General features: G+C 33.0%; 4 protein-coding genes and 1 long non-coding RNA gene across 11 annotated transcripts; 3 read left to right on the plus strand and 2 right to left on the minus strand.

The window, feature by feature from the left end:
- Window positions 1-28129: 28129 nt before the first annotated feature.
- Window positions 28130-28905, plus strand: LOC111917730 (miraculin). Its single transcript, XM_023913394.3, has one exon. It carries the CDS (start codon window positions 28153-28155, stop codon window positions 28819-28821), a length of 669 nt encoding a protein of 222 aa, XP_023769162.1. The 5' UTR covers window positions 28130-28152; the 3' UTR covers window positions 28822-28905.
- A 4891-nt stretch (window positions 28906-33796) lies between these two features.
- LOC111917729 (uncharacterized) lies at window positions 33797-36729 on the minus strand. Of its 6 annotated transcripts, XR_008231442.1 has the most exons (6): window positions 36187-36729; window positions 35632-35705; window positions 34890-34965; window positions 34605-34709; window positions 34276-34499; window positions 33797-34141 (listed from the first exon to the last, which is right to left on the minus strand). It is a non-coding gene; the product is annotated as an uncharacterized LOC111917729 (long non-coding RNA). The 6 variants fall into 6 exon arrangements; XR_008231440.1 differs by lacking the exon at window positions 35632-35705; XR_008231439.1 differs by having other exon boundaries at window positions 35632-36729.
- A 3858-nt stretch (window positions 36730-40587) lies between these two features.
- On the plus strand, window positions 40588-42831 carry LOC111917728 (binding partner of ACD11 1). The gene is made up of 7 exons (XM_042900914.2): window positions 40588-40794; window positions 41113-41187; window positions 41284-41355; window positions 41473-41544; window positions 41647-41750; window positions 41827-41902; window positions 41979-42831. The coding sequence occupies exons 2-7, from the start codon at window positions 41119-41121 to the stop codon at window positions 42654-42656; spliced, it is 1071 nt and encodes a 356-aa protein (XP_042756848.1). The 5' UTR covers window positions 40588-40794; window positions 41113-41118; the 3' UTR covers window positions 42657-42831.
- On the minus strand, window positions 42823-46011 carry LOC111917727 (cyclin-SDS). Its single transcript, XM_023913392.3, has 7 exons — window positions 44767-46011; window positions 44260-44430; window positions 43851-44017; window positions 43646-43774; window positions 43372-43552; window positions 43229-43273; window positions 42823-42960 (listed from the first exon to the last, which is right to left on the minus strand). Exons 1-7 carry the CDS (start codon window positions 45844-45846, stop codon window positions 42928-42930), a joined length of 1806 nt encoding a protein of 601 aa, XP_023769160.1. The 5' UTR covers window positions 45847-46011; the 3' UTR covers window positions 42823-42927.
- Window positions 46012-61537: 15526 nt separating this feature from the next.
- LOC111917725 (vacuolar fusion protein CCZ1 homolog B) lies at window positions 61538-71328 on the plus strand. Of its 2 annotated transcripts, none has more exons than XM_023913391.3 (10): window positions 61538-61717; window positions 61981-62191; window positions 62272-62365; window positions 62448-62631; window positions 62846-62955; window positions 63051-63146; window positions 63244-63651; window positions 63748-63903; window positions 64574-64797; window positions 71175-71328. In XM_023913391.3, the coding sequence occupies exons 2-10, from the start codon at window positions 62004-62006 to the stop codon at window positions 71203-71205; spliced, it is 1491 nt and encodes a 496-aa protein (XP_023769159.2). In that variant the 5' UTR covers window positions 61538-61717; window positions 61981-62003; the 3' UTR covers window positions 71206-71328. The 2 variants fall into 2 exon arrangements, with proteins under 2 accessions (XP_023769159.2, XP_023769158.2); XM_023913390.3 differs by lacking the exon at window positions 71175-71328 and adding an exon at window positions 65776-66027.
- Window positions 71329-72089: the final 761 nt, after the last annotated feature.

A 72089-nucleotide genomic window follows, 5' to 3' on the forward strand; every position in this document is an offset into this window, starting at 1 on the left:
AATTGCATGTTATGATCTCTCGTAGATCTGTAAGTTCAAGGACATGTATGGTAATGAGATTGGATTTGGTTCTCATCTACAAAATTTTAACAAAATTCGTTTAGTATTTTCCATATTTAAACTCTTTAATAATTAATGTCCTTTTAGTTTCCAAAAACGTTAATTATCAAAGTCTAGGATCCAAATTACAAAACAAATAAATGGGTTAGGTGACATTTATCCAATTTATTTGAATCTAACTCGGTAGATATCAATTATCAATTATATCTTACTAAATAACTCCTAGATTTATGGGATCACTAAATACAAATTTAAATTAGACATGTTTGATCTCATTTATGCCTCAGGACTCTGTTGCTTAGGTGACCCTTATCACAAAAGATTTCCGATCAAATCATCCAATTTGAAAAACATGTGTAATCGGCCTATAACTTGGTTATAGAAATCGCGAAGACACTCCGACCATCAAAAGATAACACGAATCGGTTATGTATCCTTTATCCCACTAGTGCATACAAGAGATGTGCAAGTGTTCTTCAAAATGGATTGCATAGATTTGAAGTTTGAAAGGGTCATTTAATGTTTTATAATTCTAGTTTTAAAAACATATGATATCAATGATAATTGCATGCATCCAATTGATCCTGGTATCAAGTTTCCAAAAAAATCACATTTAAGGTTCAAATATAAAATCCAGTTTTCTATTTTTACGCGGTTTAGTTTTAACGATAATATCCAATATTAAGTTTGAGTTTGAGCCATATAAAGCATTATTTATTACTTAACACAACTTCCTTTTATTATCAATATTTTAGAGTTTTAATAAGTTATAAAATCACCATTTTAGACTTATAATTTTACAATTTCAAAATTTGTCGTTATTAACATTTTAATAAAACCGGTTTTTATTTTAAAGTTATAACTTTTTATATTTTATGTTCTCAGTTTGTAAATTGAAAACCAAACTTCATATGATGTTTATTTTGTCCAAAAAATAGTTTGAGTTTGTGGAAATCTAATTTATTAACCACTCAAAATACTTTCATAAAAATAAACAACACAAGCATTCATAATAGTGTAAAACAAGCCAATTTCTGGTGACACTTTTATGAGCCAACATAAAAGTGTCAAGTCCTTCCCTAAGGGACCAAATGGACCAAAAAAATTCAAGTTGTTCTTCATGTTGACTTCAAGCTCCCAGTTGTATTGACAATCTACTTTGTTTTAATTTTATAAATGTTATAAACTTTTAGAAAAATATTATAAAACCATGGGCATCGTTTTGATCTTCACAAATGGCCTCCATATTTATCTTGTTGCATATTGTATAAAATAATTCTAGTATAAAACTAATCTATTACATAAAAATAACAACAATAAAAACTAGCTACTTCTATTACATACTTTATGAATAATAGAATATTACAAACCAATTTAATAAATCAACCAACAACAACAACACAAAGGTCCATGGCTTGTTTATACACTCAAAAATACATATAAATATAAAACAACCTTTGTTTTTCTAAGACAACTTTAAGTGACAGAAAATACATGTAAGTTTTTGTAACATCCTGAAACGAGGTACAATTATCATTCTTTAAATATTTCTTTAATATGTCAAAATTAGTCCTATATATGAAAGGGTGGAAAATCAGTACGCGGGGGCGTACACATAAGTACGTATAGCATATTCATGCACCATGCAGGATCGTGGAGGCCACCTAGTACGCTGGCATACCCCTTGGTACGATGGGCATACTGGGCTCAAATGTAAACCCTAATTTCATGTGTGTGTGTGTGTGGCTTATGAGTGTGATTTTGCAAGTTTTGAGTGATTCTTAGCTCTTGTAGTTGAAGAAGAAGGTTAGAGAAAAAGAAGAAGAAGAAGGTGCCATCAAGCTTAGAGATCCAGAAACCTCCCACCTTTGTGCATCATTTTCAGGTATAAAGCTTATACCTTGGCTAGTATTCTTCTAGATCTCTTTAGTGCAATTTTTATGAGATTAAGTCCCCAAAATTTGGACCTTTTTGAGTTGGAGACTCTCCATAGAGTTTAAGTTGTCCTTTTATGCATCTTTGGGCCTCTAGGTTAATAAAAATGTTTGCTTGATCTTTACTTTCCCCCATGCATGAGTAAAGTACCTTGGAATGGATGAAATGATGTTTTGGCCTCTCTTAGCCATGAAAAGGCTTAAAGCCCACAACTTTATAGATTAAGAGGTCTTAAATTAGTCAGATCTATGGATGGAGTGGTTGTCTTAACGGATTAAGACCAAAAAGTAAGGAAAAAGGAAATTTGTGGAGTAAATCGTGCATACTCCCAACTATGTGCAGCGTAGCTCAATGATGCCCCGTCGCATGCTTAGCCAGGTTGTATGCCCAGCGTTAGGAGTAGTACACCTAATGTACTTGCTGGGTATTGACTTTCTGTTGACTTTTGCTGATTTTGACTTTTGGTCAAAGTTTAGGGTTTTGGACCAAGGGAGGGGAAAAATGATCCTTTTTCCTCTTAGTAGGTTAACTGTGGAATTTGGACTCATGAGTGGTTTGAACCTTAATGTAATTAAGGTTCATTATATTGATTAACTAGGTGGAGTCTAGATCCGACAGTTCGGGTGCTAGGTTTTCGTGTCATCAGTATCAGGTTAGTCTCCTCACTTACTCTTCCCTATATGGTAGCATAACTATAATATTATGACCAGCTGGGTCTAGCTGTTATGTTATGTTATGTTATGTTATGTTATGTTATGTTATGTTGTGTTATGTTATGTTATGTTATGTTATGTTATGTTATGTTATGTTATGTTATGTTATGTTATGTTATGTTATGTTATGTTATGTTATGTTATGTTATGTTATGTACCGATATAATATTTGTTTGTGATAAGGGCTGATGATAGCCATCCAGGGGTTGTGGATAACCTTACGAGCATGTTGTTAGCTCACCAGGACTGCTGATAGTTCCATGGTTGCAGATAACCCATAGTTTCTTACTTATGCAATGTTATATGTGGTATCTTGGGAAACTCACTAAGCTTCGTGCTTATAGTTATGGATTTCTATGTGACAGGTACTTCGCAGGAAAGCGGAAAGGCGAATGTCTGATTGTACACACACACTGGGAATTTACTATTGGGACATGATCTTTATGTACTCTGATAACTATGACATTTGTGTTTTGAAATGACTTGTACTTGATCTGGTTGTGAAACTATGTTTTTGGAAGTTTTAAAAATGAAAAAAATAATTGCTCTAAAATTTTAGGTGTTACAATTTTTGTCACACAAAATAAAAATTAAAAAAGTTGTCAAAGAAAATATCTATCAACTTATTTTTATACAAAAACAAGTTATCCATATTCTTCAAAAACTAAGATTTCCAAAAAGAAAAAAAATCTAACCAAAATTGCAACGTGGCTCTTGATATCAATTGTTGGGATTTTATTTCAAAAATAGTTTCATAAACTAGTAAAATGCAAATGGAAGACTTATGATTTTCGAAAATAACATAACAAATTATACCCACCAAGGATCATCTTGAAAGTTATAGAAAGATTAAATTGTAACATCCCAAAAATTTCAACAAATTTAAACTTTTCAAAAACAACTCGTTTACTAATAAAAGTGTTTACAAAATCGGTATTTCCAAAACATTATTGAAATCAGAGTCTCCCAAGATCCATTCATTCATAAAACCAAGGATGTGTATAGTCACGCCATCGCCTTGCCACAATCCTCTGAGGTACCTTAAACCATAAACCAAACTATAAGCACAAAGCTAAGCAAGTTTCCCCTAAAATACCACCACACAACAGATAACGACAACTAGTATGCACAAACACTCATGCCTGGCCCAATCATCCTCAGGTTGGAATACCAGACATGTCTACGATGGGCCCACTCATCATCAGGATGGAATACCATCGCACCCTAAACAGTTTGGCCCAATCAACCATCAGCTTGGAATACCAAACATGCCGGGTCCAATCAACCATCAAGTTGGAATACCTCGAGCTTATTGTCTGACGCACAAAGCAGTCTAGTTTCACAACATACCATACTATCATATCGGTTCCAATCAACCATCGAGTTGGAATACCCCAAGCCCAATCAACCATCGGGTTGGAATGCCAATATACAACAGGCCCAGTCATCCTCGGGATGGAATACCCTCAGGCCCAATCAACCGTCGGATTGGAATGCCCCCGGTCTGTTGGCTCATGTACATAGAGGTAAAACCTCAACCACCAACAATATGTGCCCATATAACCAGTCTACATGCAGACAGGCAGATCTATAGATCACTAAGCATAGCATCATCCTATATACCAGGATACCGATCTAATAGATCACTACAACCTGATAGCATACTATCACATAATAGGATATCTAATCCAATGGGTCGGCCTTGGTGCCTTCGACCGACAATAAGAGTGAGGAAAACTCACCTCGCACTGCCGAATCTCACAGAAAGAATCTCTGGATGTTGGCCTTCAAGAATCCATGCACTATCAATCACAAGTTAATCATCCATCAATAATCAAATCCGACCCACACTAAATGTCCAAACTAGGGTAAAGACCTTTTTACCCTCTTCATAACTTGTCCCAAAGCCAAGGCCCAATCCAGAAATCCAAAAGTCCAAACTCCCATTAAATACCCAAGGCCAAAAATATGGCCCAATTTTCCAAATTGGGCCCAAACCCTACCAATGGCCTTAAACCAAGGTCCAAAACATTCCTAGTCCAAAAATACTTGAATTCTGATGACCCAACAAGGCCCAAAGCACCAAAGTCCAAAAATGGCCCAAACCAAAGATCCATTAATCTGAGGCCCCGCCTGATGAGTACGCGGGGCGTACTCAGCTCGTATGCACAGCGTACTCGCCTTAGCGATTGTACGCTCAGAGTACTTGCTTGTATGCCCAGCGTACCCTTGCATCCATCCAACTTCCATTTTAAGCTCTTATTCCATAAAGACTTTACACCACAACCTAAATCTGACTTTCTTGGACTGATTAATCACATAAAGTTACTAACTTTACGTTCATGCATGGCTAAATGAAGCTCTTAAGCTTAAAGATGAATTAACAAGTGACTTAATTCATGCATGTGACCAAAAATCCCATAAAGCTTACACCTTTATGCTCAAGGAGTCCACCACAAGCTTAGATCTAAAAGAACAAGCCCTTAAAACGTCTTATATCTTCAATCAACCCAAAATGGGACCAAAAGCATAATAAAACCAACTATGATGAGATCTACATCTACAAGCCAAGGTATGAACTTAATACCTCAAAGAGATTGCAACAAGTGAGATGATTCTGGATCTATGACCTTCCTTCCAAGCAAATCACTTTCAATCTTCAAAGCTTCCTTCACAATGAGTAAAAAAATCACGAAATTCCTCTTAAGGGCTCAAGAATACCACTAAGGAAGCTTAAGGGATGATTTAGGGTTTTAGGAGGTTTGGGGGCTGGTAAAAAGGTCAGACCTAAAGACTTGAGGTGCTTAAATAGGGTACAACAGCCTTAAATTAGGGTTTCTAGAATCCCTCGTATGCCCAGCGTACAAGGCCGTAGCTTCGCGACCAAACTGTTGACTACGCTCAGCGTACGCCAAGGTATGCCTCGCGTAAGGGTCCACGCACAAGTACACCCTGTGTACTCCCCATGTACGCCCCGCGTACTAGGTTTTTTCCCCAAAACCCTAAATTCTTCCAAAGGCCATAACTTCTTCATTAAAAACCAGATTTCGACGATCCTTATATCTATGAAAAGGTAACAAGAATCTCTATGCTTTAATCATCTCATGATCGCCTTAAAAATTCCCGAATAAAATCCAATTTCCATCAAAGTCCAAGTTGACACTTTACAAAAATACCCCTTGGCTCTAAAACACAAACTGAACACCCAAATCATATAGATTACGTCACCCATACCCAAATGGGAACAACTCGGGACAGGGTGTTACATAAATCACCAACCAAAGAAGAGATGAAGAAATAACAATGTTTGTAGTTCTTTGGGTCCTCTTGGGAGGCTTGGAATTTTATAAAGAACATGGAACTTTAGAGACACCAGCAATGACTCAAGTTGATGTAGAGTTCTAGTTCTTTGTATAAAACTCTTAAGCTCTTAAGCTTTAAGTGTGTAACAAAAGTATGAATTAAAGAGAGCAAAATGAAAGCATGTAAATTCAAGTGTTTAACAAAAACTAGAGAGAATGAGGGAGGACATGCAAGCTATGGTTTTCTTCATCAAAAATAAAGGGTTGAAAACCTTCATAAAGCTAAAACATTACCCAAGAGTTCATAACACTTTAAGCACTCCATACCCTAAGACTTACATGTCTCCCATGCCTCCTATGTCATGCTTACTTTCCCTTATTATATTCAAAAGACCACGTCTTGTTTCATAGAAACTAGCTCATCTTTTTTTATATAAAAAGAGAAGAGAAGTTTATAAAATACTTATAACTCTTTATAAGATATAAACTTTAACTATTAGTTAAAAGACAAAAGCGTATTTCTAGTCCAAAATAATGTACATGACTTAATAAATCATACCATATGATATATTATGTTACTTTCTAATTAAATTAATATTTCCATGAAATAAATAATTTCCAATTAATTATAGGACTTTAATGAATATTAATTTAAATCAATTTCTAATAAATAATCAATTGTATCAAGTCATTGTTAGTGTGACACATTAGTATCATATGTTAATTAGCAATATCACTTTAATATTAGCCTAGAGCATACTAGATCTTTCAGCCACATGATTGAATCTTGGAGGGAGACCATTAATAGCGTACATTACTAGGTTTTTTTCAGGAACGGTGGAATTAATGTTGTCCAGTAGATCGGCAAGAGTTTTGATTCTGGTAAAGTAGGCATCAATGTTGGAGTCACTGAACTTAATGTTGTGCAGTTCATTGTCGACTTCCATGGATTTTTCATCTTTTTTTGTTATCAAAAGTGCTTCAAGATACTTCCACATTTACCAAGAAAGGGATTTTTTTCCTCAAAGCATATGAAGAGGAGACTAAGAAATTGTATTGTACATACACATCTTTATAATGTTGTTAATTCTATCCCATTCAGATTGATCAGAGGTTGTTTAGGCCTTTTCAATCGGTTCTTCATGATGAGAATAAGCCCCAAAACCTTTACAGTGAGTTAGAATAACTCACTCCATGCATCATAGTCTAGTTTGTCTAAATCAAGAATCAGTAGGATTGATGCCTTGATGTTGGTTAAGCCATACGACTTTTCAGAAGCTTCAGCTTTGTTCAATGATCCTTCACCCATTGATGATCATGACAGAAAAAAAAAAAGAGCAATAGAGGAGGAGGGGGAATGAGAAGGGTTTTGGCGCCAGAAGGGAGAAACGGCGGCTACGGTAGAGGAAAATTAGGTTCGCTCTGATACCATGTAACAGACTTTAATTATCGCATAAAAATCTCTATCTCATTTCAATGATATATATATATATATATATATATATATATATATATATATAGAGAGAGAGAGAGAGAGAGAGAGAGAAAGAGAGAGAGAGCCAGGTTCTTTTGAGAACTTGCGAACTCATAATCAACTCATCCTTTTTCAACACCAATATTCTCTAAATGGTGCGTCTATCTAGGCTCAAAAAAAATTTGACGATTTTTTTTATTTTTTTATATGACTACTGAAGAGCACAATCAACAGTTGTACGGACTGCTAATATGCACAATCAGCAGTCATAATTACTGCTGATGAGCACAATCAGCAGTCATACGGACCGTTGATTGCTCATCAGCAGTCCATATGGTTGTTGAGTGTACACATCTACAGTCCATATGACTGCCGATTAAGCTCATCAGCAGTCCGTACAACTGTTCATTGTGCATACATGCAAACTTCGAAAAAAAAATTGTCAACTTTCTTTTTGATCCTAGATATGGCGTAGACGCACAATTTGGAAAAGATTGGTGTTTTTGGTGTTGAAAAATTATGAGTTGATTATGACTTCGCATGTTCACACGTTTTTTTTAGTTCTCACAATAACTCAGCCATATATATATATATATATATATATATATATATATATATATATATATATATATATATATATATATATATATATATATATATATAAACAAAATACATGTATGAGGCCGGATATACAAAACATGGGCTGATAACAATAAATGAAAATACATGGACAATTATAAAATAATATGTAACACCAACAACAAATAGTTAAAGGAACTAAATTTCTAGATGAGTATGATTGAAACATCAGGATCTTTGTAAATATTGAATATTATAGTTTTATGGTTTAAAAAGATATGATCGTTACATGTTTATGTAAGCGTTGTTTCTACTTGTTATAAGAGGGTATGTACAATATCTTATATATGGCGGTGTGACATAGAGGTGCACATTCTTTCGAATAGTATGCTTGAAAACCTTACATGTAAAATGTTCGATTAGGTGTCTAAACCAATAACTGCAATAGATATAAACTTGAATTAATGGTAGCACAATCCTTTTGGGTTGCCCTCAAACCTAACAATTGGACATGATGACTTTTAGAGAGAGATGTTAATTTATATGCGATTAATAAATTGAAATAAATGATTTATTAATGTATTATGAAACTAACATATTAATTAGAAATCATATTATTTAATTAATAATTAATCAGAAATGAATTGGAATTAATTTTGGGATTAATTTGATTAATTAAAAGTGCAGGGACTGTTTGGTTATTTATCAAAAGTTGAAGAAGGAAGACCCAAGGACCTCATTGGTTTAGGTGGACAAGAATCACTTGGTCAAGCCCAAGAGTTTTCTTTCAAGCCCCTTGGATAAGGGGAATGGGCTGCTTGGTCACAAGCAAAGGATTTAGGGCATATCCCCTTAACCCTAGCTTTGGAACCAAGTTTCCTCAACTATATAACGAGTCCCTAGCCCCTTAATGTTTTCCTTGCCTTTCTTCTAAGAGCCTTGGACGAAATCTTGGCTCTCTTCACCTCTCTCTATAGTTTTCCTCTTGCTAGTTTGGGTGTGATTCCATTAGAGGTACGCCACTTGTGGTGCTTGCTTCCAAGAGATCAACAAAGGAGGATTCTAGTTAAAAGGTATCTTACCCTAAACATTTTCCTTATTAATTTCAAAAATTACCTTGGGTTCTTACTGTTTCTTTTTGATATTGTTAGTTATGGGTTCAATAAAGAAAACATAGATCTTTATTTGGGTTTCATGCACACTTAATAGTTTAAGTTTATTTGTTTTGCATAAAACTCATCAGTGGTACCAAAGTTTAGGATTTGTTTTATGTTGAATATCTATAATTGAAGAATAGATCAATTAGGGTTTATAGAAATTAAAGCCTAAATGGCATAAATTTCGACTAGGCGTAGGGTTTGTCAAATCCCTAGCCTCCTTCCTTTGGAATTTCGAAATTTGGGCTATCGTTTGGAAACCCTAGCCTTCCGCCCCAAGCTTTCAAAAATATGGCTAGATTTTAGGGTTTCCAATTTTTTGTAATTCTTATTTCACTTTCCTAATATGAAATAATTAAAATTGGAATAAATCATATACCCTATTTTCGAAAATTAGAGGGTAAGGATTAGGATTAAATTATTTGATTAATTTAATTAGATAATCATTAATTTATTTAATTTATTTAATTAATTATTAATTAAAAGATAATAATTAAATCATTAATGGTTTATTTTAAATTTAATTGATTAGATATTAATTTTGAAATTTAAAATTTAAACCCTAGTATTTTGATAAGTTTAAAATACACCTTATAGTATATACAAAATTAAAAGCTTAATTATTACTATATGTATAAGACTAAATTCAGTCAAATAGCTAGTACGCCTTATTCACGAAGCTAGTCTATAAGGGGGTATAAGTAAACTGCCTATAAAATGGTAGTTGAATGGGTGTCCACTCTCACCCACCGCTTCCTTGATTAGTGGAGGTCGTTAGTCGAACGAATTTGATAAGACAAAATTAATTTTCATTAAAAGTATAATGATATTAAAAAGTACTAGAACCTTCTTTTTATTAAAATCCTAAACCTAGTTACTTTAGGAAAAATGTGAAAAGTATGCTAATCCATGAAAATGCACATTATGCTTTATATGACGTTAGTGGAGCGTGTGTGGTTAACCGACACACTAATAGGGACTATAAAGAGATATGATGGGCATATCAAAAACTATCATTGTTGATGGAGTGTGTATGGTTAATCGGCACATCAATGTGATATGATGAATGACATCAAGGTTGCCAAGCGGGTTTGCATGGTTATTCACATCTCATTTGTGATCATCGACATCCTACTCACAAAAGTGAGATCATAATCTAAGATTAAACATGCCATTGATAAGAATCTATGAATTTTAAAAGATCTAGGAGTTTCATCAGATTGGAATTGGTAAAAGCTTACCTACCCAAAATAGATTCAAATTTGATTACGGCATCCCTCGTCAAAGTTCGAATAAAAAAATGGATCCTAACCTTAATTTAAAATTTATGGGTTAATAATTAACAATTAAAATCAACTAACTTGAATTCTATTTTCTCCCATTATAGATGTTGAGTCAAGGCAACAATGGTCTTCCTTATTTTTTTGGAAATGGTTTTCCTCTTTCTTCTGAAGATGATCTTCCACTTTCTAATCAAGATGAAAATGTTTTCTCTTATTCGTGAAATGGTGGAACTAGACATCATGCTTCTTCAACTCTTCCACCTCCTCCTCCAGTGACTCTCCCAATGTCACGTTTTCCTCAAATCGAAAGATACAAAACTACTCAAGCCCTATTGGCATGAAGACATCAAGAAGGAAATCATGTATGTGTGCATGTTCTGGAAATGAAATCGTACATTGACAAATTAGATAGAATGAGTGTCGTTTTCCCAAGAGAGCAAGAAATTGATTGGGTTCTTCTTTTGCTTCCTAAGTCGTATGTTCAGTTCATTAAGAACTTTCATATGAGGAATATATACATGATCCTAATTGATCTTACCCAAATGTTGATTGTTTCTGAAGCAGAAATGCTTAAGAGCACATCTGAAGTAGAAGTGCTTAAAGGGTCTGATTCCAAAGTTTCCATGGACATTGACAATGGTGACAGTGATGGTCCAAAACATATTTCTCTTCCCAATGGAAAGGGATCAGCAAAGGTCAAATCGTTTGATCATATGGTAAAGAGAAAGGTTAGTTATGAGATAGTTCCATGTGTTTGTTGGATTAGTGTCTAAGTCCATAACTATAATGGGTATATACTTGACCCGACCCGGCATGGTCCATTTGGGTTACATGACATCGGAACATTTAGGTAGACCTTTTAATGAGAAGAAGATATTTGTGACATATTAATATATTATAAGTTCTAATATATTAATATGAAATCATATTGTTTAATTAAACTGATCAAGAATTAATTTAGAATTAATTTAGTGATCAAAAAGAGACTAATTAAATATATGGAGATTGATTGTGTAAATCATTGATTCTTATATATGTGAGCTTATGATCCATGATTCCTTATGTCAGGTTTAACCCATGTGGTGGCCCATGGATACTCCATGGAGGTTAAAACCCATGGAGCATAAGGAATGGGTAAATTCATAGGTTACATGGTGTAAACCTAATGTGCACACTATATAAAGACCCCATTGGTTGGTGAAATTGGCACTATGTGCATATCATAGAGGGCAAGCCGATTTCATAGAGTGATAAGACTCATATCTTCTCTCATGGTTATTCCAAGTTATTCATGGTGTTGTGTGAACCATTTGAGGTGTCACATTTGGGGCACTAGGCTCTTGAGCTCCATGGAATCAAGCACCAATAAAGAGGTATGTAATTCTACTAGTTTTTATATTATATGTACTTTATATTATGCTAGTTAGAACAATACCTTGGAAAATTGATATTTTCATGTATAATAGAGAAAACATAGATCCAAGCTATTTAGGGTTGCATGTACACCATAGGAGTGTTAGAATGCTCAAAACCCAACAGTGGTATCAGATCCTAGGCTTGTTTTCAATTATATTTGATGCTATTTGCAAGAAAAATCATTTTTTTGGAATCTGCCAGTTCACCACGAGGTGGTGACTGTTCAGTGAAAAAAAAAACATTTTTTTGACCTGTTTTGGATTAGAATCATTACCATAAAGTGTTTTTGTTCATAAAACTTAATTTTGATGTTATGGTAATGTTTATTCTCATCCAAATAAATAATAATTGTCAAAGTTTCAAGATTTTTTTTTAGTTTATGTGATTAGCTAAGTTCTTGAAAATTGTTGATATGAATTATCTTGTTGTTATGAGTTGTTTTAGTTTAATAGAAAACTTATATGAAATTGTTGATATCGATTGTTCATGCTTATGAGTTTTGGTAGATCATATGAATTATTTGCAAAAGGTGTTTGCTAGTTAATTCTTGATCTAAATTTATTTTAATGGAGTCCATAATTTGTCCTCAAGTTATGGATTACCAAAAGTTTTTTTGTGTTACCTTGTGTTATGAGTTATTTTAGATCAACGAAAAAATTATGTGTTAGTTATTTTTCAATTCAAATTGATCTAAAAGTTGATCATAAAATGTGTTCTTCTAACTTGTCCTCAAGTTATATGAAAAGTCACATTTATGAATTTTTAAAACTCATAAAATTGCCTTAGGTTACAAAAAAATGAAGAGTCCTTTTCTTATAAATAGTTTTTATGGACTCCATAACTTGTCCTCAAGTTATGGATGTCCAAGAGTCTCTTCATTAAAAGTTTTTTAAAACTTTTATTAAAATCTTAAGTTATGAAAATCCAAGAGTTTTGAATAGTTTCAAAATTTTCCCTCAAAGTTTTGGAATTTGCAAAGTTACCACCCCATGTATGCTTTAATTCCAAATTAAACCTTAGAATTTTAAAAGTTTAAAATTCAACCCTTATACTATTATTATAATTTTAATTATATAGATATGTATAAGATAAAGTCAATCTTACCATTAGTAGGCCTCATTCACGAAGCCGGTCTATAAGGGGGGTATAAGGTTACTGCCTATAAAATGGTTGTTTAATGGGTGTCCACTCTCACCCACCGCTTCCTTGACTGGTGGAGGGTCGTTAGCCGAACGGGTAGGAAAGGACTATAATTCTCCCTTCATTAAAAGTAAAATGATAAATACTAAGTAACTAAACACTTATAAATTCCCAATCTTAGTTACTTAGGAGAATGTGAAAAGGTGCTAACCCATGAAAATTGCACTTTGCACCTTGTTAAGTCATTAGTGGAGCGTGTGTGGTTAACCGACACACTAACCTGGGACTGACCAAGTGTGGCAAAGGGTAACTTAAATTTATCATAGATCGGTGGAGCGTATGTGGTTAACTGGCACATCGACTAGGTGATAAATATTAAGGGTACCAAGTATATTTGCATGGTTATTCACACCTTGTTTGTGATCCTCGACATCCCAGTCACAAACTTGAGAGGGCACAATCGAGATTCAAACATGCCATTGAAAGTTCAATGTATCTCAAAAGATCTAGGAGTTTCAAATCCAATTAAAACTTAATTATATTTCGTTTTTCATGGTGGAAATTGGTAAATCGTCATTTACCTACCTTCAATTATTTTATAACTCAGATTACGGCATCCCTCTTCCAGTTATAAGTAGGTTGTTGGGTCCTAGCCTTAATATTTCATATTGGGTGTTATATTAAGGACTTTAAATTAACTAACTTGAATTTCTCCCTTATAGATGTCTCCTTCAGACAACTATGGTCTTCCCAAATCATTAGGAACAAGCTTCCTAATGAAGATGATATCCCAAATGGCAACCAAGGTGAAAGATCAATCCCTTTGTTGTGCATTAGTGGGACTGGAAATCATACTTTACTTCCTCCACCTCCTCCAATAAATCTCCCTATCCCACAAGTTTCAAGACTTGATAAGTTCTAAGTCACTTAATCCCTATTGGCAATCAAAGTCTATATGTGTTTACATCTTAGAGGTTAAGTCACGTATTGACAAGTCGGGAGAGTCGAGTGTTGAATTCTCGAGGTAGCTTGTTGTTGACTTGGTTCTTCAGTCACTCCCTGATGACAAATCACGACATGACCCTTAATGATCTTACCTATTTGCTTAATGATGTTGAATCAGCAATGGTTTGGAGCATTGGTAAAGCAAATTAGATTTGAAGATCTACTTCCCAAACCTATTTGGACATTGACAATGGTGACATTGGAAGTCCAGAAAACTTTCTCTTCCCAATTGAAAGGGATCGGCCATGGTCAAGTCGTTTGACCTAATGGTAAAGAGAAAGTCTAAGTTGGTGATAGTACCGTATACCATTTCCAAAGAGTCCATATATTTCTTTTTCCAATAAAAGGGACATTAGTTGCGAAGCTGCCCAATTTACCTGAAATTTCATAAGGAAGATAAAGTCAAAAGGTTTGACTTTGCTTCAGGTAAACTCCATTATCTAACTCGATTAAGTCTCTTTTTGAGATTCTTAATACTTGATGTAATGTAATTACATTTTGATGTTTTGGAAGAATCAAAGGAAGCTTATAGTATGATTATGTTGATTCTGATCGCGAAGATGGATTTCGATCGCATGAGCTGTTGCATAAGAGTTATGATATATATTGCTTAGGAATAGACAACAAAATGTTTTTCATATATATTTGCATTTTAAGGATATGTTTTTCCGCAATTTTTTAAATAAATTTTTATTTATTTATTTTAAGTATCCTTATAATGGCATTTGTGAAAAAATCGTTGTTTATATGTTTCCATTGATAAGCAATATTGGTAAATGGATTTGATTCTTTCATTTTTGATAGTGTCATAATTTACCAAATAAGGAAAGATTCTCATCACCCAAGTTTCAATTGGATAGAAACTTGGAATCATGCAAGTTGTATTGTGTGATGAATGAGAATTTTCATCTTTGGGAAATTAAGACTAAGACCTTGTTCACATGTATGTGTGAGTCAAGTGAAGGACTAAAGGATTGGATACACTTGGTTGTGTGTTGTTCAGCTCCACCACAAAGGTTGATAATATTATTCATTATGATTTACTAAAGTTCAGTAAATATGGTTATGCTTACAAGTTTAAGAGTAATTTTGAAACATTGAAAAGGTTTTAATGTATGACAGAACGGATAAAAAGAATCAAATAAGGTAGGAAGATAAAAGTTTCTCCAATCTGAAGAGATGGGAGAGTACTTGAGCATCTTGTTTTATGATTATCTTAGTGATTATGAAACCATATCACAATTGATCCTCTAAGGACACCTTAGTTCATTTGTTTGGCTAAGGAGAGGAATCATGAATTGTTGAAATGGTTAAATCAAAAGATAAATCATACTTTGTTCCAAAATCAAATCTTAGAGTCATACTCCAAGATTGAAGCTTGAGTGACATAATCTTAAGAAATGTTTAAAACACTTGTCAAATGTAGAGTAAAATGTTTTCTTGCTCTGGTATATTTGAAATAAGTAAGTTGTGATGTTTTGGATAAAATAAAGAACAACTAAGGCCAACTGTGTGAAGTTTTTGTCTTGATTAGAATCCACACTATCTCTTAAATATTTGGCAAGAGAGTCTTATATGTTAAGAGGACAATGGGAGTCTAAAAGATCCTGAAATAGTTTCAAGAACTAATCATGAGTATTGTTAATCACTAGCCCACGACCTTTAGTCCATATGTGTTTGGATTTGCCACTGACCTTGTATTGTGATTATGGTTATGACAAATTCACATGGATAGGAACACTTACACCACATAAAATTTATGTGTCATAAGGTTTCTCTCCGATTCATGAAAATGATGGTGAGGAAATGCTTTTACTAAGTAGATTTTAAGTAGATAGCAATTGTGATATTTGCATTCTCAAAGTCGTTAGTGGAGCGTGTGTGGTTAACCGACACACTCACATGGACTTGTGAGAAATGGCAAAGGTCTAAACAATTCAGACTATGGTTACAGCATCCCTTTTCATGGTTCTGAAATTGTTTAGACACACATGTGTGCTATCTAAGGAAAGGTGTATGATTTTGATAAAGTTTTATCAAAGCATCTCGTATCAGAAATTTGAACTTTGGTAAGAAAGTCAATAAAGTATTGTTTTTCTAGAAGTCCAGCTGATTTATGAGTACATGTCAAAGCTAGTGGGAGCATAAGTGTTATGCTAGTAAGATAATAATCATTATGGAATGTGGGAGCATGATGATTATGTTGCAAGTTAGCAATGTTAATTATAGAAAACAAAAGTTTCAATTCACTTTGAAAAGTTGTTTTCCTATAATTAAGGGAGAGGATTTTATAATTCATTCCAATTCTACAAGCTTAGATTGAGATTTTAATCAACTTTAGTCAAGGATATATATGAATGTTATGTTGGAATGGGTCAACATAAGGAAATTCTATATACGTAGCGTTCTCAAAATTCGATTATGATTATGGCATACCTCTTCATAGTTCGAATTGTGATAACATGGCAAATAAAAATTTTATAGCATGAATCATGTCCCATATGCTTTGGGTATAGGTTTGATTACATGTGCTATAATATTTATCCATTATAAATTTTCCTAATGCCTAGGACATTAAGAGGGAAAAAGGAATAGAACTGGATATGACTAAAATGATTAAGCAATTGTCGAGGACAATCTGAGGTTTACCAAAGATTGGTTGCTCATGGACAATTGGAAGTATATGGTTAGGACCATATTGACATATTCTGAAAAGAGGCAACTCTTGTTCAGAAGTGATTGTCAAAATGGTAATGTGGAATTGTTTCCATAGGTAGAAGTTATTCATTGAAACTGTGTAAGATTAGAAATCTTAATGCAAAGAAGGATGTTCAAAGGAATATACTTTGAATTTGAGATTTCATTTCCATGGGATTGCTTTCCATTGGAATACTATGTAATGTCTATTGCCAAGTCTTTGTGACTTTGTGCATAGTCATTAAAAGGCAATCATTTCATATAGTTTAGAATCTAACAGATTATAGTAAATGGCAAGAGTTTGGTATTCTTACATTTACAATAAGGATTGGAATTGTGAAATAAGTATCATTTAAATATTGTCAATCGATCTGTTTCACAAAGAGAGGACCATATGTAAACATAGTGTGCATACTTGGAGTATGGCATAACTATTGTTTAGACAAACAGTGTGTGCATGATTGGAGCATAGCATCACTACTATTTTAATTCAAGTATTAAGTTGATCAATCGAAACATGAATAATGAGTAATCCATATGGTGCTTTCTGGCATCCCCAATTTCACGGCCAGAAAAGACCGATTTGTTTATGCTTTGTTTTTAAAATCAGAGTAATCTTTTAAAGAAAACGGTTGCGGAATTTGTTCCCAAAACAAGATATGATAATAACTTATCAAAACATTTCTCAAAGAGAATGTATTTTCATTTAATAATAAAACTTTGGGATGTCATGTTCCGATACAGACACATAAGCATAAACAAAACATACATTCATTTACACTATTGATTTACATCTTCTTTAACGCAATCATATCAATACCTGTGATACAAAGAAAACTGAGTGGGTCAGGCTTGGGAGCCTGGTTAGCATATAGGGTTTTCAACCCACAATAATACAATTATTATATTAAATCATTAAACAAACAACCCAATTACCCATCCCCATTATATTCTTTACTCTTAAGGTTTTACCCTAAGAATCAACTATCCTTTATTCATTCATTCCTAAGGATTGACCTAAGGAATTGGCATGAAGTCCATTGTTGCCAAAGTTTATCTATCAAGTACTAAATCCATAGTTATCAGACGCTAACTCCATAGTCGTCGGGGTTTACTCAAGCGGCGCTAACTCTATAGTCACCAAGGTTCACTTAACAGGCACGAAGTCACATCGTCACCAAGGTTTACTCAATAGGCGCTAACTCCATAGTCACCAAGGCTTATACAATAGGCACTAACTCCATAGTCACCAAGGTTTATACAATAGGCGCTAACTCCATAGTCACCAAGGTTTATACAATAGGCGCTAACTCCATAGTCACCAAGGTTTATCTAACAGTAGGCGCTAAATCCATAGTCACCAAGGTTTATCTAACAGTAGGCGCTAACTCCATAGTCACCAAGGTTTATCTAACAATAGGCGCTAACTCCATAGTCACCAAGGTTTACATAATAGGTGCTAACTCCATAGTCACCAAGGTTTATACAATAGGCGCTAACTCCATAGTCACCAAGGTTTATACAATAGGCGCTAACTCCACAGTCACCAAGGTTTATCTAACAGTAGGCGCTAACTCCATAGTCACCAAGGTTTACATAATAGGCGCTAACTCCATAGTCACCAAGGTTTATACAATAGGCGCTAACTCCATAGTTGCCACTATTTCATCTACCCATGTTCTACCCAACATATTTTGTAGATATAAAATACATATATAGTTTGAATCATTTAACACCCGTATAAAAACATCAACTCCAGGCCCATCTCAAATAGACAAATAATATATAACACATAACACGTATTTCATAGCTAATACTTTATATTTATGTGTTATAAGAAAGTAACCACACACTGACACATATAAACAACAATATATATACACATAGCACGTATTTTATAAAATACTTCATATCTATGTGTAAGATGAAAGTGACTATACACTCATTTGATCAGAAGATGATCGGACAGCACTACATCTCTAAGAGTAGTATTCTTCGGTGAAACCGGGATATCTTCACACACCGGGTTTCTCGCGGGTAGAGCTTCGGCTCGGAAACTCTTTTCTTCTCGGGATCTTCGGGGCTTCGGGACTCACTTCGGGTCTCGGGGTTGATACCGGTGCTTCGGGGGGTTAAAATAGGGCTTAGAGGGTGTATCGGGAGTGGGAGAGAAGGGATGGAGCAACCATAGTCGGCTGGCCCTTCAAATCTATTTATAGGGCAAATTTGGCCCTTGCCATGTCGTGACACCCGTTTTCCACGTCGTGGGCTTAGTCGTCACTTCATACGTCATTGCAAGTTGCATCTGGGGGACTCCCGGAGGTGTCAGGAGACTTGCCACGTCGTGGCACTTCTTGCCACGTCGTGGTCTCTGACACAGCTTTGGGGTTCGCGCCCCGAACTTCAGAAATTCATAACTATCGCATAAGAACTCCGTTTTCGACGTTCTTTATATCGACGCGAAGGTGAGATTATGATCTACAACTCTCGTTTAGACTCAATTGGCTAATTTTGACTTTATTTATAATATATTATAATTATATTACTTATATATTATTTTTAGTAGGCCGGGACAGGAAAACTCCGTTATAAACTCATAACTCCTTCGTCTGACGTCCGTTTTCGTCCTTCTTTCCGTCGTTGCACTACTATCAATGAGATATTCAATTCTCATTTAGATTGTTTTGGATAAATATCGCTCTAATGTAAATTCACTATTTACGCCGCGTTGTGTCATGTCGGTTCTGTCGCGAAACTTCGACAGGTCATAACTTCTTCATTATAACTCGGATTTTGCGTTCTTTATATATCCAGAAACCTTGTAACATAAACTACATCTTAGTTAAGATTACTCCTTCTAAATAATCTTTCCCAAAAAAGTCATTTTTGACGCTTATCGTCTCTAAATTGACTAGCCCTGATCTACGGGCGTTACATGCTTAGATAAAAAGATGTTTTATTTACACTCATAGTGTTGAGGCCATACAAGATTAGTATTATTTTTGTGTTTCACTTTGCATGTTTTGACTTCCAGAATAACTAGGTCATTCTTCCCGAATAACTATGTTCTTCAAACCATCCATAGTCGGTCGTATGTTGGAAGTAGATATGAATCAAGACTGTCATGAATCTGGCTGGTAAGATTTGTCTAATGTGCATTAGACATAGCAATGGTTCCTACAACATTCATGAGTGCTCATAAGTTCTGAGTATTGGATTAAACCCACGCTCATTTGAATCACTTCATGGATTTTATCACGAGTGAATCATGAGACGATAATATCTTATATTCTTCAAACCTAGAGATATGAGTTGTTGACTATGAGTTGGTTATACATCGATTGCATGAAAACGCATTGGTAACTCAATGTTATAAAACGTGTCTTTGTGTATGATTCAAAAAGTAGTCAGTACAAGCATATGAGTCGAAGTTTATCCATTCCTTTTACCCTAATGGGATAAAAGCGATATATGTGGGCCCCTCGATGATTTAGTGATGGCACCCCTAAGTGCTTGGCCAAGCCTGGACTGATTTGATTTGGTCAATTAGTCGATCGTCATAAATCAGAAATCAGGAAACAAAAAATGGACAGAGAGAATGATTATAATCCATGTCTCAGTCCATATGATATCTAGAATGGAGGAATATATGATCACTTATCTAATGGGCGTGTCATTGATTTGTTCAGAGTTCGGCAGCAGCTTTTAAGAGCTACGATTGTTGGTCAGGTTGTGAAGTTATACTTGCAATAATAGTTATTAGACTTATCCAAGTGGGAGACTGTTGGATTAGTGTCTAAGTCCATAACTATAATTGGTATATACTTGACCCGACCCGGCATGGTCTATTTGGGTTGCATGACATCGGAACATTTGGGTAGACCTTTTAATGAGAAGAAGATATTTGTGCCATATTAATATAGAGTAAATTACACAAATGGTCCCTATAGTTTAGGGTAATTTTCACGTTTGGTCCCTAACTTATTTTTTTAAGTCGGAAGGTCCCTACTGTTTATTTTTGTTGGGCGTTTGGTCCCTGCCTTACCTAAAAAAACTATTTTTCCCTTGATTTTTTAATTTATTTAAATAAACACACCTCCAACCCCACCCTTTTCACCTTACCTTACCTACTCTTCCATTTTTCCCTATTTAAATAATAGTTTTTTTAGGTAAGACAGGGACAAAGCGCGTAACAAAAACAAATAGTAGGGACCAAGCGCGTAACAAAAACAAACAGTAGGGACTTTCCGAGTTAAAAAAATAAGTTAGGGACCAAGTGTGCAAATTACCCAAAACCATAAGGACCATTCGCGTAATTTACTCATTAATATATTATAAGTTCTAATATATTAATATTAAATCATATTATTTAATTAAACTGATCAAGAATTAATTTGGAATTAATTTAGTGATCAAAAAGAGACTAATTAAATATATGGGGATTGATTGTGTAAATCATTGATTCTTATATATGTGGGCTTATGATCCATGATTCCTTATGTTGGGTTTAACCCATATGGTGGCCCATGGATACTCCATGGAGGTTAAAACCCATGGAGCATAAGGAATGGGTAAAGTCATAGGTTACATGGTGTAACCCTAATGTGCACACTATATAAAGACCCCATTGGTTGGTGAAATTGGCACTATGTGCATAACATAGAGGGCAAGCCGATTTCATAGAGTGATAAGAATCATATCTTCTCTCATGGTTATTCCAAGTTGTTCATGGTGTTGTGTGAACCATTTGAGGTGTTACATTTGGGGCACTAGGCTCTTGAGCTCCATGGAATCAAGCACCAATAAAGAGCTATGTAATTCTACTAGTTTTTATATTATATGTACTTTATATTATGCTAGTTAGAACAATACCTTGGAAAATTGATATTTGCATGTATAATAGAGAGAACATAGTTCCAAACTATTTAGGGTTGCATGTACACCATAGGAGTGTTAGAATGCTCAAAACCCAACAGGGTTAACCCTAAAGAGTTTCCATGTGTTAACCCTAAAGATTCCATATGTTTCTATTGCCAATTGAAGGGACATTGGTTGCGAAGCTGCCCAAAGTACTTGAAATATCTCAAAGATAGTGAAGTCAAGTTGTGTGACTCTACTTCAGGAGCATCCATTATCTAATTCCATTATTCCTATTCATAGACTCTTAATACATGATGTGATGATCACATTTTGATGTTATTGTAGGATCTAAAAGAAAGAAGGAATCTTAAGAAGAGTGAGTTAAATCTGATCGTGAGAGATGGACTTTGGTCGCATGGTTCGATGATCAGAATTTGGAGCTACTACTTAGGAGTTATGATAACTTAATAGATTACTATTACTCTTCGGAGATGTCTAGTTTTTCATTTTATGCTTTGTAAGGACAAGTTCCAATTTTTCATTTATTTTCAATAGAAGTGAAATTTTAGTTTATTTGGTTGCCTTATTTTATACATTTCCTTGCAATGTCATTTATGAAAGTGTTGGTTACATTTCTATTATTAGCAATGTTAATTGTGGATTTGATTCTTATGATATCACTTGTGGTATTGTCATAATTAATTAAGTGATAAATAATTCTCATCACCCAAGGTTCAATTGAATAGAAACTTGGAATCATGCAAACTGAATTACATGATGTATCAGAATCTTAATCGTTGGAAAATTATGAATAATTCACATATCACATGCTTATGTGCATCAAGTGAAGGACTAATGGATCTAGTACATGTTGATGTAGACTATTCACATCCACCACAAAGGATGACAACTCTATTTGTCATGATTTAATGATGTTTTACTAAATATGGTTGTGTTTATAAGATTAAGCATAATTTTGATACTTTGAAAAGGATTCAAAGAGTAGCAGAATGAATATGAAGAATCTATTAGGCAAAACGATAAGAGTTTCTCCAATCTGAAAGGAAAAGGGAGTACTTTAGCATCATGTTTTATGATTGTCTTAATGATTGTGGAGCTATATCACAATTGATCCTCGAAGAACATATTAGTGCAACTGCATGACTAAGAATAGGAATAAGATATTGTTGAAATGGTTAAATCGAGAGATGAGTCATACTTCATTTCCAATCTAGTTTTAGAACCATACCCCAGTCACTACAGATCGTATCTTGAAAAACTAATTTCGTACTAAGTAGGTTTATAACACCTCATGAAATGTGGAGTAATAACGCTTTCTTACTCAAGCACAATTGGAATTGGAAGTTTTAGTGTTTTGGTTAAAACAAAGGATGAAATAAGACCAATTACATGAAGTGTTTCTTATCGGGAATCCACACTAACTTTTGAATATTTGTTTTAGCTTGCCAAGTAATGTCCCTTAAGAGGGAAACTTATATGTCAAGAACTCAGTGGGAGTCTTATTGATCTTGATAGTTTCATGAGTCAATCGACAATGAACCTTTTTAGTTATCACTAGCGCACAATCTGAGGTTAATAACCTATCTTGTTCAGTTGACACATTCTTGTTTCTGGGCACCTTCCAGTTGAGTTGGCAATACTTATGAGTTCTATGGTTCTCATTCGACTGCAAAAACAAAGCACGTTGGTTAGTGAAGTACATTGATCAATATGGATGAGCTGCTTAACAACATGGAAGCACTGGTAGGCTCTTGTGCTACCAGAGGGCAAGAAATTTAGAATAATGAAGTTCAGTCCATAAAGGAAAACTAAATTTGAATTTGTTTTTGACCTAAACCTTGCCTTCTGATTGTATGTTGGAAATGATAAATTCACATGGATGGGAACGTCTACACCATAAAATCTAGGTGGCGAAAGGTTTTGCTCTAATTTATGAGAATAGTTATGAGGAAACACTTTTCCTAGTAGATTTTGAAAGATCTGATAAATATCATTATGGTTAGTAGTTGTTTTAATTTCATTCTCAAATTCATAATATGATTACAACATCCTCTTCATATTTTGAATTATGAGAATTGGCAAGGAGTTGTTTAAACTTTTAAGACATGTAGTCATAAGTTCTAAAAGTGTTTAAACACATATATATGTTATATAATAAAGGTGTATAAGCTTAAGAAGCCTAGTTGGAGACTTATCGAAGCATCACATATCAGAAATCTACACTTTAGTAAGAAAGCCAAGAGTATTGATTTCTAGAAGTCCAGTTGATTTATGGGTACATGTCAAAGCTATTGGGAGCATAATTGTTATGCTAGTGAGAGCATAATTGTCATGCTAGTATTGCATGTTAACAATACTATTCGTAGGGAACAAAATTTTCAATTTACAAATTGCAAAGTTTGGGAATTGTTGTTTCTCTATGATAGGCTTAAAGGAGAGGGCACTCATACTTCATTTCAAATCTAAAGGTTTAGATTGTAGGGTTTGATAGAACTTAGTCTTGGACATATATGAATATCATGTTCAAATGATTCAGCATAGGAAATTCGATATATATAAATATTATAGCAAGAGACAGAATATATGCCAGATCCTTATGTAAGACATTATGAATCGAGCCCCATATGCTTTGGATATAGGATCGACTTCATATGTAATAATATTCACTTGTTTTGATTTTTCCAAATGCCTTGGGCATTGAAAAGAGAAAAGGGACTAGAACTTTGTGTGACTAAAGTTGTTTAACAACTGTCAAGAACATTATAAGGTAATACCAAAAGAATGATTGCTTATGGACAGTTGGAGGTATGATATTGTTTGGAAGGACCATAGTGACATGTTTTAGATTGAGCTGATTCTTGGTCAAAATTGATGGTCGTGTAGAAATATGGAAATGTTTCCATAATAAGAGTTGATTGTTGAATCTATATGTAAGTTGGAAACTTTAATGCTGAAGAAGTGTTCAAGGAGTGTACCTTGAATTTAAAAACTTCATTACCATGGAATTTTTTATAGTAACAAAGTTCAAATGGGACATTTTGTAATACCATTGGCTAAGTCTCTGAGAATTTGAAGTATCGACGTCACAGAAGGACAATACATGTAAGGTTGGAATTCCAACACGTTTTAGTAGTGACAAGAATTTGGAGTTGTGAAATGAGCATCATTGGAATAGTGTCCAGTCGATCTGTTCACAAAGGAAGGACCATAGAGAAACATAGTACGCATGTTTATAACATGGCATGACTGATGTTTAATTCAAGCGGTTAGTTGATTACTCGAAACATTATACAATGAATAAAGTCTTAATTAATATGGTGATTAAATAATAAGAGTTTTATTTATATTCAATAGTTTTGAGACCATAGTTAATTAGGTTATTATTGTATTTCACTTTACATGTTTTACTTCCTGAATAATTTGATTATTCGAAACTTCACAGTCGCTCATACTTTAGGAAGTAAGTATTGAATGAATATTGTCATGAATTGAATTGTAGATTGTCTATGGAGATTAGACATTGAAATGGTTACTACAATATTCACGAGTATTTAGAAAATGGGGATTTTGAGTATTGGATAAATCCACACTCATAGAATTACTTCATGAATTTTATCACGAGTAATTATGAGACGATAATATCTTATATTCTTGAAATGGATATATATGAGTCGTGGTTTACAAGTCAGTTGTGCATTAATAATACGTAAACACGTCAGTAACTTGATGTTATAAAATGTATTGTTGTGCATGATTTGATGAGTAAATAGTGCAAACATATAGGTCAAAGTTTATTCATTCCTTTTGCCCTAACGGGGAAAGTGATATCTTTGGGACCCTTTATGATTTGGTGTTGACTTATATGTGCTAGGCCTAGCCAAGACTAAATTGATGTGTTCAATTATAAGTCTTATATCGTCATCACAAATCAGAAATCGGGAAACAAAAATTGGACAATAAGATTGACTATAATCTATGTTTCATGTCCGTACGATATCTTGTAGAACGGAGGAATATTTGATCACTTATCTTAGGACACGTAACTGACTGGGTCACAATTCGACAACAACTTTTGGAAGCTATAATTTGTTGATTGATTCAGAAGTTATACTAGCAGTTATAGTTATAGACTTATCTAAGTGGGAGAATGTTGGATTAGGTGTCTAAACCCATAACTGTAATTAGTATAAACTTGAATTGATAGTAGCACAGTCATTTTGGGTTGCCCTCAAACCTAGCAATTGGACATGATGACTTTTAGAGAGAGAGAGAGAGAGAGAGATTAATTTAATATGTGATTAATAAATTGAAATAAATGATTTATTAATGTGTTATGAAACTAATATATTAATTAGAAATCATATTATTTAATTAATAATTAATCAAAAATTAATTGGAATTAATTTTGGGATTAATTGGATTAATTAAAAGTGCAGGGACTGTTTTGTTATTTATTAAAAGTCGAAGAAAGAAGGCCCAAGGACCTCATTGGTTGAGGTGGACGAAAATCACTTGGTCAAGCCCCAAGAGTTTTCGTCCAAGCCCCTTGGATAAGGGGAATGGGCTGTTTGGTCACAAGCAAAGATTTAGGGCATATCCCGCTTTGACACCAAGTTTCCTCAACTATATAAGGATTCCCTAGCCCCTTAATTTTGTCCATGCCTTTCTTCTAAGAGCCTTGGACAAAATCTTGACTCTCTTCTCCTCTCTCTATAGTTTTCATCTTGCTAGTTTGGGTGTGATTCCATTAGAGGCACGACACCTGTGGTGCTTGATTCCAAGAGATCAACAAAGGAGAATTCTAGTTGTTTGCTATAACAACTAAAATATATGTAACCCTAAACCTTTAATTTAGTACTTTTGAAAATTACCTAGGGTTCTTAGGGTTTCTTTTTGATGTTCTTAGTTATGGGCTCAATAGAGAAAACATATATTTTTATTAGGGCTGCATGCACGCTTAAGAGTTTAAGTTTATTTGTTTTGCATAAAACTCATCATAAACGACATGCGTCAGTTGCAAGGCAATATTGTTGAAATTGTATGTAATTTAGAGAAAGTCTTACATCCCAAGTTATATTGTCATTGTTTTGTCGTTATAAGGACCGGTTGTTGTTTTGTCACTAATTTGCTACAAATTATTAGCTGTTTGATTCCTTTAAACTTTGGTTTCGTAGTCGGTAAAAGGTAAATTGTATCGGATTTTGTGACACAAAAAGTCTCTTCGTGATTTGGAAAAGTCATGCGCTAATGCTCTCGCTAAAACTAGCAACCATATAATAAGCAGACGATGTGTTTTTCTATCACTAAGCTAATACATACAAGAATTAACATGTTCCACCGTATGTGGAAGACTGTTTTTGTGGTAGTTTTTCATCTTCATAATAATTTTATCATGGCCGAATGAAAAACAATAGAACGAAAAATAATTTTTGTATAATCTTGTTTAGCAACACGGTGAAAGAATTAAGGAAAATTGAGTAAACTAACCATTATAAGTGAGTTTTAAAAAAATAGTTTTTGAAAAAATGATCACTTACTCCCGAATTCCCATTCTAGATTTGATATTCAAATTTTGGAGTTCTTTTATGCTTTTCTTTTCAAAAGAAATCTCTCTACTTATTTTTGAAATGTCCAAAGTGTCAATTTCGAAGTTTTTAATGTCATTGTTTTTTCAATCAAATGTCCGATTTTATGTCTTAATATTGTATATAGTTCACATTTACTATGTTTGTTTAACATTTGTTAAATTTAAGTAAAAATGATTTTTTTTTCTCGAAATTCAAGATTGTTCATCAGATTTCGGATTTGTTCTTGAAATTCGAGAACTTTTTTTCGACCTCTAAAATTTCAGTCCGGAATCTAGAATGTTGGTCTGAAATTCCGGATTATCAATCTAAAATATATTTTTTGTCAGAAAAATAATTTTTTATTAGTTTCCCAGTGTAGATAAAATGGTTATTTTTGCGAAAACAAATTGTTTTGGTTGTTTTTAAGTAAACATTAAATTGAGGTTAAATTACTCAATTTTCTTAGAACAATGTAGCGTTTGGTGTACATCATGGATTGTAGTTAATAAATATTACTTTTATATTGGTATTTTTTTTCATTTAAATATGTAAACAAGTTTTTCTTATTAATTAGGTATTCATATTTTTCTCACAATCGTCCAACTCATATTGTTTTCGTCCAACCTAAAATGATTGATAAAAATATGGGATAACTAAATGATAAAAAGGACAATTTGATAAAACAAACTTGTACATGTTAACCATAAGTGATTATTTAAGTTAGTTTGATTATGAATAATAATTATATAATTGGTGATTATTAAATATAAAGTATATGACCAATAATGTACTCAACTTATAGTTAAATAATACATGAAATAGAATAATATCTTCCTTAATTCTATGTTAAATTGGCAGATTATAGACTTTATTTATAGCCATGTTGTCTATGTCTATATATAGTCCCACCATTCTTGTTTCCTTCACTCGCTACAAACACAAGATGAAGTTGAAGCTTCTAATTCCAACTCTCTTATCCACTCTCATCTCTTCCTTTTATATAACTTCTCCCCAACCCCTTGAAACCACCACCACCATCACTGCTGCCATCGACACCATCACCGATACATCTATCCCCTTCGACTCTGATGGTCATGAGGTCCAACCAGGGTTAAAGTACCATATAACCCCAATCCAATCAAACGATAGTAGTGGTGGTGGCCTCTCTCTTGCTTCACGAGATGGTATTTGTCCTCCCTTCGTTGTTCAAGAAAACACCCAACTCTCAAACGGTCTCCCTCTTAGATTTGTACCACTTGACACAAAACAAAATTCTATAACCTTGTCGAGTGATCTCAATATTTTGTTTAATGCTGCAACAATATGTGTTCAGTCCACCGTATGGAGGGTGATCAATGGTGGTGGTTTTGGTGGTGGAAAGTACTACGTGAGGAGTGGCGGCGTGGTGGGTCGGCCAGGGGTGGCTACCGTAAGTAATTGGTTTAGGATCGAGAGGGTTGGGGATATTGGATATAAAATAGTGTTTTGTCCAAGTGTTTGTAGTAGTAGTTGTAAAGTTGTGTGTGGAGATGTGGGGATTTTAGAGGAAAATGGAAAGAAATGGCTCGCCCTTGGTGACAAACCACTTGTCTTTATGTTTCAAAAGGCTTAATGCTCATATTTGGTATTAGAGAATTAATATTCAATACGTACCCAATACTTGTGAAATAAATATTTATAACTTTTTAGCATTAAAGTTGCATGTCTCTTATCAGTGAATGCCAAATTTTGTTATATGTGTAATAGTAGTGTATCTCCTAGTCAAAAAAAATTGGTGACAAACCACTTTTCTTTATGTTTCAAAAGGCTTAATGCTCATATTTGGTATTAGAGTACTTACGAAATAAATATTTATAACTTTTTAGCATTAAAGTTGCATGTCTCTTATCAATGAATGCCAAATTTTGTTATATGTGTAATAGTAGTGTATCTCCTAGTCAAAAATTTTGGATTCGTATTGAAAAATACAAGTATAGAAGGTGGATGGATTGTCTTCGACTTTCTGTCGTTATTGGAGGATGTTAATGTGGATATCCCAATTGCAATAGTTTAAAGAGTTTGGTCACATAGGAATATCATCATCCAAATGACAAATTTTATATATCATTTATATATTAATAAGAATTATATTAGCTTAGTTAACTAGAATCATACATGATATCAATCGTTTATATATTAATAAACATATATTAGCTTTGATGTGGCTTTTTAACTAGTTATATGAGTACTAGTTTTATTTTCTCATTAAATAAGTTCTTCTGTCAATTATCAAAGCAGAGGGTTAGATAATTACTTTGATAATAGCTATAGTAAAATTGATTATAAAAAAATTAGTCGTTTAAAAAAACAAATATTGATCACCAAAAGGTAACTCGTTTGTTTATGAGTTTTAGCAAAGAAAAAAATGGAAAATATATTGTATTTTCGTGTTCTAGAGTTTGAAAGAAATAAAATAGAAATAAACATTTTATGTGTTTCCTAGTTGAAAGGAATAGAAAATAAAAAATCTTATTTTCCTTCCTTTTGGAAGAAAAGTTAGGATAAAAGACAATCCTTCAAAATTTCAGGAACATCAAAAAATTTTCCCTTCTAATTTCATCAACTTCCTCACTTCCCACTTTAAGTGGAACTTGGGAACTAAAAAGAAATAAAAAAAAATGTTTATGTTCCTCGATTTTTGTAATAAAATGAATTAGAAAGAACAGAAAAATAAAAGAAACTAGGTGTGAAACCCCGCTACGCGGGGTGTGGATTTCTTGATAGTTTTGGTCGTCTCTTCATCGGTTATGTGTGTTGTGTAGCGGAGAGGTAGTGTGTGCTTGTTTGTCTTATCAATATTGTAAAAAATGTAAAGCTATGAGTATACACACAATAAAAAAAAAGGGACTTATATTATACAGTTTTTAATAATTGGTACAAAACTGTTATGTTTGTTATTATCTTTAGATATTGCAGCAAGAAGGCAAAGGTAATAAAAATAATTTCATTTAAGAGGTATCACCATTTTCGAACAACAAAATCCTTAGCCTACCTTGTTCATATCAAGCCGGATAGGAGAGACCCTCTTTCAAGTTAAGAGAAGCAATTCTGCTTGAAAATAGGCGCTGTAAATCAATTCAAATATATAGGGGAGTTCCAAACCAGCAACAAACCCTTTATAATGTCCTAGGCGAAGGCAGTGCAGGTGAAAGCCCAATAGATCCCATTATAGTTCCACCAACAAACAATGTATTCGTTGCACCTTCTACAATTAAAGAATATTAACTATTACTACAACACAACACATTAAAAATAAAAAATCAAAACATTTTACTCTGTGTGATTGGCCTTTGGCTTTTGAAAAACGTAAGCACATTGATACCTATATTTTCCTGTTTTTTTGGCAATTTATTTTAATTTCTTTACCAAAAAAACAAAATACATTGCCATTTGGCTCATTTTTTTTAGATACAGTAAATAACACTGTACTTTCAGTTTACAACTTTTTTTTAGATTTTTTTACCAAAAGAAAACACTAAATAACGATTTACTTTGTCTTTACGCATTTTCATTTTTTGTTTTTAACAATTTATTTGATTTTTTTTACCAAAAACCAAAGCACATTGCTACTCGTTGCATTTTTTCATATTTAGACGGTATATGTACTAAAAATAAAAGTTTAAAAGATCACTCTTGAAAGATTTTATAAAATCGCCAACAAAGAAAAACTTTAAGTTGTTGAAAAGCTTTGGACCCTGTAAAAAGATGTGATATCAGCTCCTTACACCATGAATGTTAAAGAGTAAAACCGTAAAACTGGTCTTACATAATTTTTTACTCTTAGTCTTCCAGGTTTAAACCCACCAGAACACACATGGGTGTCTAGATGTACTTCAAACCGGTTCATTAGTGATTTAGTTTCAAATGGACATCAAACAACATGAGTGCAGTGACGTCAAAATGGAGAATAAACATTGGTTTCCTACATGAAAGTACATTGACTAAACCAGTTCTAAAAAATGATTCTGTAAACCGGTTCCTAATAAGCTAGTACTGAACCAATTTTTGGTGAAGAAATGGTTAACTTTCATTCCATTCAACAAAAAGCAATACGTTTTTTTTTCATTCCAATAGAATCAATGATTCCATTCCATACCTTGAGCTTGTTTTTGATTTTGTCCCTTCTCTCAACAACCGTATGTAACTCTTCCTCAAAAGATTAGAGCGAGCAAAAACTAACCCAGCCTGAACCCAACCCAAAATTAGCTGGTTGGGTTGAGATTTTCAACCCATTTATGTTAAATGGGTCAACCCGTCTAACCCATTTAATTAAATTGGTTGGGTCGGGTAAAAACTATTAATCCGTTTTCAACTCACCAACCCCTTTAACTTTAATTTATATTAAATTTAATAATTATTAAAATACCATCATGTATTAATCTAAGTATTAATTTATAAATTACAATGTTTGTATTATTATTTATGTTTTAAAAAAATGGAATCCTAATTTCTACATTTTTTCTTGGCACCGACAATACTAGTCACTCTAAAAAATCTCTTAGAAATTACATATCTTTAATGTTATTTGAATAATTTCTTTGTATATGTGAATTGTGACTGTGCTTTTGTCATACTTTGAAATTTTATTTAAGTCTATAACTAATTTAAGTGGTGTAATCCTTAGTTAATTTATTTTTTTTATTTTAAATGGGTCAACCCAAATTTAACCAATTTATTTAATAGGTTGGTTTGGGAATTACATAAACGAGTCAACCCGGTTACAACCCATTTATCTGAAAGGTTGGGTTGAGTTGGAAATATCAAACCATTTAAATAAATAGGTTGGGTTGGGTTGAAATTTTCAACCCAATTAATAAATGGGTTGAACTCGAACCCAACCCAGATCGACCCATTTTCATCTCTACTAAAGATGCAATCACACCAGTTATGACCTCTTTTTGTGAACCTCATCTAGATCAACATCAAAACGCTAGAAAAAAACAAAGAAATCATAATAGATATTAATAAAGATTGTCCAGTTTCCCAGGTCCTTTAATCACTGCATCAGTAACTTTGTAATGATCACCAAATTCATGTCTTCTAATGCATATACGCTTTGTCCATCCTAAATGTAAATAAAAAAAATATATGAATATAATAAATACCATGTTATTTAGAAAAATATATAAAAGTAACAAATCATCTTACGAATTTATAATATTCACCTGGAATTAAATTCAAAATTTATATATAGAGAGATACAAAGAAATATATACGCTCCATCTCAAATGTAAAAATAATAAAAAGAAAAAATGGAGGTAAATAGATATTTTAAAACCGAAGGTGAGCAACTATAACAACCAAAACATCTGGTTGAGATAAATTTTGAAACTTAGACGGTATCAAATTTTGAAAATAGGGATGAAGGCTATAGTTTTACTCTTACATTTTGAGAGTATTACAAATTCGGTCTGTATACTTTACCAGAAATTATAAAATATTTCGCACTTTGATATCATCCCAAGCTTGTCTTTAGGTTTATATGAAAAAAAAAATACAAACTTAAGTAGACAGTGGGACAATTTCAAATTTTAGTCTGAACTTAAAACTTTGTGTAAAACATAGGTGTAAATTTGTAATTTACCTTATTTTTATCTATTGACCTAAAAAGAGTTAATCTAATTTGAATGGAAAACTACTTGAAAGACCTGCTTGGCAGTCAATAACGGGTGGGCATTTTGGTCCAAATTCACCCGATCATGGCGGTCTTCCGCCGCTGTGGACAAAACAGTATCAGCAACCAATGCCGATCTCCTCGCCGGAAAAACAAACCCAGGGCGCATTGCAAGTCGAATGTACCTGGTATTACTCAATAAACTCGCGTGTTCAACCAATGTCCGATCAGTTGACCTTTGTGACACATTCACCAGCCGGCAGTCGAGTATCAATATCCGGTACCAATATGTTAGTTGTGTATATTAAATGCTGAAGATGTAATTAATATTCATTATATCTTCAACATGTAATTTGCATTAATTACTTTTCTTAAAATAACTAAAATGATTGGTCCAGAATCAGTCATACATGCACACAATAAATAGTGAAAACAAAATAACCTAACCTTATATATATATATATATATATATATATATATATATATATATATATATATATTTCTTGAATTTATGAATAATCGTTAGATTTAGAAAAGAATTTTTACCAGAAGATAAGACAAAAAGAAGAACTGATGTTCTCCTTTATTATATTGGTCGAGTTTCGTTGCTTCACAATCAAACATGTGGGTTGCATTGAGCACTGGACCAAAACGGAATGGATGTTAAAGCATCAGTGAGTGGAAATCCATTAAACATAAAAAGTGTAGAAACAGATATGAACATCATGGAAGGAGGCGGACCATGGAAACGGTAGAAACAAAGAAAAATAGTACAACAATTGAAGACGACATGAATGAACCGAACCCCGAGACGGATTTTTTTTCTTATTAGGATAAGGAAGTAGCAATTTATGTATAAAATTGTAACTAAGTACATTTGTAGACGAATTCACACTTTTTCATATTATATGAGAAGGTAGTATAGGAAACAACGAAATAAAAATCATAACAAAAAAATTATAATAGGAATGAATGTATTGTGAACTATATAAACGTCGCCGACTACTACTTTGAAGTCCAAACCTATGATACAAATCTTCTAATACTAACGGCATGTTTTTAAGCTGTCCATTAACAACTAAGAAACACAACTCCCACTAAGTTAGAAGATATTCTTACCAACATCATCCAACAACATCTGATTCAGGTAACTTGTGCATGAAATACCTAATATGCCATTCTACTGTTTTCTCGACTTTAAGCATTTCACACTCAAAAAATTACAATCTTCCTCTTCTGTTGCTTGTTGGCAAGTAAAGTAACAACATGCTTCTCCCATCTGTCAAGAAAATGGAAAAAATCCACTCTGTAAATAGTAAACATTTCATCACCAAATCTATACTTAAAGATTTTGAATCATAAAGATAATATTAGCCCCATTACTTTTTGTAGAAATTTCAATTTTCTGCTAACCTTCTTAACAACAAAAGTGATTGTAACCGTCTTATATTTCTTCTCATTGCTGCTAGATAAGTCTCATGTATAAAATATCCATAATCCTGGTTCCAGGTTAATATAATGGTTCCAGGTTAATATAAATTCATAAATCTAACTTTCCTCGTCTTTTAATTCCTGAAGCTTGTGAACTTAACTCTTTTCAGGTGTATGAAGATGATGAAGTTCATTTTGCAGAGAACCTTACAACAATTTTATAATAAATATTAGCATTAATAATAAATAGATAGAATCTTGTATATGTTATAATTTATATACTCGATACTAAATGAACAAAACATTGCTACCTTTTAATTGGTGGCACTTATCTTTTCTACAAATGTAGTTGTTGTTCTTCACCGGGCAATTGTTGTTCACCTAACATACGCAGACTTATATTCGTTGTCCAAGTTCTAGTAGATAACAAATAGTAGGACTCAGGAAAAATGGTGATACATGTGAAAATAATAGCAACACTAAGGTAGTGTTTGTTTTTTGTCTGCAGATCTGCGAGGCCTCTTCTGTCTGCGTCGTGCAGACCACGCGCAGACATTAGCCTTCGCAGACTGTTTGTTTTTTTGAAGATTGCATACCTAAAAATGTCTGCGCGCCCTCTTCTTGGCGCAGATGTGGACCAAAGTCTTCTAACATCTTCAGACATCTTCTAGCCTAAAAAAACATATATATCTTTATTTTTTTCAAGTTTTTTTGTAATTTATATTTTTTCCAACTTTATTAATGATAACAATTTGAAAAAAAACTACAAAACTTTAAAAAAAAAAAAAAAAAAAAAAAAAACTTTTGACGATACAAACATGATATTTTTGACAAATTTATAAATAAAGATTTATTACAATAATAGTCGTTAAATTTGTTTATATAAATATGAAAAAAAAATCATAATATATTCTTATATTTTTTTGCCAAATTTTGTAAAACATTATTTAATACAATATCGTCAATTTCTTGAAAAAATATTTATGGTACGTTTTTAATGGATTTAATTGAAAAAATCGAAGTTTATTTCCATCAATTTATGTATCAAATTCTTTGATCACTAATTATAATGGTTAATTATAATTTTGCAACCAAAGTTGCTGGTTTTTATCAAATATATATGCTAATTCATACCATTTTTAATTTTATTTTTTATACAATAATACATAAAAGTTAATCTAGATTCGTTAATTATTTATAACAAAATCATAAAAATATTAAAAAATCACTTTAAAGTTTAAAAAAATAAATTTATTTAGATTTCAGTTTATTTTAGTAGCGCGCAGATGTTAAAAAAACAAACAGTTTCTTTTTTCAGACTGCAGACGTTTGGTCCACCTCTTCTACTGCAGAGGTCTCCAGATGTGGTCCGCAGACTGCAGACATTTTGCCTCAGAAAAAACAAACAACACCTAACATGTACAAATGGGAAAACCTGACGTGATAAATTCAACACATAGCAAAAAAAATAATGTAATGAAAGTATCATGAATGAATTAGTGGTTGACCAAAAGACATCCCCTGTGTCATCTCTATTAACCAATTTGAAGAACAAAATGAATAAAGTGAAAGTGGATATTCTATTTTTTCTATCTGGCAATTGATCAAACACCTACAGTGCATGAATGTATTCCAACCATTTAGTCAAAACATACCTACGTAAATTCAAAAGAAAATGTTGTGCACCCTTACATAGCGTAACCAAACACTCAATTCGGACACATTTATAAGATAGAATGGAAGACAATAAAGCAATGAAAAAGTGATGAAAGCTGTATAACGATGCTTCAGGAAACGATGCTTAAAAAGGGTAAACAACCTAAAACGAAATAAGGAAAATCTGATTTCGTGTAGAATTTGTCAAGTTAGGGTGGTAATTTAGAGAAAACTTACTTTAAGATGCAGAGTTTTTGAGTTACTCAAGTGTAATCTGGGATTTCACCAAAATTCACTTCTGATTCCTGGGGATGACGGCGGCGTTAACGTTGCCCCACCAGCCTTCGTTGTAGTACGCGTTGACCTTATGATGAAAGCTGACAGAAAACATGAAATCGAGGATTCACTGTATCAGAATCTCAACGACAACATTTGGGTAGACAGGAGCAACCTGAAATCCTTGTTGCTTTCCAATCAGAAGCCGCTAGATTGAGAAGAACGTGCGACTTCTGTTGAGACGGTGGTGGAGCAGACGGCAAACGGCGAACTGTGGTGGTTGGTGGTCGATACATCGTTGAAGACAGCGGCGACGGGATGACGGTGGTTTAAGCACGCGGAGATCGGCGATGCAGGGTGGTGTCCTTAGCGGAGTGGCTTAAAGCAGAAAGAGAGGCGGTGGGAAGGATCCAGAATACAAATGCACGATCAAGAAAACGACCTAGGTTAAAGCAGAACAAAAACAGATAACCATGGAATACAGTGAAAAAAACCCACGATGACCAACACGCCATAGAATACAATACTTTCTATAAAATACCCCTATACTAAAAACAATCTGAAAAGTGCAATATCTTCGCTGATAAATGAAGGGTTTTTTTTTGCCACTTGTCACTTTTATATTAATTTGGACACATGTTATTTTTTGATATTTTTGAATAATTTTTTTTTCTATTTTTCATTTTCTTATTTTTTATCTTTTCTTAATTAACAATCAAATTTACACACCAATTACTAATTGTCTTAATTAAAAATAGTCAATAAATTAAAATATTAGTACTTATATATTGTATAATATGTTTCCTTTTAAATTTAAATTTTAAATTTCAAATTTAAATAAATTTTTGTTTAAACATTTATATATATTTTTTGTTTACCAAACCCGTATAATATACGGGTCTCACAACTAGTAAGATATAATGAAGGGACTATTTGTGTGAATCCCTTATGATGTTTACTGTAGTTAACGGAGGGAGAATTTTAATATATATATATATATATATATATATATATATATATATATATATATATATATATAGGGTTAGGTTCATGTGAGACGGCCTAATTTTGTGAGACCGTGAGACGTACTTTTTTAATTTTTTAATTTTTAATTTTTATTTTTATTTTTATTTTTTTAGTTAATTAAAGTTCCGAAAATAATATTTAAAAAAAGAATTTTTTGATTTTTCCATTTATTTTGCATTTTAAAATTATTTTTAGAATATGTACAGTGTAATATTCTATTTAGAATATTTCACGTATTTTTCAAAAAAAAAGATTTTTTTTTAATTTTTTAAAATTTTTTTTAGTTAATTCAAGTTCCGAAAATAATATTTAAAAAAAGAATTTTTAGATTTTTCCATTTATTTTGCATTTTAAAATTATTTTTTAGAATATGTCAGTGTAATATTCTATTTAGAATATTTCACGTATTTTTCAAAAAAAAAACGGGATTTTTTTTATTATTTTTTATTTTTTTAGTTAATTCAAGTTTTGAAAATAATATTTAAAAAAAGAATTTTTGGATTTTTCCATTTATTTTTCATTTTAAAATTATTTTTAGATTTGGTCTTACGGTCTCACAAAATTAGAATGGTCTCAAATGACCTGAACCTATATATATATATATATATATATATATATATATATATATATATATATATATATATATATATATATATATATATAATATGATAACCTTTCTTCTTAGCTTTTCTTACAATTTAGAAGGATTTTGATAAAAAAAATCTTGGAAATAAAACTTAATTTGTTTTCTTTTTTCATTCAACTAGATAACACATAGAATATTTATTTCTTTTTCATTTCTTTCAAATTCGTAAACATGAAAATCTCTTTCTCTCTCAAACACACACACAAATATTAATACTCAATACAAAAGATTTTTGTTTCCATTTCACAATATGTGGCTCATTTTTCTTATTTATTTCTTAATAAATATTAGAATTTGACAAATACTCATATTCATGGTCGGCCCAGTCATAATTTACGGTCGCTGCCAAAACATGTAAAAGGCCTCTCAATATTAAAACTTATGGTAAAAAATATCATAAAAAATTGGACAAAGTTTACGGTGAGCGAGTTAAATACACAAACACAACCGCTTTAACATTTTATGTTATAAAGGGTGAGCTCGGTAACGAAACATAATTGATATCGAACCAAAAGTATTGGACAAAATGGTACTAGGGCTGACAATTCTCGACACAACACACGACACGACCCGCGACACGACACGACACGAAATAAATGGGTTTGGGTTGAGTTTTTCAACCCGCCAACCTGCTAACCCGCCAACCCGTTTATTAAACGGGTCATATATGGGTTTCTCAAAAAATAAACGGGTTGACCTGCCAACCCGTTTATATTCTTAATAAAAAAATTATTTTATTTTTAAATGTATTTATGTATCAAGTATTAATAATTAATAAGTATTATATAATATATATCATTGATTTATAGACCATTTGACTGTTTTGACATTTTGACTCGTGGTGGATGGTCTAAGGTCATAAGTCGTAACCTTTAAGGATAAGTCTGTAACATGTTTCTATGAATTTTTTTATTTTTCATTTTGATATTTAAGACTTAAATGTCTAAAATTCGGACCCATGAACCTGCCAACCTGTGAACCCGTATAAATAAATGGGTTGACGGGTCATATATGGGTTTATGTTCCAAACCCACCAACCCGTGACATGTATATTTAACTGGGTCGTGTTTGGGTTGACATATTTTGACCCGCCAACCCGAACACGACACGATTGTCAGGCCTAAATGGTACAAAAGTAAGAAACGAATAGCAAATTGAACTATAAAGTATGGTATTGGTTCGATTAGGGAAAATATGTTTAGTTTGAACTTAAAAGTGGAAAAAATATTGAAACCGGTATCAAACCAAATGTACCGAAACCAAAATGACATAAAAATAAAAACTAAATACGAAATACCAAACAAAGTATAGTGTAGTTAATGTTTCGGTACCATCGGTATTTTTGGTCAACCATAGTTATAAAAACCAATTATAGCTTTCGTGTATGAGTTAAACTTCCAAAAAAATATGTTAAAAGTATTGAGACATATGTTTGTAGAATAAGAAGCCAGTAGCTAGAAGAAACTTTCATTTCTTATGCATAAAATATTTTTTATATCCTTGTTAATTTTTTCATTTAATTTAAAAAAAACAATGATTATTTCCTATAGTTGGAAACAAATGATTACTACTGTTAATACTACCACAACTTTGTTTATAAAGTATGGAAATCTTATATATTTCTCTTTAAGTATGTAAAATCAATGCTAAATGGTTTTGAAACCCATGTCCATATATGGAGATCAAACATTATCGTTATTACAACTTTACAAAAATATTTCAATATTTTTCTTTGAAGAGATATTAAAAAAAAAAGTTTCGAACAAAATCCCCTTAATTGAAAGTAAAACTTCTTTACCAACTCTTTAACAATTATTTTATTCATTGTTTCAAATAAAAGTTTTTATATATACTAGGTGTAAGACCCGTATATTATACGGATTGAATAAAAAAATTAAATATAAAAAAATTAAATAATATGTATTTTTTAAAATGAAAATTTAAAATAAAGAATAAAGAAACATGTTAATTACAATTTACTATCATATTATATTTAATACTTTATACATATAAATAAAAATATTATGTGATTTTTTAACTTTAAAAATTAAAAAAAAACTTATAAATTAACGTATGGGTATTATTTATTTAAAAAATATCATAAATTTTCAAATGTCAAAAAAATCAATGATAGATTGATAAATGTCAAAATTATTTTCATTAGGATTATAAACACATACTAGTTTATAACCCGTGGAAACCACGGTTACAAAATTAATTAAATATTCATAATAAAAAATTCAAAATTATTAATCAATTATTTTATATAAAATTTTAAATACATTATTAGTTAAGAGATTTTTTTATTAGTTATGTAAAATTATAATTATTGATTCAAATAAATATGTGTAATTAATTTATCATATATATTAGACTATTTTTATTTGTAAACTAATGAAAACAATAATATAAAATTTAAAATTTAAAATAATAAATAAATAGATTGACAAATAACATTACATTAATTAGGAGGTTTAATGAATTTAAAATGAAGAATTAATAAAATGAAAAATGGCATCATATTAATTAGGTAGTTGACAAAATAACTACTCTTTTATTAGTATAGATTTGAATTATAGGCCGTTAGCGATTATCCGACTTACCTTGCCCATTGGCACGGCCCAACTTGCCCAGGAATTAAATATTTTATTAAATTATCATAAATAAAAAATAGAAAATGTTATTAATCTTTTGAGACGGAATGGGAGAGAAATACAATCATACTATTAGCATAGCCGAAGTTCCCGCGGAAATCTGCGGCATATCACTTTTTATGGCTCATCGTTCCCCCACCGGCCACCGGCGATTGCGAAAGCCTTCATCTTTCCCTTCTTGCATTTCATTCGTCTTTTCTTTTCTAGACTCAATTTCCCAGTTGGATAAATCTTAAAATATCGGTACGTACGTATGAATCTCCTTTCTAAATTTCGGTCATTTCGATTTCTTTTTTCTTTCAAACCCCATGTTTTGTAATTAATAATCGCCATCCGAGTTGGTTTAGGGTTATTCTATCTTTTTAATATCCATTTGTTATGATTCCATGGGGAAGTTGTTCTCATGATTGAAAAATGATATATTTCATTTGGTCAAAATCAAATTGTTTGATGGAATGCAACAAAAGAAGCATCTTGTTCCCAAATTTGAGTTTTAAGATTGTGTTTGTACTTTGTATTGAATAATTGGGATTGACCATTTATTGTCAACGTGAAATGCAGGTTCCAATGGCTGCTAATGAACCAAAGACTGTTCCTCCTGATACTGCACCTAAGTCAACCGGCAATATTTCAGAAGTGAGAACCAAACTTGCTTGTTATTTGATTTCCACCTCTAATCAAGTGATTCACAACGTGATCCAGCTAATTCCCTTGAGCATCTGAATATTGCAGGTTCCTACAGCTGCTTCTGAACCAAAGACTCAGAAGGATGTTTCTCCTAATATTGATGCACCCAAGTCAGAAGTGAGAACCTAAGTTACTTTAACTATTTTAGTTTGAAAAAAAAAGTGTGTTTTACTTTTACCATTTAAATTGTTTGAGAATTCAATAAATAATTGATTAAACATCTTAAAATTGCAGACTCCCAAGGCTGGTACCAAACCAAAGACTGAAACAGATGTTCCTCCAGCCAATACACCCAAAGTTTCACAAGTGAAAACCGAGCTTCAAAAAACATTTGTTTTTTTTTTTTCTTTTAGATATTGTTTTTCTTAATTATTCCATGATTGACTAGCGCTAATCTCATATTAACAGATAAAAACGGTGAAAGTGAGTAATATCTCAGTCGCTGTCACCAAAAAAGACATCTGGGAGTTCTTCAACTTTTCCGGTGATATCCATTACATTGAAATGAAAAGGTTAAATTTTATTCAAACTCCACTTTCTTTAATATATATTATATATATAGTCTTATTATGACTTCAAATGGTTCAGTGAAAGTGAAACCACACAACAGGCGTTTGTTACTTTCAAGGAATCACAGGGAGCAGACACAGCAGTTCTGTTGACTGTATGTAAATTTATATCATCGTAATTATTTGTTAATAAAAAATATATATATTTTTTGAGAAGATAATATTTTATAGGGAGCCACAATTGCGGATCTATCAGTGTCAGTAAGCTTAATGGAGAATTACCAGCTGCCACCAGATGCTCCACCTACAGATACAGATAAGAAAGGCGAAGTTGTACAAAAGGCTGAAGAGGTTGTAAGCACGATGCTTGCCAAGGGTTATGTTTTAGGAAAAGACGCACTAAAAAAAGCTCAGTCGTTTGACGAGAAACATCAGTTCACATCCAACGCATCTGCTAAAGTTGCTGACCTTGACCGGAAAATGGGTCTAAGTCAAAAATTAAAAGAAGTGAACGAGCGTTACCAAGTGAGTGAAAAAACACAATCAGCCATTGCTGTAGCTGAACAAAAGGCCAACACTCTCATGGCCAACCCTTACGTGTCAAGTGGGGCCGTTTGGTTTTCTGGTGCTTTTGCTGCGATTACAAAGGCCGCTGAAGGTGTGGGGAACAAGACTAAAGAGAAGGTTGACAAAGAGGAAAAGGAGAGGTCAAACTCAAACATAAACACAGTTAACAATAATGAAAAGCAGACCTCAAACTCAAACTCAACCTCAACCACAGTTAACAATAGTGATGAATCTTTGGTCAAAGGGTCTCCTGTTAACTCAAAGACAGTTAACAGTGGTGATAAATCTTCAGTTGTCAAGGACAAATCGTCCAGTGAAAAGAACAAGCTTCCAGAACTTTGAAATGTTATTCTACTCAATCTATACAGATTGCATATGACATATCTTCTTGCTATATAGTATGAGTATGTAATATGTTTACAACATGAGGTAATATTAATATCTATACTGTAAGTGTGAAAAAAAAATGGATAGTTTTTGACTTTTTAACTATATTAACGTAATGTACTTTTGGGAAGCTTGTTCCACTTATTCAAAACCAATACCTTTGTCTTTGTGCTACTTTCAAAACTGAGATAACTTTTATGGATATGCGTGTTGTGTTATTCCTGTATTAGCATATGTACTTAACCAACCACTCCAGACACTGTCAACATAAAAGCCAAAAATTGAAAATTTTAAGTTTTGTTTGGATGGAAACAATACTATATAATAATAATAAAGGGCAAATTGCAGGAAATAGCAATGTAATTCACTCTTTTTACCAATATAGACAATGTACTTCAATCTTTTTTTACCTATAATAGCAATATGGGTAAAAGATATAAATATGCTGCCTATATTTGTAAAAGGAGAAAAGTACATTGCTTTTTATTTTAATTTGCTATATAATAAAATGGTTTATGGTGTATTACCTTTATGCAGTCGGGTAGATCAGTATCATTTGATCCATTGTGAATCTGAAAATGAAAAATCCAGAAAGTTGGATTAATAGATGGAAGTAATTAAGTTATATGAATATAAAATGTAAACATGAATTAAGTTTTATAATTTATACCCATGCAATTTGTTGGTGAGATGAATGTTGGTTGTTTGCTAGACATGCTATGATGACTAAACTGGCTGCAACAGTTGAGGGCCAGAAGCATAACTGTTCATTGCCCAGGAGTGTGAGGACTGCAAGATACTTGGCAGTTTTATCAATATCTTGATTGGCTCTTGCAGCTTTGAGATAATACCTTTCATATGGTGGTGAATAAGCATTAAGAACAAATAGTGAGATTTTGTAGATAGAGTTTTTTGATGGATCGATTTGAGAGAATATTGTTTACCATAAGAAATTGTAGATGGTTGGTAAAAAGCATTGGAAGCTGAGGACTTCTTGAACCAGCCATTCCATGGCCACCACTTCGGATCTGCTGTATTCATTGCTTCCTATGTGGAATGACTTCTGTCGAATACTGCAAGGATCAAAATACAGTAATTCTTGTTATTAACTGATTATGAAAGAGGAAAAGGATTAAAAGGATTTTGGACCTGTTGGAGGGCTGGTTTTCTTCAATTCTTGTTGCAAGAGTGAGACAAGCAATGCCAACAATTTGAAGCTCCTTTTCATTTGTGAAGTATCCTTTGCTAAGAAATCGGTCCAAAAGGTTGACACCTAGGAACATGGTTTCCTTCTGGAATTCCTTGTTAGCTGATTGCTGTTCAAAAGAAAGAAATATTAGTTAAATAGGTCAAATGAATCATCATTGATCACTCTCTAGTTGTACAATTGTCCTAATGAATGTCATTAACCATTTTTGTAACATTGAGATATAATGATTGGAACAGAGAGCCAGAACCAATAGGAAATGCATAGGAAGTAGTTGAGTGTGAAAGTGCAATGACAACAAATTTCTAAGAGCAAGTAATTAATGTGCATTATAAAGCAGTTCAATCGGACCTCAATTATCCAATGCACCATCTGCAACCTTTGCTGGACAACCAAATGTCCATATTCCTTGGTCCCACAGTATTCATCTGCATAGTTGTGAAGATATACCTGCCTCCTCTCCCTTTGCCTCATCATCTGGTAGCTTTCTTCATGCTCTTCGTCTTCAGGTCTCAACAATTTCTGACAATGATAAACCAAACCACATTATGTCTCCCATTGTAAAAGTAAATGATCGATTAAACAACTTTCAAACCACATCGTACATCTCACTGGAGCAATATAATTATTACGAGAAAGCAGCAAGATAAGTACTAACAATTAACTAATTAACTAATAATACTATAAATAAAAGTAAGTTTATCACTAAAGAATACAACATCTGAACCGCAATATAAATCTCCAAATAGCAGTGAAAATAGCACCAAACGTATGTAGTAATTAAAGGAGAAAGTAGCAACGTGGATATACAAAAAAAAATTAGGCAACCAAATCGAGGCAGAGGCGTAATTAACTTACAATAGTTGTATTAGGAGGTTCGTTGTTATTGCCTGTTGAAGTGACTTTTTCAGAAACCTCAGATTTGCAGAATTTTTGACGGTAGAGGAGGAACAATTGGAACGTTGGTGACGGAGTTGTATCCCCAAATGATCGTTCAGAAAATTGACTACCGGACATGTCCCATGTCGAAGGAGTATAGTCAGATGAAAATTCTATCTCAGAACTCCCCCTATTAGCATCCGTACACTCAGCAGATGAGTGATCAAACTCATCATCTTCGCAGGACAAACTTTCTGAACATGTCAAATCAAAGTCTGCTGAAATCAGCTTTGACTCTCCACAATTCTCCGCTTGAGGATCTTTGACTGTCTTACTTGTGTCTGATTTACTGATGTATGAAGTGATATTTGCGGATGCTGGATCAGGTTGAGATTTTGGACGAGAAGCAACTGAAACGGCGTAGTCCTTTGCCTCTGAATAGGCTGATTGACCTTCGTTGATCGTAGTGTCTGATAGTTTGAAATGCGAATTCATTCCGAATTTTTCTCGAGGAGAAGCTAATCGAGAGGAAACTGATGCATCAATTTCTTCATTTCCTTGCAGCTCATCTCTTCGATCTGTCAACTCTACAGGAAAAATTGAACACTCGGATCGCGTTGTGACTTCTGAATTCTCGATTCCACAGACAGTAATTGAAACGTCATCATCGTTCTCTGCTTTTACATCTTTCAAAACTTCAGGTTGTCTCCGAATTGTGCTCTTCGAGCTCGAGTTAAGCATTTCCACGCACGAAGACGACTCCGACACTTCAACTTCCTTCTCAGCCATAATCTCCATCCGCTTACTATACGACCTCGTAATCCTCCGAAATTCGCTAGCGACGGCGGCATTTCCATCGGCAAAACTTCTCTTCTTCACCGATTTGTTGTTCGTCGATACTACGCTCGAGGAATCGCACGCAAATCCAACATCTCGTGTCAAATTCGAAGAAGAATCAATGATCGAACTATAATTGAACTTTAGAGCAGGAGAAGATCTAAGAATAGGAGAAATTTTAGAACGTTTCCGGCGAGGTAGCTTTGATCTGAACTTCTTCATCGCGAACACTACTAAGCTTGTACTATTGAATCGAGCTGTTGTAATTCAACTTCCAGATTTAAACTTCATGAACATGACTTCATTGAAGTGTTTCTTCACAAAATGTGTGTGAGATGAAAGCGGTTAAGGACGTTGGCTATGGAGATTTTGTGGGGTAGAGAGGGAGACGAGGGGAGGGTGTGTGCATGTGGTGAAGAAAGGTGGGTGGTTTTTACCATAAAAGTGTCGTGGGCCCCACTCAGCATTACAATTTTCACGCTAAACGACTTTCAGTCTTGCACACACTGCTATAGTGCTATTTGTCGTTCGAGTAAATGACCCAAATCAACATTTTTTTGTGTGTGTAAAAATAAAACGATTTTGATTTTTTTTTTCTTGAAAAATAGATGAACTATACATGTTATTTCGGATGAAATTAGATGGAAATGGAACTAATAAGATTGTAAGAGGTAAATATTGAATTGACATTTGGCTTAGCTTTTTTTCACAGTCAAAAATTCTTTTTAGAAAAGAAAAAAAAACAAAATATGTTTGGCAAAACTAATTTTAAAAACTACTTTTGAAGTTTTTACATAAGGAAAATTAACTTTTAGAAAAATCGGAAAATCCTGACTTTTTGTAATTTTTCTAAAAAGAACTTTTGGGCTTTGAAAAGCTAAGTCAAACACCCCCTAAATATACAATTAAAAACATCATAATTCATCGACTATGTATGCCTTTTTCGTTTATTTTAAAAAAGACACAAACACGTTAAATTTAATGAATTCCGCTATCATTATGCCATATGGCTTGAAATGGAAACACCTTTGTGATAGAGTTATTGTTTAGAAATTCATAATAGTTCATGTACATAACTATGAACTTTTTGTCTAATAACCTACATATCATTATCATTTCATTTTATTATAAATCTTTTAATAAAAGCCATCTACTTATATTAGTTGATTGGTTTAAAATAAACTAACATCTTAACCCATATTCCTTTGAAACTTTCAAGTCTCTTCAAATTTCAAATAGTTAAATACACATTAATTTACTTTAATACTAAAATTCTTTAAGGGTCGTTTGTTTCGTTTGATTCCTAAGGAATTGAAAGGAATTGGAAACTAAAATCCAATACAAAACGTGTTTGGGTTACAGAAGGAATAGAATATGATTTTCCTAATTACTTTTTAATTCCGTGTATGAAAGATTTCCCATTCATTCAATGTTTATAAGAAATCCACATTCTGTTAGCTTATCTTTTTTTTTTTCTAATTACACAATTATCCTCCCATATATATGCGGTTCTAGTAAAACAAAATAAACTATGTGATTTTTCATATCTTTTCTACGATTACCTTCTTCTATCGATTATATTTTTCTCCAATCGGTATTTGTCAAAAAAGAAATCATCTATCGATCATAGCCATTGTACTGCCGTATTTCATCTCTGGCTTGTCATTCTTCTACTGCTTTGGTGTATCTATCATCTTCGTTTTCAGGTAAACATCTCATGTTCAATTTTTCTGCAATTAGCTGTGTTCAACCATTTTTTTTATATATTTGTAATATGTGATTCATCTTTGTCTGATAGAAAATAGCATAATTTTTTAACATTTGTGCTGCTTACTACATCTCTAGTTTCTTTGTGTGAAGTATAAACAATTTTCTTTACATGCTATGTACGTTTATTCCTTTGTAAAATCAGCAAACCAAACAGAAAACAGATTCCATTCCTTGTCCTCCAAACGCATTTTAGCTTCTAGTACATTCAGATTCCAATTCCTTCAAATTCCAATTCTTTTAACAAATTCCATTCTTTCAAAAAATATTCTACGAAACAAACGCCACCTAAGTTTCAACTATTTATCACTACACCTCAATAGTTTTTAAATAGTTTTTAACTTGTATTAATGATTGGTTATAATGACACTATAACTCAATAGTTTAACTTATGGTATTTAATTGTTACATATAATACCCAAAAAAATTAATATAAGATTTATATATAATTAACATATTTAGATTAGATTCTAGCTTGGAGAATAAGATGGAAAACCAACAAAGTAATGAACAAAAAGGATGTTGTTGGACATAATCACTTCACTTCAGTGTTTTGATCATATCCGACTACTCGATGCTTTGATTGACATGAATCGAGTTGTAGTGGTAAGAACACAAAATTATCTATAACTTTCATGTTTTTGGTTTTCATGAATTGTGTTTTTATTGTAGCGAAAATCAATGTTGAAGTTGAACTGCAGTAGTTACAGAATTTGAAATTAACAATGTAGAATCTCATATCTTTTCAACCTACATTAAAACCTCATGGAATCCTTTACTCTATGCAAAAAAACATATATCTCACAATGGATGCAACATAACATCAAATTTCAACATAGAAGAAAGAAAAAGTGTTGTCATGACAAGGTTTATACGAATTACAAATGCAAAGGCCAAAGTCAAGATTCTATGATGATCTCTTCAGTGGATACGTGTTAAATTTCTTACTTTCTGGTGACTTTAAAAGATTATATATTTGTTTTTTTTAAAATTCATATTGACACAAAAACAACACCATGACAAGGTTTATTTTTACCTTCTGATGAAAGCTTGGATCTCATGACGTATTATTATGCCAGTTGGCTTAGTTGCCCCACCACCAGACGATCATTCATGGTTTATTTTCATCAGCCTTAGTTGTACACCAATCTCATGGAGAACAAAGAGACAAAGTGTGGTTTCTCGGTTCTCTGTTGAATTTGAGTACATGGCAATAGGGAGTGAACTCACCTATAAAGCGTGAAACCGTTGATGTAGGGTAGAATTCGGTAGTTCGGAACTCGAGAGGCATTTTCGGGAGTTAGTGGCACAAAAATTAAGAGGGAGTGAGATGTGTGTTGAGGTGTGAGAAAGGATTAGCCCGAGCTTGCTACTTATAAGAAGTTTTTGGGGTGCACGATGCGCAGTGCATGCCACGTAATGTGTGTGAACCACCTAGGTGTTGATATGCGTCCTCGTCTCATGGTGCCACATCATTCGTATCCTGTCGAATCGGGTGCAGAATGTATGTCGCACGTTGCGTGCGGGTGCACGCGAGGTTATTTTATAAACTTTGAAACTTTGTCACCTACATACAGTGTTCTAAAAGGTGCGCCATGGCGTGAGGCGCGGCGTCGCCGTTACGAAAAGCTTCATAACGTTATTGTTAGGCGTGGCGCGTGGAAAGGCATGATATGGCGTTCCATGGCGCGTTATGGCGTGTTATGGCGCGTGTTTTTGATGGTTTTGGTCATAAGACATCCTATGTGCTCATACAAACCCTAAAGCTTGAATCTAGGTTTCTCTATTGTACATGCTTTGAATCCAAGACTATAAACCCTAATTCTAGCATATGGAAATCAATATTAACATATAATTAGGTTTAAGATATTACCTTGATTGTTATGTAGTAATAACAATCTCAATTCCTCCTTGAATTGACTTTGGAAGGCTTAGAGTCACAAGTGTCACTCCTCTAATGGCTTACAAACACCAAAAGCAAATGGAGAAGGTATAAAGAGAGAGGAGGGGTGTTAGAATTCGTCTCTAGGACTTCTTGGGAAGGGTTAGACGAATTCATGAGCCTTAGGGGGTTTATATAGGTGTAAAGATTAGGGTTTTAGTCCTTATCCTTATCTAGTTGCTTGCCCACCAAGCAACCATAAGATAAGTCTTAGAAACCCTTATCCTAGTCGAATTCTAAGGCATTATCACCTTAAATTCGTTCACCCTATATTTAAGATAATCCTTACCTTATTTTGTAACTATCACATAATTACAATTCAACCCCTCTAGTTTAATTAATTACACTTGATCACAAAATTAATTCTTAATTAATTATTGACCAATATTAATTAAACAAATATGATTTCTCCTTTAATATATTATTCTTATAACATATTAATAAATCATAATAACCTCTCTCTCTATTTATTTCTCCAATCAAGTTGCTTTGGTGAAGGCAACCCAAAAGGACCATGCACCATCGGGTCAAGTACATACCAAAATAGTTATGGACTTACACACTAATCCAACAGTCTCCCACTTGGATAAGTCTACCAACTATTATGCGTATGACTTCGGATCCCGATCTGCAATCGTAGCTTTCCAAAGCCGCTGTCAACTCTGATCATATCAAATACGCGTGTCCTTAGATAAGGGATCATATATTCCTCCATTCTAGATATCATATGAGACATGATTTCAAATCATTCTCTTTGTACTACTTCTCAATTTCTGATTTATGACGACTGACTAATTGAACAAATCAAATTAGCCCTAGCCCGGCCGAGCATTTACGTTTGTCATCACTAAATCATCGAGAGGCCCAAAGATATCGCCTTTATCCTACTTTGAATAAAAGGAATGGATAAACTTTGATACAATGCTCGCTTGCACTCACGCACCGAATCACACACAACAATATGTTTTATAACACCAAGTTACTAGTGTGTTTACATATTATCAATGTGCAATCGATTCGCAAGATACAACTCACACATCTCGGTTTCAAGAATATAAGATGTTATCGTCTCACCAATCACTCATGATACAATTCATGGAGTGATCCAAGGGAGCGTGGGTTTAATCCAATGCTCAAATCATATTCATAAGCACTCATGAACGTTGCAGCAAACATTTGCTTATGTCTAATGCTCTTTAGACAATCCACACAACAATTCACGACAGTCTTCATTCATATCTACTTCCAACATATGAACAACTGTGGCCCGTTCGAATAATTCGATTATTCTTAATAAACTCAATTATTCTGGAAGTCAAAACATGCAAATGTGAAACACAAGAATAATACTAATCCCATATGGCCTCAAACCTTTGAGTATAAATAAAACACCTTTTATTTATCACCATATTGATTACTCATTATTTGTCGTTTCGGGTAATCAACTTCTTACTTGAATTCCAACACTTGTCCCATGCTCCTAGCATGCACACAATGTTTACCTATGGTTCTTACTTTGTGAAATAGATCACATTGAACACATTTCCAATCCTTTTCATTTCACAACTCCAAATCCGTTTTTCATAAGTTAAAGAATATCAAATTCTTGTTACTTATAGAATATGCTAGATTCTAACATTCTATGCAACTATCCTTTCGTAATGTCACTGCACCAAAGTCACAAAGACTATTGCCAATGATATTACAAAGTCCTCTATCGGAGATTGTTACAAGACAATTCCTTAGATATGATGTCTCTCACTCAAAGTACATTCCTTTGAACATTCTTTTGCATAAAAGTTTCTAATCTAGACATAGATTTTCAATATTCAATTCCCAATATGGACACGCTTCCATATTTTCCATATGACAACTCATTCTTAATAGAATCTTATCTATTCGTAATGATGTCAATATGGTCCATCCGGTATGGAAACATTTCCATAATTTCCATATGACAACTCATTCTTAATAGAATATTTTCTATTCATAATAATGTCGATATGGTCCATCCAATACCATGCTTCCAACTACTCACAAGCGACCAATCCTCGTCAAACTTTGGATTGTCCTTTGATAGTTGTTTAATTATTTTAGTCAAAACCGATTCTAGTCCTTTTTCCCTCTAAATGCGCTAGACATTTGGAAAATTTTAGAATGGTCAAGCATTAAAGCATTTGCAATCGATCCTGTACCCGAAGCGTATGGGACACGACGTATAATGTTTTATTTGCTATGTTCTCAAAATTTTGTGAAGAGGAATGTCGTAATCATAATCGAAATTTTAAGAACACACTATGTACCTTTGACTAAGTTTATTAACATTGCTCAACCAAATCCTTTAGATTTGAAATGAAGCATAATATTCTCTCCCTTAATTATAGCAAAACAACTATTCCTTCCTTACAACTTTGCAAAGAATGACTCTTGTTTTCTATAATTAATATTGCCAATTTGCAATACGTGCCTTAATAATCATACAATCATAACATTTATGCTCCCACTATCATGATGATTATTATAAAAACATAGCACTTATGCTCCCACTAGCTTCGACATGTATTCATAAACATCTTAACTTTCAGAAAAACAATGTTTATTGAATTTCTTAAGTTCATGTTTCTAATACTTAGTGCTTTGATAATCTTTTATCAAGGCTTCTTGAACTTATACACCTTTTCCTTCGATAGTTCATATGTGTGTCTAAACACTTAAGACTAATTGCCAAACCTCACAATTCAAATTATGGAAAGGGATACTGTAACCATAATCGAATTCGAGAATGCAATTTTACAATTACTATCTTCTTAAAATCTTTCTTAGTGAAAGCATTTCCTCACAATCATTTTCATGAAGGAGGAAATCTTATGACACTTAGATTTAAACGGTGTATGTGTTCCTATTCATGTGAATTTGTTAAAACCAAAGTTTACGACAAATTCAAACTCATATGGACCGAATTTCTTAATCTTGATTTCTTGTCTTTTGGTAGCACAGCTGCCCACCATGTCTTCCAAGTAGTTAAGCAGCTCACCTTTTCTTATCAATGTACTTTCCATTGATCAAGGTCCTTGCCTTTTATGCATTCAAATGAGTACTCATAGGACTCACATGCATAATTAACTCGATTGGATTAGCATAGAAACAAAATAATGTCAACACGATAGGTTATAAACCTCAACTCGTGTGCTAGTGATGATCGATAAGGTTTATTTGATTTGTTCTTGAAACCTTTCAAGACCATTAAGACTCCCACTTACTCCTTGACATATAAGATTCTCTTGTCAAAACATTTCTTGACAAACAAATATTCAAGAGTTAGTGTAGCTTTTATCAAAACAAAACACTTCATAATTTTGGTCTTAGTTGGTCTTTGTCTTATCCAAGACATCACAACTTTCCACAATTAATGAATGTTATAAACCTTCTTAATACTATTCACTCAATGTCACAATCTTAACTTTAAGACTTGTTTTTGGAACGAAGTATGATTGACTTTTTTTTTTATTTAACCATTTCTTCAATTCTTGATTCCTCTTCTTAAACATACAATTGTACTTAGAGGATCAATTGAAATATGGTTCTTAATCATTAAGACCTATCATAAAGCATAAAAGGTACTCTCCCTTCTTCTTAGAATGGAGAAACTTTTATCTCTCTGCCTACTTGATTCTTGTTATTCGTGCTACTATTGATTTAAACTTTTTCAATCAATTCAGAATTACACTTAATCTTATAAGTATAATCATATTTACTAAACCTTTAGTAAATCATGACGAATACCTCGTTACTCTTATGGTGGACTTTGATCAACACACAACTTTGTGTACTCGATCTCCTAGTCCTTCACTTGACACTTTGTCAATGAATTAGTCTAATTTCCAAATACGAAATTTCTCATTCATCGTGCATCCACGTTGCATGATTCCAAGTTTCTGTCCAATTGAAACTTGGGCGATGAGAAACTCTCCCTATTTGGTAAATTCTCGACTTTCCATAAATAACATAATAAGAACCAAATCCATTATTGCTAATAATAGAAATATTTTAACATCAATTTTTTCATACACGCCATTGTAAGGATAAATAAATAAAATTTAAAGTCAAAATTTATTTTATTGCGGAAAAATTTGTCCTTACAATGCAACTCATTGAAAAACTTATGCTAATACATCTTTCTTAGCAATCTAATTCTAACTCTAAGTAGTAGCTCAAGAATCTAATCTTCGAGAAACGCGATCAAAATTCATTCCTTCACGGTTAGATTCTGCTCACTTCTTCCCTTAAGCTTCCTTTCTTTTCTTCGATCCTACAAAAACATCAATTGTAATCTTATCACATTATGTATTCAGAATCTAGAATGAAGCTTAAAAGAGTTAGTCAATGGATTTTACCTAAATTAGAGCCATACGTTTCGACTCTCCCATCTCTTAGATCTTTTAGGTAAATAGGGCAGCTTCGTCTCCAATGCCCCTTCTCTTGGCAATAAAAGCAAATCGACTCTTTTGGAATAGGACATGGAACTATTTCAGACATCGCTTTTCTCTTATGATCAAACTTTTCGATCATAGCATGTCTTTCGTTGCCATTGTCTATATCCATAGAGGTCTTGAAGGCAGATTCACCAATCAACTTTGCTTTTCTATTGCGTCAAATCATTGCAGATTCAGCAGCAATAAGCATATAGGTGAGATCTATAAGGGTCACGTCGTAGTTCATCATATAGTACTCTCTTACGAACTCACTATATGAGTTGGGAAGTGACTGAAGAACCTAATCAACAACCATTTCCTCACAGACAATGGATCCCAACATTCTTAACCTATCAATGTGTGACTTCATCCCTAGGACGTATGCACACACAGACTTTCCTTCTTTATGTTTACTTGTCAAAAGGGCTTGAGTGGTCTTGAACTTTTCAAGCCTTTGAACTTGTGGGTTAAGGAGAAAATTTTGAGGAGGAGGAGGAAGTGAAGCATGATCTCTTGTTCCTCGATCGAATCGTGGAATATCATCTTCATGTGGAATGCTTGTTCCACGGGATTCGGGAAGACCATAGTTGTCAAACTTTGACATCTACAAAACGGGAGAAAAACGAATTCAAGTTAGTTGATATATTGAGTCCTTAGTAAATCACCCAAATGAGATACTAAGGCTAGGACCCAACACAATATTCCACAACTCGGGGGAGGGATGCCGTAACCCTAATTGCAGAACATTTGATGGTAAGTGAATGACGATTCACTAATTTCCACCATGAAAAACGAAAAAGAAATTTAAGTTTTAAATCTATGAAAACTCCTAGATCCTTTGAGATTCATTGAACTTTCAATGACATGTTTAAATCTGGATATGCCCCTCTAGTTTGTGACTGGGATGCCGAGGATCACAAAGCAGATGTGAATAACCGTGCAAACTTACATGGTGCCCTCACATGTTACAGTCACCTATTCGATGTGCCGGTAAACCACACACGCTCCACCGAACTATGACAAACATTGAGTCACCCTTTGCTACCTTTGCTTAGAACCATTTAGTGTGCCGGTAAACCACACACGCTCCACTAACGTCTTCGCAAGGGCACAAAGTGTAATTTCATGGAATTGCATCAATTCACTTTTGCCTAAATAACTAAGATTGGGAATTTTATGAAAACATTTAGTTACTTTTATACTTCACTATACTTATAATGGAAGATTTTTGTCCCATCCTACCTGTTCGGCTAACGACCCTCCACTAGTCAAGAGTGCGGTGGGTAAGAGTGGATACCCATTCAATCGCCATTTTATAGGCAATTTCCTTAAACACCCCTTATAGACTAGCTTCGTGAATGAGGCCTACTAACGGTAAGATTGACTTTTACTCATACATATATATAATGTTAGACTTTTAATGTTATATATAGTATAGGGTGTATTTTATACTTTTAAAATACTAGGTGGTCTAATTTAACAATTATACCTTTAATTCAATTAAATTGTAAACCTAAAATTTTATGGATTTATTAAACCTCTTTTAATTATACACCTTAATTAATTAATAAAACCATAAGGGTGTGATTTGAACTTTTTCAAAACTATACTAGAGTTTTAGAGTTTAACATTCCTAATTAAACTTTTAATCAACTTTTAAATTCCAAAACTTGAGAGCAAGTTTTGAAACATTTCAACACATTAGGGTTTAGAATTTAAATATACATCAAAATTATACCATTTAATCAAAATTTAAATTCCAAAACTTGAGGGCAAGTTTTGAAACCTTTTTCAAAACAGTAGGGTTTTTAGTTTTAACTATTTAAATTTCAAAACCACAAAACTTTTGGGGTTCAAATTTAAACTATAAAACCTAAAGGGCAAAATATGAAACATTTCACAAGGATCAAATAACAAATAATCTAAATTAACAATTAATCACATAATTATCCATATTTGAGTTATTTAATGATTTCTTGCAAAATAATTTATCAATTTAGTCAAAATAATTAATCAATTATCACATAAGGAAACAATTATCTTATTAATTGATAAATATTTTCAATTAGATCAAAAATATTGTCAAATATATCATATAATCGGATTAATATTGATCTAACATGATAAGGTAACTATCCCAATGCAAAAACAGCAAGAAATCCCGAGATAAGCTCTATATGACGAGTTGACTCGTCGAGTCAAGCCTGGACTCGTCGAGTCACCTTGGACTTGGCGAGTTCAGCTATGGACTCGGCGAGTCCAGCCTCCAAAACACCAAAACTCTAATTTTTTAGATATACAATGCAACAATACAATTGAAACCAAGCTAGGCTCTGATACCACTGATGGGTTTTGGTCATAAGACATCCTATGTGCTCATACAAACCCTAAAACTTGGATCTAGGTTTCTCTATTGTACATGATTTGAATCCAAGACTATAAACCCTAATTCTAGCATATGGAAATCAATATTAACATATAATTAGGTTTAAGATATTACCTTGATTGTTATGTAGTAATAACAATCCCAATTCCTCCTTGAATTGACTTTGGAAGGCTTAGAGTCACAAGTGTCACTCCTCTAATGGCTTACAAACACCAAGAGCAAATGGAGAAGGTATAAAGAGAGAGGAGAGGTGTTGGAATTCGTCTCTAGGACTTCTTGGGAAGGGTTAGACGAATTCATGAGCCTTAGGGGGTTTATATAGGTGTAAAGATTAGGGTTTTAGTCCTTATCCTTATCTAGTTGCTTGCCCACCAAGCAACCATAAGATAAGTCTTAGAAACCCTTATCCTAGTCGAATTCTAAGGCATTATCACCTTAAACTCTTTCACCCTATATTTAAGATAATCCTTACCTTATTTTGTAACTATCACATAATTACAATTCAGCCCCTCTAGTTTAATTAATTACACTTGATCACAAAATTAATTCTTAATTAATTATTGACCAATATTAATTAAACAAATATGATTTCTCCTTTAATATATTATTCTTATAACATATTAATAAATCATAATAACCTCTCTCTCTCTATATATTTCTCCAATCAAGTTGCTTTGGTGAAGGCAACCCAAAAGGACCATGCACCATCGGGTCAAGTACATACCAAAATAGTTATGGACTTAGACACTAATCCAACAGTTTTTTCGTTTGAGACACATTTTTTTGCTCTTTTTATACCTTTTCTAATTGGACATACAAGTATTGTGTTTTTTATTAACTTTCTGTTATTAGTTGTTGATATAATACTTCTAAAAACTAGGTATATTTGATATAAATTTATATTTCTGCGGTAATATAATTATAAATTAATACAAAATCGCCGCCTTACATCAAGCCTTGAAAAACGCCATGACTCGCCATAACTCGTTAAGCTTGATGCTTGGCCTTGCCGCCACGCCGCGCCTCACGCCTTTTAGAACCTTGCCTGCATATGAACTCTGTTTTCAACGACTCTTATATATCTGTGTAGGTCTTGACGTACACTACAATTTTCCTTTCGGTCGTTTTGGCTAATTCTGACTTTCGTTTTTCGACTAGTTTTTGTTATCATTATGATTTTATAAAATCATAACTCTCACATACAGTTTCTATTTTAGGCATTTTTTGTCTCTTAATTCATACTTTGAGTAGTACTATGCTTGTTCTCTTGGTGACTCTTTACAAAGCCAAAAATTTTCCTTGTAGTTTTTGGCGTTGTAAATTCTTCCGTATGGTGGATAATTATTTATTAATAAAGTCATGTCACACCCACACTGAGTCAGATTTTTGCGAAATTTATATTTCTGAGATCGAGGTTGTTTATATTTATCAAAAAATGTTAACCTGCTCTCGAAGTGATGCGACTTTTCGTACACTTATTTTTGAGCCTAAAGGTTGACATAATTAGAAACAAAAGTTTGGACATGTTGATATATATATATATATATATATATATATATATATATATATTGGTTGATTACAATATTGTCTTTATTACATTATCGTGTTTTATCGTTAAATATAAACGACGATTGATTACGTATTTTTCAGGTTGTCACAATAATGTATACAGGTTTCATTTCACTTAGTTTCTACATATTTAGATATTTAGAGTTAAACAATGATCAATCAGATTGAATGTGGGTGAGGATAAACATCAAATCAAACTCATATAAACCCAAATTTCTTTCGTGGGTATGTTAACAACAAAGCTAGGAAGAATCGCATCAATGGTTTGGATATAAACGGGAGGTGGTCAACCAGTGATTCGGAGATCAAATCAGAGGCATTTCTTTTCTTCAAAAATAAATTCAATGAAACATGTCCTACAAGGCCCAAATTAATCATTCCATTAATCAGAACTATGTCACAGGAACATGCAGAGCGTATTAAGTCTATCATCTCGTTGGAGGAAGTCAAAAACATTGTATGGGCGTGTGGTGGTGGTGAGGGGGGGGGGGGTCGATCCCCGGGGCCTGATAGATTCACATTAAAATTTCTGAAGTCATTTTGGTCGCTAATTAGCAATGATGTGATGAATGTTGTTAGATACTTTGAAGCACATGGAACACTAGGGAGGGGTTGCAACTCGTCCTTTATAACCTTGGCAGCAAAAATTAAAGATCCTACTGTTCTAAGCGACTACCGTCCCATAAGTCTTATTGGTTCTATTTACAAAATAATATCTAAGGTCCTGGCTAGCAGACTGAAGACACTAATTGGGGGAGTGATTGATGACACACAGTCTGCGTATGTCGAAGGTCGTAACATCTTGGATGGACCTTTAATAATTAATGAAGTCTTCTCGTGGGCTAAAAAGACCGGTAAAGAACTACTACTCTTCAAAGTAGATTTTGATAAAGCTTTTTACTCTGTCAACTTGGAGTTCTTAGATTCGGCTATGTCGCAAATGGGGTTTGGATCAAAATGGAGGAAGCGGATGAGAGGGTGTTTGATATCAGCCAAAGCCTCAGTAATAATAAATGGCTCTTCGGTGTACGAGTTTGATATAAGCAAAGGTGTCCGATAAGGTGATCCGCTAAGTCCTTTCTTATTTATCATCGCAATGGAGGGGCTAAACGTCGCGATGAGGGTTGCGTGTAACAATGGGTTGTATAAAGGTATAAAAATCGAAAGAGATGGGCCTTTGATTTCACATTTGTTTTATGTGGATGATGCACTATTCGTAGGGGAATGAACTAGGGACAATATAAAAATTTTAGCTAGAATTCTGAGGTGTTTTCACATAGCCTCGGGATTAAAGGTGAACTTTCAAAAATCCAAGGTCTTTGGAATTGGTGCCTCACAACAGGACACAAATGAATGGGCCTCGCTACTGGGATGTGAAGCAGGATCTCTTCCATTTTCCTATTTAGGGGTACCGGTGGGGGCCAACATGAATCACATAAAAATTGACAGCCCATAGTAGATAAATTCAAGGCGAAACTTTCCAAATGGAAAGCTACAACACTGTCGTTCGGAGGGAAACCGATACTTATCACCTCGGTCCTAGGAAACCTCCCAACTTACTATCTCTCTCTATTCAAAGTACCATGTGGAGTGCTTAATTCATTAGAAAAACTGAGAAGGAGGTTTCTATGGGGCGATACTGATGATAAGGAAAAAAATTAAGTGGGTTTCATGGGATAAAATAATTCCATCTAAAGAGAAAGGTGCTCTAGGTATGGGTGCATTACAAGATCTTAATCTAGCTTTGATGGCAAAATGGTGGTGGCGATATAAGTTAGATAGTACTTCACTTTGGTCTCAAGTCATCACTAAAATTCACAATTTGGCTGAGAAACTTGTTGATTACTTGTAAAAAAAGAGTATTGTTGGAGTGTGGAACAACATAGCAGGGGCAAAATTGAAAATCAAAAATAGAGGAATTCCTTTTAACGTTATCTTGAAAAAAAGTGTTGGTTCAGGTTCAAACACTTTATTTTGGAAGGACGACTAGATATCAGGGGGTAAATTAATGGACTGGTTTCCTGGTTTGTACTCCATCGAATGTAGAAAATATTGTAAAGTGGCGGCCAGAATAAACACTCATGGTTTTGAATGGAACTGGTCGTGTGATGTCTCTAACGTGGGCCTATCACAAGAATTAGATCAACTTAGAGCTGTTGACGGGCTCTTTGTTCCAGGTGAGCGTGTGATGGTTGGAAGTGTGAGCTTGATTCCACTGGGATTTTCTCTACCAAATCATTCAGGGCCAATTTGATCAGAGCTATCCTCGGCCTCCCTTTAAATCGAATTGAATGGCTGATGGAGGTTCCACTGAAGGTCCTCACATTTGTATGGCGAGCGAAAATGGGAAGGATTCCCTCCACTATTGCTCTTCACAAGAGGGGAGTCAATACATGATCACTGATTTGTGCCCAATGCAATGGGGTTGATGAATGTGCAGATCACATCCTCTCTGATTGTAGCTATGTTACAACAACTTGAGAATAGATATTTAGGTGGTGTGGACTACAAAATGTGGCTGCGGATATCAAAAGTATACGGGACCTACTTGACTTTGCTTCTTCTTGGGGGAGTTGTCCTAAAAAGAGAAAGGTGTTGACTTTAATCTTTTACGGTATGCTTTGGTTGGTGTGGAAAGCAAGAATGACAAAGTATTTAACCACAAGTCCACATCTCCTGCATTGGTGACGAATAATATAAAATCTTTAGTTTTTGTGTGGCTGAAGCATAAAAGGAGGAAAAAAGAGCTAAAATGGGTGGACTGGAGTGTCAATCCATTCTTAGGTTTATAAGGTCTCTTGTATGTACATTTTTGCCCGCTAGCTAGCTGCTTGCTAGTTATGGCCCTTATATCTAATTTGCCATTTCTAAAAAAAAAAAAAAAACTCATATAAGCCCAAAATAAACTTAGATGAACGCGAAATCAAATTTAAACCCAAATGGACATAATCGAACTCAATGTTAATTTATGAAGTGTTGACATTATGTAATAAGACATTATTTTCAAAAAAAAATTTCTATCACTTGTGTTCCCTTTCACTTTATGTTGAGATTTCCATAAGCCTTGTTCGTACATCATTTAATGGTTTAACTTACTTATATATAAAATTTTGCATGAGTCGCATATGGATTTCCTATGAATGTAAGTCCATATATATGATTCCCTTTGTTTTCCATAATATTGGATGGTGCAAGCTTTTGATCATTTCAGTTCAGTAACATCGAATAATTTGTATAACTTGTAGTAGTTATTTGTCAAATATAAATTTCTCTTGGGAAGAGAGTTTCGAGGAATGAATTATTGTCTTTCAAACCAATTATTGAACTGAATTTCTTACTCAATAGATTTTTTCAGGCATAACGTAAATTTAATAGTTATTGTCATTGACACGGTTAGTTTAGTAGACAATGCAAAATTTTCTTTCATTCCACTATTGATTTGGCCATTCCAAAAAAGTATCGAATCCGTACACCATTATATACTTTACATACATCATTTAATATATATTATTTATTTGAAAAAAACCCTAAGTCGTTTTAGTAAAGGGATGCATTTTCAATATGCTTGTTACAACTTTTAAAGAACAAAACCATGTTTAGAATGATAATTAACTCAAAAAATATACCTTTACTCTTCCAAAATAAATTTATTTCAAACAACGTAGTTCTTGACTTCTTGTATATTTTTCAAAACCTAATAATTTGGTAAAAGCACTAAAAAAATTTCAAATTTACCAAACGGTCCTTAAAAATTAAAATAAACCACTGGACATGGTCCTTCCATTTATGCTCGCACCACCATGGTTTTGGCTTCAGTTCGTCGTATACATCGCCTACCGTGCTATCTATCGACACACCTACCACCATCCGCCGGCTTTCAAATCGATCCGATTTTCCGGTAGTCACGGCCATTCTTCTCTCCCGGAGTGGATCACCATTAGAATCGCGCATAACGTAGTAAGATTTCATATGATTCGTGTACTTTCCTTTAGTTATCTGATAGTTAACTATGTGAAATTATGAATTATCTATCGGTGTTGGCATTGAGTCATGTCATAGTTTGCGATCTTAATTTATAATTAGAGTCGATCCAAATAGAATTATTGCTGATTATTTGAAATTTAGGGTTTCCATTTGAATTTCAAAGCATACGTGTATTGCAAGATATATGTTACAAATATATGGTTCTTATAGTGATTTGTTTGTTTGTTGGATTAAAGGTTAATGATACGGAAGTTATAGTATGGGTTTGTCATCTGCTGCTATTACTACTTCCAGTGAAGCACTGAAATTTTGCATATTTGATTTGAGAAGGGGACAACATGAAGGCGAGGAACTGGAGAAGATTTTGTTCTTTTTCCCGGCTGATTTGCCCTTTCCAGCTCAACTTTCTGTCATTGGCCTCAGTGAAGGACTCATCACTTTCACAAGGTCAGCAGCCACTTATTCATAGTAGTCTACATAATTGGAATCACATGGTTGCTCATTGATTTATGAACTGGATTTTGCAGAATCTTTTCTCCTGAAGCAGCTTGTGAGGTTATAGAAGCAGAACTACATTCCCATGTCTTCTTTGAGGCAGAGCCAGATATCTGGATGGTAATGGTAAGCGTTTGTTTCTTTTAGAACATCATTAAACATATTCAACCTGTTTGTATACTTTCATTGATCATTTGTCATGTTGTAGGTGGTTGCAAAAAGCAAAGAAACAGAAGCCATATGGAGAATTGAAGCACTACGCAGCGTTCTTAAAGAAATCCACTCTCTTTTCATTATGTTTCATGGTTCTATAAGAGTGTTACTTGATAAAGAACCTGGTGGAGGATTAACTCGTAGTCATCTGTTCACCTTCATCATGGATTACCTTAATGGTAACCCCTTTCCTACATCATATACAATAATTTCCATCTTCTCTTTTTTAAAATCTTTATTGGAGATCACTAATTGTCAGCATATCAAAAGCGGTCTCCATTGGAGCTGTGTTGCTGTGGTAATCCATGCTGAAGTTTCAAAAACTTCCAATGAATTTGTGCTACTGAAGCAATGCTGAAGTTTCCATTCCTCTCTCTCTTATTATATATGCAGATTTTCTCATGGGAAACAAATTCGTTTTACCTAATTTTCGTGATTCTCTAAAGCAACGTGGAACTGTTCAGATGTTAACTGTTGGACGTGAGGCTGCTATTGAAGTACAGGTCAGATTAATAGATTATAATATCATGATTCATTTATCTTTTTTAGTTTTCTTACAAATAATTAAAGAAATAAATAAACAAACTTTCTTGTGTAGTCTCTTGTGGGAGCATTGGATTCATGCATGGGACACACTTCAGGCTACTCAGTTATCTTGTTTCAGGATCTTTTGGTCTCCACAACACTAACCCCTGTATGTTTCTAAACTTCCTTTCTCTTTCTACATTTAGTGGGACTTTAACCTTATAGTATGATATGATTCTGGAATCTTCCATTTTGATGTGTTTCAGGATGACACTACTAATCTGTTTTCATACGCCACCTCAAGGTTGACCCCACGTGTTCTATCTTCTGGAGGAAGTAGTACATGGTCTTACCTCCGCAAAGGGAATGCTGAGCTGGCGTCCAGGTCAGCAAATATCGGGTCAGGTTTAGATGGGTTCCGGATTGTGAGGCCATTACAACATGGGAAATGGTCAAAAGGGAAAGATGGGTTTCTTGTTACTGATATATGGGGGGTAGAAGTTGGTAATTTGGTACCTACAACCCCAACATTATGGCTTCAACAGACAGAGCATAAAATGTACTTATGTGCTTATCAACATAAAAGCCTTACAATAATCTTGCTCATACCTGTTACCTCTATGCTTAATGGAGAAGAAGGGATCTCCATGTTGAAGCAACAACTTCTTGAAAATGTCTGTTTTCTTTCTTTTTCCTATTTTACCCTTCCTCCTTTTGTTTTTCTTCTTCCTGAATGAATATTTATTTTTATATATATTTTAATCTGGCAGGCGTCTGCAAAGATTGTTAAAGTTGAGGAGAAGCTTGCAAAAGGATGGGGTGGTGAAAATGCTTATCATGTGAAAGGGTATCGTTATTTGCTAGTGGATGGTGATAGGAATATTTCGAGGGCATCCCCACCTGGAAAAGTAACAACTCTAACAAAGGTCAGAATGGTCAATTTCCACAAAATATTTTTTCATTCAGAAACATACTACTTTCATTCTTTACATCTTCCCATTTTCTAATAAGGAATGGAATCTGTCAAAAGAATTGTAGTCTGTCACATGTTTGTTTGGCAGAAAAATAGAACAGAATTCAATAATAAAAAATGAATAATATTTTTAATTTCAGTTATAGTTAAAAAAAAAAGTTATTGACCTATTTCAATATAGATAAGGAGGGTATTTTTGTCTTTTATAAAAAAGGATGTATCAATTGAATTCCTTCCATCCGTGGTGAAAGACATTAACTGGATTCCATCCGAATGGCAACCAAACATGACATGGAATGGAATCTCGAATTCCAGTTCCATCAGATTTTTCCGGAATTCACAAATCCTTAGGAATGGTGAAATCGTAGGGTATTTTGTTCTTATACTAAAAAAAAAGATGAATAGAATTAAATTCTTTCGATCTCCACCCTAGGAATTGTGAAATTCATCAAGCCCATATGGAATTTGACAAAATAAGATAGAATTGAATTTCATCCATTTAACACGCCATGGAATGGAATCTCGAATTCCAATTCCGTGGAATCAACGAACCAAACATGTGTAGTGTGGTGAAGAAGCATGTTTTAAAGGCTAAAAGCTGAAATTAAATTTTACTTTTATAGGAATCATTACTTGCTATAAATAAAGTTAGAGAAGATGTTGATTTGGAGAAAAGCAGAGGAAATGGGAATAATGATGAAAAGGATTTAGAAATATGCATCAGAGCAAAAAACAATGCATGGGTGATTGCTAGGTCTACAAGAGGAAAAGAACTTTATATAGTTCTTGAAAAAGCCAATGAAACTCTTCTCTATGCCTCAGAAGCCATTGAGAAGTTCAGTGACAGGTACAATACAACCTTTTTCCATCTTTTAATTTCTTTTATCTCTTTTAATTACTTATAACTAAAATAAATTTTAATAACATATTTAATATAAATTCTCAACTTAAAATACAAAGTAAAAATGTTGACAAACATAAACATAAAAATTAATCCACTTAAATTAATAATGTATTATGTATGCAAATTTTAGCTAAAACTTTAGTCGAAACCCGTATTTTCTATTTTACTTTTCTCATCAAATAATAATTCTAAATGATCGGGTAATTGAAAAAATTAGCAATAATCACAAATGTTTTGCCAAAATAGTTTTAAATGTATTTTAGAACATGCTTTTTGAATTATAGGTGAATATAAAAGACATGGATTAGAAAATAATTGATTTTTTTAATAAGGTATAAGTTATATTTATATACTTATATGTTTATATATTTATTATTATAAAAGGTTATAAAACAGAATGAGAAAGAGGAAATAATAAGTACATGCACCGATGCTCGCACAACTCCTTCCTTGGAACATCCTTGAGTTTGTGGCTTTTTGTTTTTTTTTCAGTCAAAGTCCCTTAAAACGAGGGCATTATTGTCATTTTATCTCAAGAAGCTACAAGTCATTTTTAAAAACTCAGATAGGAATAACTTTTCAAAAACTTCTTATTAGCAGTGGCAAAAAGCCGTTTTGAAAAGTCATTTCAAAATGCTAAAAGCTAATAAGCCCTTTCAAAGCTCAATCCCAAACACCCCTTGAATCCCAAATTTCCCTTTTTAATACATAATCAAATGACCAAAATGCCCTTCCAGCACTTTTTCCTGTTCTTTTCCTATTTAATTAAAACATGACTTTGATCACAAATAGCAATGTACTTTGACTTTTCTATGAAGTCCCCCAAAGTCAACACCTAAAGCAACAATCTTGAATACTTATATAATCTTTAATCAGTATATCTATTTTGTTAAAAAAAATAAAAAATTATCATGTATGTAGGTACTGCAATGGAGCCTTTTCATTGGATTAGTAATCACTGGAATCAATGGTAGATGATGTTATAGTATACTGTAAAAAAAAAATAGCATAGCAAGTTAAACCCAAAATTCATAGAATTGTTAATTGTTATGGCGATGAACATGGAAATGTGGTTTGGTGTTTAATTGTTATAAGCGTTACATAGATGGTGCTAAAAATCTGGATAAAAATAAAGTTGAGTTCTTATGTACTCAAACTTGACTCAGTTTTATATTTCGAGCTCATTGTTCTGAAAATGTATAAAACTCTATATTCACAATAACTTAATAGAGCAAAGTATGAACTATAAGGCCATTTGTTATACCGGCAACGAAAGGGCTCGTGGTCTACGTGGCCACGAGCGTTGTCCGTGCACACCACCCCGGACGTTCGTGGTCGTGGTGGTTCATGGTGGGGAGGACAGAAGACCACGGCTGTTGCCTCTCTCAGCCAGCCTTCTTCTTCTCCCTCTCTCTCCGTTCGTTGTCGTCTCCGGTACCCCAACACAATTCCGTGGTTCGTGAAGGTCCTCGTGGTTCCATTCTTCGTGACAAGCATAACGGATGGCCTAATGTGCTAAAAATCTCGATTTTTTTTTGTCAGTTGTCAGAAGATTAGTTGTAAACCTAAAATTGAAAAAATCAGCGGATTTATTTAAAAATAAAGTTTAGATTTAAATAGAAAAAAATCAGTAAATATAAGTGTTTTATAATTAACCCGAAAATAAGTGTTTGGCAAACTAGTTGGTAAGGTTAGATAGTAGCTGGAAATTGAAAGTTCTAGCTTTTATTGGTATATGAGTTTTTTATTGGTATATGAGTGTTCAGTAAAAGTAGAAATAATTGGAGGGTTTTGAAATATATAAAATTATATAAATATCAAATGTTTAAAAGATAAATATATACATAAATATATACATAAGTAGTATTTTTAAGGGTAATCTTGTAAATTTGTTATAATAAGTTGAAGGTTTTTTTTTTCTTCTCTAAAACAGTAAAACTAAAAGTTAATACCGTCATACGATTTTTTTTCTTTTTTAATTTTTTCTTAAAAGCTAAAAGTTAGTACCGAACATTTCTTGTGTATTTTTCTATTGCATTACTTTGATAATTTGTCATGTTTACTTGTGTATTTTTCTATTGCATTACTTTGATAGTTTGTCATGTTTGCTTTTTAATTTTTTCTATTGCATTACTTTGATAGTTTGTCATGTTTGCTTTTTAAATAATAATTGATATTAGTAAATAGTAAATTATATATATATATATTAATTACAAAAATTGGTATGTGTGAGGATTTACTATTCATTCCACGTAAATAGATTTCATACTTTTAATTTTTTTTCATTTTCTACTCTTTACTTTTATTTGTTTTATATTTTGTACCCCTACTAATTTTGATGTATTTTTTTTTTCATTTTCCATCCTTTATTTTTATTTGTTTTTTTATTTTATACCCCTAAACTAATTTTTATGTAACAACTTTTATCCTCAATTTTTTTTTTTCATTTTCCAACCTTTACTTTTATTTGTTTTTATATTTTGTACCCCTAAACTAATTTTGATGTAACAATTTTTATCCTTATAATTTAAAATTTTATATATATTTATATTCTTTCTCCTTAATTAATTTTTATTTATAGTTTTCAACCCTTATAATTTTAAAGTTAATTTATTAGTATTTTATACATTATAATTTTGTCACTTACTATATTTTAAAGTTACATTTTGGCCCCTTATATAATTTTTTAATAATCTTTTTTTTATTAACTTCTTAAAGATACACTTTCAAGTCAATTGTTTGTATTCATGTTTTATTTTGATATTTTTGTGCTCCATTTTATATGATTTAATCGTCTTCGTTGTATATATGGTGTCAAACTGCGTTTTCTAATATACCGAAGCTTCCGCAGCAACGCGCGGATGGTCCAAACCCTAGTTATATTATATTTTGAAAAAATAGAAATAGATACGTAAACAAATGATAAACATGATGTGTACAAGCGTATACCCGTCACACGCTATCAAACATCTAGTGTATAATCCACTATACATGCATTTAGAAGGGACAATAAAATCTTTTGAAACTAAGTTGGCTTAATTTACATTTTCTATTAGAGAGGAGAGAGTCATTTCCTCCTAACCCACATCATCATTTTATTTTCATTTTCTTCTATCTTTTCCAATCTATAACATATGGAAATTCTATCTTTCCTAACTCATTCAATCCATTTTTCATATCATTCTTTTTTATTTAATTAAATTAAAATAAAACTCTACAAATAAATGAATTGTGTATTCATATTTATAAACTTATAAAACAAAAAAAAAGTAATAATAAATAAATAAATAAAAGATGGCAGTCAAATGCATTCAAATATATGGTGCAATTGCTTTCAAATGCATTCAAATATATGGTGCAATTGCTTTCAATAAAGTTGCATTTATTGAAATTGGCAGAAAACATTCATTCAATCTCTCTCTCTCTCTCCATGATTTAAAGCCACATAAAGACAAAATATTCAATATATTCAATCTCTCTCTCTCTCTCCATGATTTAAAGCCACATAAAGACAAAATATTCAATATATTCAACAGTCACACTAGCGGGTTCACCAACCCATTTTTAAAAGGGGAAAATGACTTAGGAGGGTAACTACCATTTATTCGTGTTCACATATTGACAACTTCTTCTTTTTTGTACATAATAAAGCAACTAACTTGTTTTAACTGTTTAAATTACACTAATATTACCGGCTAATACCTGTTTTAACCGGTAACTCAAAGGGAAAATAACTTAGGAAGGTAACTACCTCTTATCCGTGTTCACATATTGACAACTTCTTATTTTTTGTACATAAGAAAGCAACTAACTTGTTTTAACTGTGTAACATCCCAAAAATCATGACCAAAAATTTCGTTTTTAATTTAATACTAAAACCATAATTGTCAAACCATTAATTTAATACTCCGACATCGGGCCACGCCCGACATCAGGCCACGCCCGGCATCAAGCCCCGCCTGGCATCGAGCCCCGCTCGGTATACAGATTTGTCTCTCTTAGGCCACATATAAAGAAACATACTCTATTGTATCCCTGTCCTGAGAAACATACTCTGCTAATAATGAGATACGTAACTTCGTCCGTACTCAGCTAGTTCCAGCCAGGGCTTCAGTAGTGCAAAGTGAGTCTCCTCACTGTGTGAATGTGTTTAAGGCCACAATGTCAGCCCATGTAGTCTATGAGTAGGAAGACCTGGGGGTTAGCCCTAGGCATTGTATGCTAGTATGTTATTCCAGACCAAGGTCCGATGTCGGGCGGGTGCCCGAGAAATGTTAGCATGTTAAATTATACTTGTTGTCTGTGTGATACTTGTATGTGCCTGGTAGGGAGGTGAGTGTGGGCGAGGTCCCTTATCTCATCACTAGCTGAGTAGGGACGATGTTCCGTATCTCATTATTAGCAGAGTATGTTTCTTAGGACAAGGATACAGTAGAATATGTTTATTTATGTGTTAGCATGTTATATGATTGTATGTGTTTAGCGGGCGGGGCCCAGAGACAGACGGGGCCTAAGAGAGACAAATCTGTATACCAAGCGGGGCACGATGCCAGGCAGGGCTTTATGCCGGGCGGGTCCCAATGCCGGAGTATTAAATTAATGGTTTGACAATTATGGTTTTAGTATTAAATCAAAAACGAAATTTTTGGTCATGATTTTTGGAATGTTGCACAGTTAAAACAAGTTAGTTGCTTTCTTATGTACAAATAATAAGAAGTTGCCAATATGTGAACACGGATAAGAGGTAGTTACCCTCCTAAGTCATTTTCCCTTTGAGTTACCGGTTAAAACAAGTATTAGCCGGTAATATTGGTGTAATTTAAACAGTTAAAACAAGTTAGTTGCTTTATTATGTACAAAAAAGAAGAAGTTGCCAATATGTGAACACGGATAAGAGGTAGTTACCCTCCTAAGTCATTTTCCCTTTTAAAAGCATCAATAGTGAACCCGTTTAACCCACCATCGCTAGGCATCGTTTCCCGACGGTACCCTCTAATCCCATCTTTGAAACCTCAACGACTCCGAGAGGCCTTAGGCAAATTCCACACAAGTTACAAAGTTTTTGTCTCAATTCGGATGAACACTTTGTATTTCAATTTGTTTTAATATTAGACCATTTATTGGTCACTTGGTGGCATGATGTCGTGGCAATATTGGTCACTTGGTTGCATCATATTTTGGATGTCAAAATTGAAAAAAAAAATTAAAATATAGTAACTTTTGCTATAGTCATCCAAAATATAATGACTTTTGTGAAATTTGTCGAAAAATAAAATAGATATCAATACAAACATGTTTGCTAATCTATGTCAACTAACGGGTTACGGGGTTAGATACAATTATTTGTTCTTTCTTTTTATCTAATTAGAATAAGAATAATATTACCTTTAATTGAACTCCTTGCAATTTTTTTTTTCTCATATTCAAACGTTAATGACTATATTAAAAAAATTTAAAATGAAAGGTGGATATCTTTATATGCCATGTAGTATTTACTCCAAGTAATGTCTTGTATCCTTATATCCTTATATTTGAATCCCAAGAATAAAGTTGTACAGATTTCCCAATGTCTTATGCCTATAATTAAGTTTATGTTTATTATACTATTATGAAAAGCTATCAATATAGCCTTCTAAATCTAACTATAGCACATGCCTAATCTTTTTATATAGCTATTTTTACGATCCTTATTACATAAAAGTTATAATACTAACACAAATAGTTTAATATAAGGAAGGATTAACATTTTGCACACCTCATCTCATTATCATAATAGACCATGACTTCATTATGTCGACATAACTGATAGGTAACTAAATAGTTAAATATATTGTCATTTTAAAAAGTGAGATAGGAATAACTTTTCAAAAACTCATTATTAGCAGTAGCAAAAATCAGTTTTAAAAGTCATTTTGTAATTGTCCAACACTCATTTGGGCTTTTATAGTGGTGACAAAATTCTAAAAGTTAATAAGTCCTTTCAAAGCTCAATCCCAAACACCCTGAATTCCAAATTTCCCCTTTTAATACAATAATCAAAAGACCAAAAGTCCAAAATTCCCTTCCATCACTTTTTGTCATTCTTTTCCTATTTATTTAAAATTCCTATTAAATATGATTTTTATCACAAATAGCAACGTACTTTGACTTTTCTATGAAGTCCCCCAAAGTCAACACCTAAAGCATCAATCTTGAATATTTATATATCTTTAATCAGTATATCTATTTACTTATATTTTTTAGGTTGATTTGAAGTCACAAAAATCCTTGAGATTTTGTTAATTACTTTATTATTATTATTATTTTTATCACGTATGTAGGTACTGCAATGGAGCCTTTTCATTGGATTAAGTATCACTGGAATCAATGGTAGATTATGTTATATGTATACTGTAAAAAAATAGCATAGCTAGTTAAATCTGAAATTCACTGTAAGCTGTAGTTTGCAATGATTATAAATTGAAAAATGTTATATGATGTAATAGATAATTAAGGGTTAATGTTTATATATTTTTTTTTCATATTCTTTTTCTGTTTAAACCTCAATCTTTCAGTATTTAACAAAAATAATTCCAAAAAAAGCTTTTATATTTAATAACCACCAAGAACAAAATCAACATAAACAAGCACAAGAACAGACGAATTATGAACTAAAAAAAAAATTATCAAGACAAAAGATTTTTGTCAAATATAAGGTTTTTTTCTATTTAGATTTTTTTGGTCCTAGTAAACGTAATAAAATGGTCGGATCAAAAAATTGAAAAAATAAGCGTATTTATTTTTAGATAAAAAAAGTTTATTCAAATGGAAAAAAATAATATATATATATATATATATATATATATATATATATATATATATATATATTATAATTAACCCAATAGTAAAACTAGAGAGTATGACAAAATTAGTTGTTGGAAACTAAAATTATATTTTTATAGGTATATTATTGTTCGGTAAAAATAGTAAAAGCTTTTTAAATGTATAAAATTAAATAAATAACAATTGTTTAAAAGATAAATATATACTACCTCCGTCCCAAATTGTTAGTCAACTTTTGACTTTTGAAGTCTTTTTTCTTCAACTTTGATCTTAAATATTTTTGTTTTTTAACAGATAATACTTGATGCAAAATATATGAATGAATTGTATTTTAAATGTTTGTTCATTTTTATAAGTTTTATCAAGTAATATATAACACAAATAAAAAATATTTAAGGTCAAAGTTGAAGAAA

The sequence above is a fragment of the Lactuca sativa genome, chromosome 4, assembly GCF_002870075.4.
Source record: "Lactuca sativa cultivar Salinas chromosome 4, Lsat_Salinas_v11, whole genome shotgun sequence".
NCBI lineage: Eukaryota > Viridiplantae > Streptophyta > Magnoliopsida > Asterales > Asteraceae > Lactuca > Lactuca sativa.

What these genes read in the sequence shown, in the direction of transcription:
- LOC111917730 (XM_023913394.3), top strand. Translation starts at nt 28,153, where the DNA reads ATGAAGTTGAAGCTTCTAATTCCAACTCTCTTATCCACTCTCATCTCT.
- LOC111917728 (XM_042900914.2), top strand. Translation starts at nt 41,119, where the DNA reads ATGGCTGCTAATGAACCAAAGACTGTTCCTCCTGATACTGCACCTAAG. An exon ending in CAACCGGCAATATTTCAGAA is followed by an intron (nt 41,188 to 41,283) that starts GTGAGAACCAAA and finishes TGAATATTGCAG; the next exon opens with GTTCCTACAGCTGCTTCTGA. An exon ending in TTGATGCACCCAAGTCAGAA is followed by an intron (nt 41,356 to 41,472) that starts GTGAGAACCTAA and finishes TTAAAATTGCAG; the next exon opens with ACTCCCAAGGCTGGTACCAA.
- LOC111917727 (XM_023913392.3), bottom strand. Translation starts at nt 45,846, where the DNA reads ATGAAGAAGTTCAGATCAAAGCTACCTCGCCGGAAACGTTCTAAAATT. An exon ending in AACCTCCTAATACAACTATT is followed by an intron (nt 44,431 to 44,766) that starts GTAAGTTAATTA and finishes TATCATTGTCAG; the next exon opens with AAATTGTTGAGACCTGAAGA. An exon ending in GAAAACCAGCCCTCCAACAG is followed by an intron (nt 43,775 to 43,850) that starts GTCCAAAATCCT and finishes TGATCCTTGCAG; the next exon opens with TATTCGACAGAAGTCATTCC.
- LOC111917725 (XM_023913391.3), top strand. Translation starts at nt 62,004, where the DNA reads ATGGGTTTGTCATCTGCTGCTATTACTACTTCCAGTGAAGCACTGAAA. An exon ending in GGACTCATCACTTTCACAAG is followed by an intron (nt 62,192 to 62,271) that starts GTCAGCAGCCAC and finishes TGGATTTTGCAG; the next exon opens with AATCTTTTCTCCTGAAGCAG. An exon ending in AGGCTGCTATTGAAGTACAG is followed by an intron (nt 62,956 to 63,050) that starts GTCAGATTAATA and finishes TTTCTTGTGTAG; the next exon opens with TCTCTTGTGGGAGCATTGGA.